This window comes from Neopsephotus bourkii, unplaced genomic scaffold (genome assembly GCF_033783945.1).
Source record: "Neopsephotus bourkii isolate Nb327-2 ecotype Australia unplaced genomic scaffold, CSIRO-AGI_Nbou_v1 NB_923, whole genome shotgun sequence".
Lineage (NCBI taxonomy): Eukaryota > Metazoa > Chordata > Aves > Psittaciformes > Psittacidae > Neopsephotus > Neopsephotus bourkii.
In genome coordinates this window covers 1,114,023-1,186,111 of record NW_026901417.1, presented here as the reverse complement: position 1 = coordinate 1,186,111, position 72,089 = coordinate 1,114,023, and the positions used below count along the sequence as shown (strand labels likewise).

Genomic DNA, 72,089 nt, shown 5'->3' with positions numbered 1-72,089 from the left:
CTGCTCCAGCCAGACCATTTCTGACATCAGGGGAAACTCCTCCTAGAGCAAGTGGTGCCTGTGGAGGGGTCAGGGCCTCAGAGCTGCCACCCCAGGGCTGCCTGCCACCCTGGCTGCAGCATGTCTACTTAGTTCTATCAAGCAGCAGTACGATGCAGCTTTGCATTAGAAATGGGTACCTTCTGCCTGGGCCCTCTGAATTTTGCCCAGGTGATGGCTAAGAATGTTTGCCAAAGGAACCTGCTGTTTAGCAGAGGTTGTTTTTTTTTCTGCAGGGAATTGTACTTCAGCCCTATCTAATATGTATGTGAAACTGCAAGGCTGTTTTCAACGCATCTGAAATGCAGTTATAATTATCTTTAATAGTTATGACTTCTGTGCCAAGACTTGCCTGCAGTGTTGCAATTCCTGCTTCATAAATACCTTTCAGTTCTTTCCATTGCATCCTTTGCTGCTTCTTACCACTTTCCCTGTTATTTCTCATCACCTTCCTGAAACAACACATCCTTAACAATCCACCTCTTCAAAAGGACCCCCAAAACCCAGCTCTTAAACTGACTACTAATAACTTGCAAGTTACCTCAAGTATTTCCTAAGTTGCAAACATGAAGGGAAGATTGAAAACTGGGAACCTACAAAATCCTATCTCCTTACACAGGAATTCAGGTTGTTCTCACCTTAGCACTGCCATCCATTTGTAATCGGGCACTTTCCAGGGAAGAAAAGAAAATGATCTTTCTCTTCCTGCTTCCATACCTGCCTGCCTAATGCTGACAGTAATTACACTGAGTGAGTTGGTAAATTCTTGAGCTTAGTTCTGCTCCCATACTCAGTGAGACTCTAATGGATCTGGTTATACCCACAATAGCTCCGCAATCAAACCACTGTGGTGGACTCCAGTGCAAGATAATTAACCACAAAAGTGACTTATATGTCCCAGGCTGAAAACATAATGAAAACCAAGGTCAGTTGCTCTGCTGTAGGAGACAAGGAGGAGTCTCCCACGTTGGAGTCCATGTTTGCTTCCCACTATCTTTGAGACAGCAGTTAGTTTCTGTCAGAAAAGACTGTGTCAGCCCCTGCTTTTTTAACAAAGAAAAATTCCGAAGCAGAAAGACAGGTAACTTGGAGGACTACAGCAGCACTGATCCTTGAAACATAACCATATGGTGGTGCCATAAAGCAATTCTTTTATCACCCTACTATCAGGATTGATGTTGGCTGAGACCAGTGTTAGCTTTCTGTGAAGCTTATATGGTGCCTTTGTAATGTATGTTTTGTGCTAACTGGGGTGGGAAACTGGCAAAATACACTTTTCTGAGCTACTGGCAATTTTGTCTTATATCATAGCATCATGGAATGGTTTGGGTTGGAAAGGACCTTAAGATCATCCAGTTCCAAACTCCTGCCTTGGGCAGGGACAGCTCACACTAGACCATGTTGCCCAAGGCTCTGTCCAACCTGGCCTTGAACACTGTCAGGGATAGAGCATTTGCCACTTCTCTGGGCACCCTGTGCCAGTGCATCACCACGCTGACAGGGAAGAACTTTCTTACCTCCAACCTGAACTTTCCCTGTTTCAGTTTGAACCCATCACCCCTTGCCCTCTCACTACAGTCCCTGATGAAGAGTCCCTCTCCAGCAACCTTGTAGGCCCCCTTCAGGTACTGGAAGGCTGCTATGATCATGCATGTCTGCACTCTGTCACATGCCTAAGATGCTCCGTCATTATCTTAATAATCTTTCTTTGGTAGATAATTGCATTCAACCAGCATCCTCTTGGATGCTGATAGTGCATCTCAGCTGTTGGACTTCTCACGCATGCATGTGATCATGTATGGCTCTTTGAGTGTTGCCTCTAAACTACATTTTAGTTACAGGTTTTCTTTCTTTTCACAGTCTTTATGCTCTCTCCCTTGTCATAGGCCTTTCTTGTTGAAAATAGAGACTGGCTTGCTTGGGACCAGCCATCAATCCAAGAGGCTTTTTGTCTGAAACACATGATTTAAAGTAGTTATTGCTTGAAGGAGTCGGTAAACCCACACTGTGATAGCCCTGTGTACTAGGAGCGATTGTGTGTTTGTGCTTCTCTGCTGCCCCAGTATACACAACCTGGGCTCTGCCATTCTGGATTGTTCCTGGATTGGTACATGACACTTGGTGGTGAGCTCTGCCACCAGCTCAGCTTGTGCTGCTTCACTGTTCCCATCTGGTGCCCTTCGTACATGTATAAATGGGGACAAAATCTGGATCTCCTATTCAAGCTTGCAGAGCAATCTGGTTGCTAAGTCCAAGCTAGAAATAAAAGCCCAAATCCCCCTGGCTTGCTCAGTTTTACGAGCTGCCTGAAGGGACCTGCAGTGTTTTTCAGTGAAGAGAGATGTAAGTTTTCTGTGCACTGAAATGCATTGCTTTTCAAAATAAACATTAGTCTATAGCATCACTGCATATCTGGGGGTCCAATAAGCTTTTGAAGTTATTGTGGATATAGAGTACATGCAGATGGTGGTAGAACCCCCAAATTAATAGAGAGGATAGTAAGAGGAATGAACATCATCTAGGTCATTAACCCATTGTGTACAAACTCTGTGAGGACTGTACTGAGCCTCACCCTACACTTAAAGAAATATGTACAGTTAAAACCTCTCATGTCATAGATGTTGTATGCTTCTACCAGTGTTTTAAAGATGCTATGAACAACATCAGGCAGCCTGAAAAGAGCTAAGGAATATAACAGAATTGTAAATTAGGACAGCTTTAGAGGGAAAAAGAGCGTTTGGTTTGGATTGCAGAGCTCACTACTTTTCCTGTTAGCGCATTTTCAACTTTCTTTCCTCCCACCAGATGGAGAACTGTTCTTGGCTTGTGCTTACGCTTCTGTTACTGCTATGGAGTTTTATGTCATTGCCTTCGCATCTCTCACAGCCTACCTCACCAACTCTGCTTTATCTCCAGCATCTTCTTCCTTCACTGCTATGCTACCAGAAGGAGTTAAGTTTTGCCAATTGCTTCCTTTGCTCTGTCCAAGGTAGGAAAGTTGTCTTGCTCCTTAAACTTTCCCAGTTGTCTGCCGCGACACTCCCACCCCCAGTCAGCCAGATCCATCCCTCACTCACAGTCCGTGTTTTGGGTCTTGTAAATGTTCCCCCAGCAGGATCCAACATTACAGCCTTACTATGCTGGTATATTTGTTGAGCCCGGGCTTTTTACTGTCTCAACTTCCTTATCTATTTCATGTGCTACATAACTCCACAAGTCTCAGCTGATTCACTCTCTTCCTGCATGCTTTTGTTCATACGTTGTATTTCCCCTGCTCCCTACCTCCTTCTCACAGCAGGGGGATACACTTAAATTTCCTTTTGCTTTGAAATGTTTCCATTATACTGTAGTCTTCTCCAGCACTTCAATTTCAAGTTAGTAATGTAACAACTGAAGTGATCAACCAAACTTATCTTTTTTGACCCAGTATCACTGTTGCTTTCCATCTACAACTTGACTGTTTCTTCAGCAAGCCCCCTTGCAACTTGATTTGGGAACACATTACAAGCACAAGCAGCTCATTCTGTCTTCTTCTAGGACCCTCTTCCCAGCCCCTTCTACACAGAGACTGGTAAGAAAATGCCACTTTGAAAATAGGTGGGAGGTGCATTTACACTAAGAACATTTACACTGTTAATCATAAGTGTGGCATAAACATGCCTCTACGTGTTCAACTCGGTCCTTCCATGTACTTACACCTAACTTAGGATTTTTAAACTGTCCTGAGAAGAATCTGTCACCACGGGTGCTTAGAAAAAATGTGCTATAAATACATAGAAGTCTGTTGACTTATTCTATGGAGTGGTTTTGTATGAAATATTTTACAACATATAAGCAGATGGAAATAGATGGTTTAGTCCACTTTCTCTGTAGCTTAGTTCATTTGTAGCCACTGTGCTCATCAGTCAGGCATAGAATCTCATATTGCATGAAATATTCTTGCACATGCAACAGATTGTCTGGAAAGTAAGGAAATTGGCTCAGTAGCTGTTGGGCTGTAGGATGTTCTTTGCTCATCTCTCATGTAAATCCAAAATTCAAGGCAACAAGGGAGTATTTTGAATAGAAATGAAATGGTGACTCTGCATGTTGCTTTTATTCCGTATTTGACTTTCACAGGTGAAGGTATGAAGCTGTTGTAGTTGGGGTGATCCTGGATATTCTTAGTGACACTGGGAGCAGCCCTGGCAGGGCTGGGTGGTCATCAAGGAGGATTTTGGAAACATCTTTGCAGAAGAATCTGAGGAACTAAACATAAACTCTTACTGAATTGGCCAGTTGATCTTGGGGGAAACTTCCTTTTAATGAACTGTGCTCTGATGCTATTGTATAGCTCTGATGCTGTTAGATACTCACTTCCTTCAATTCTGTATGCTTATGTTGAAAATAAGTAGCATGCTTTCCCAAGTTTGTAAATTTAGTTCCATCTAGGGCACCTTACTCCTGCTTCATTGATTCATGGCCTGGAATCCATGGGTAGAAACTTTTCTATTCAGTAAATGATGTAACTTAGTTGTCACCAATAAAAATGACAGTCACAAAAGCATTGATAGCTAGATGGAAACATTCACACCGTTTCATTTAATTTGATTGATGCTTTTTAGCATGGTTAAGCCATCTTACCATTAGTTGGATATAATTAAACCATAGCTGGAGTGACTATTGTATGGTGTACTGACAGGCTTAGCTTTTGACTGTTTAGTGGTTTAACCAACATTTGAATACATACGGAGGAGTTCGGTCTCAGAAGGTGCTCATCTGTTCTTCAGTTACCTGTTAGGTTTAGTTTTATAGTGCAGTTGTCATACATGTACTTCATTTAAAGTCTAAAAAGAAAGAGTACCATGACTGTGATTTTCTAAAGAAAAATTGTTGGTTTATGGACACCATAAAAATGAATTTGAAATTTCAAATAAATTCACGTGTTTCAATATTTACATCTTTTCATTAAATGATGTTTTCTCCATGTAATAAGAAATTGGAATAAGGCTGTTTTGCTCAAGATATTTTATATTAACAGAATCCAGACTGTAGCTGTCATGCCCATTGCAACATGCCATTTGCTTTACATTTCAAGTGGAAGGTTACTTTAGAGTGATTTTTTTTTATATGAAATACAGAATATAAGTGGAAAATTAGTCTTATGAGGTCTAGTGAATGGGGCATGAAAAACTGGATAATCTTTGTCTCTCTTGTCCTTCTTGGGCTGAATTGCTATACCTCCACTGTCTGTGCCAAGAGGTCAAGTGGAACTTGTTGTATTAACCTGTTCTTACTTTGGTTACCTTGTGCAAGCTCAGAGTAAAGCCGTGTCTGGTCTCCCTGGCAGGTTGTTGGAGGTTTGTCCTCCCGGGGAGCTGTCTGTCTGTGCTTCATACTTGTGTGGTAGCTGCAGAGTGTAACTGGAGAGGAACGCTCTGGAAACCGCAGTTTATGATAGCTGCGATCGCACAAGTATCAGCTGACGATCCTGTGGCACCTTTTATTTCAAAGAAGTAGCGGTAACAATGGCTTATAGTAATAACAGTAATGCTCCTTCCCCCAGGGGAAAGCAGAGAATGCTATCTTGCCACATGATCTCATTTCTTTAAAGCTTTGCACTAACCGCTGACATATCGCATAAATGCCTCCTTTATTACCTGCCAGTGATTGTCTTCTGTGTTGGGAATAGCCTCCGGAACCCACGTCCACATGCCAGCAAAGTGCTTCACTTACTCCATGTGAATTTGTCTCTGTCTGGTGCTCCGTGAGGCCCCTCTATACACCTGAGCATCCTGACTAACTCGGGGAGCCTAAATTACACTGCCTGTGAAAGGCCTTTGTTCAGGTGCCTCAGTGGAGCTGGGTCTGGGAGTTGGCACAAGCCAGGGCTGTGTTTCTGTATTTGCCAAATAAGTAATTTGCTATTTTAGTTAGGGGTTGGGTTTTGCAAGTTCTGTCCAGCTAGTAATGGAGCCTAGCCACACATCTCTGCAAGGATTCTGGTTCTTACCTTTTTGATTGATTTTAAACAAAAACAACATTCAGTCACATCACTTCCCTTATCAGCATGCTAGTAGATAAAATAGTTATTTTTCAAATTGCCTCTCTCTTTCCAGTTTTAATAGATGTATATGGATACTTTCTAGTCATTTCAGTCTGTAGATACCTGTTTCGCATAAACAAGAATACACATTCTATTTTATACACCCATTCAAGTTCCATTTCTATTTGGACAAAGCACATCCTCTGTCTTTCCAGCCCTGCTTAAATTAAATGTGGGGAGAAACCAGTACACAAGTCAGAGTGATCATTTTTGCCCAGTGGTAAATTACAGTCTACTACACACACACTTACTCAGACTAACATGTCACCGATGGAATTGGTAGTGGTACCTTTTACCTTCAGGTTTTTTAGTTTCTTTTTCTGCAATGTACTGTTTTGAAAAGGCTGGTAATTATGAGGTGCTCTGAATACAGCAGAGGGCTAAGCTCTTCAACAGATCTGTATTGGCAGATACATATTTTAATCATCGGCAATACATGTAGCAATGGTAATAGCAATCTGTTTCTGTTAGCTGTTCCTGTTTGCTGTGCCCTGGGCCACACAGCTGTGCAGTTCCCTCCCTGGAACTAGGTCTCCAAAGATCTACAGTTTCTTCTCTCTCTTTGTGCTCTTCCAGCCAAGCCTGGACTCAGATTCCACAGAGCCCTTAGCACAACTTTGCAGGCCCTGGGATATAAGTTGATCTTTCACTAGAGTCCCACCCGCTTTTGATTCCCTTGGGGCTCCTACCAGCTTTGACTCTGACTTGCACACCCCCTGTGTGAGACCATGTTGATCCCTGTGGGTGGCTCCAGGGTCCTGAGTCCCAGAGCTAACCTGAAAGTACATCATTTATGGACAGGTTCTCACGGCTTTTCCAACAGAGGAGTGCAAACCTTTCCAAGCATCACCTTATTCCTTCTTGCCACACGCACATACACGTTGTAACTAACAAACAGGCCCTTTGCAAGCGGATTGCAAAGTATTCTATTGATAGGGTTGAAGCTCCACAGCCTTTTCTTCAGGCTGTAATTCTGCATGAGGTCTTTGGGCTCCAGACGGCAAATCTTGCAACCTAAACAGCGAGGTACCACTGAGAGAATACTCAGTTTTAACTCAGCATTCTGGGGACAAAGATTTCAAGGACTTATTTTTCCGTTGGTATTATATGTGGTTTAACTCTCTCTGTATAATCTCTTCCCGCTGAAATGAGGACCAAAGATGCACTTCTATGCTATAGTTTCAACTGCATAAATATCTACTTCACTTCTGTTGCCACTGCTCAAGCTGTCTAAACAACGGCTGTGAATGATGGTAACAACTAACATGGAATAGCCCTGGGAAAGTACAATAATGCAAACTTCGAATGGGGGCGAGGGAAATTGTCTTATTTTCTTTTCTTCAGTAACATGAACTTACTTCCCACATTTGTTTGCTTTAGTTTGCTGATTTGCCAGGTGCACGGATCCAGTAGGCCAGGGCGCACCCAAGACATTTGCCTGGATGGTTTTCTTTCCTTTTACATTGCTCTTCAGATCCTGTTGCATAAATTAACACGTCATTTTCCCACATTTGGTAATAGAGGGTGAGTGCTTAAACATGGATTCATTCTCCTTTGTGCTTGTGTTGAATCAACAGTGCAGTGTTGGGTAGGAAGCGGATCTCAAGTATGATGACCTTCATCAGAGTCTTCTGTTGTGTGTGAAATGATCTCCTTCTGACTGTTTGCTCACAACTGTGATAGTAGGGAGCAAAGTCTGCCATCTGTACTCCTGTTTGGTAGTTTCATAAGCTTAGAACTAAAATGTTTGTGTGCCCATAGCAAATCTCAGTTTTGCACTGACCAACTTGAAAGCTTTTTATTTGGTCCAAGTCGTGTGAAAATAAATACCACGAATTATCCCCACAACATGGGAATTTTTCTATCCTTCAGTCTGTCCAGAAATAGAGGTAACATAAATCATTAAGAAAAGTATCTCCAAAACTACCATCAGCAGCACCAGCCATAAAAGGGCAGTTTTGGTTCAGTGATTAAAGAGAGGGGCTGAAAGTCAGGACTTGTGACTGGTGCTCTCGGTTAGTTTTTAAAAGAGGCTGAAGCTCTCTTTTGTTTGATTTCTGTTAATTCACACTGAAGTGCATGTGAGGGGTAGCTGGTTTTTATGCAGCTGATTTTTATGCAGCTGACTTTGATTGTTTTAGTCCTTATTGGCACTTTGCATTTATAAATGCTGCTAACTGATATAAGTGCTGTCAGTATGACCATTTACCATGACTGCAGAGCAGTCCTGCCTTAGCTAAGGACTCCTCCCCTGAGCATTGGAGTGCCTCTGCTTGGCTTGCTGTGGAGGATGAAGAGCTGAAAGATTAGAGTGTCTGTCCCTTTTGCTTTCAGAACCAATTTTCATTCAGTAGTGGCTAAAGCTGGTGGACAGATGGCTTCAAAAAGCCCTTCAACTAATAGGTGTTGCCAGCCCTACATCCTCTCTTCTGTTCACCATTTCATTCATTATGCAGTTTGAAGAAACGGGGAGAGCCAACTCTTTCTGCCAGTGTCACCCCTGCACGTAACTCCCCCTTCATTCCAAAGAGCTGTCAAGTGGCATTTTTCTTCGAAAGGGGTGGCAATCTAAGTCTTGCCACAATCAGTTTCTGAAGAGGAAAGGCCTTGCATTCATCCAGAGCACTGGCAGTTGCTGAGATGGAATTAAAAAGGAGAAAAAATAAGAGGAGAGAAAGTCTCAAAGGGTGTCAGGGGGCTATTTACCTCAAACAGCTTCGTTAGATGGAGTATGTTGTACAGACTTTGTTTTACAGATCCAGCTCAGTGTGCACAAAGAGAGTGCCTCAGATGCTGTGTAGGTTACCAGCAAGGGAAAAGAGAAATAAAAATAACACTGCAGCTTTTCCATTCTCCAAGAGCTTCTTAATGGCTTTGAGTAATTAGAGGCTGCAGAGCAAAAGTGGCTATTTCTCATGACAAACCCCATTTTAATTCAGCTCAAAGTGACCTGTTGATAGAATAAAAGAGGAGAAACAACCAACTGTTGGTTCTGCTTCTGTTAAGTGTTGGAACTGCTTCCCTTAAATATGCCAGGAATGAGAGCTCCTTTGGGGACTGAGGTCTTGGCCCAGCAAACAACATGGCTGATGGACTGAAGGCCATGCCTGGGACAGCAGTGTGCTGGAGGCAGTCAGGTGCTCTGCAGAGCTCAGATGTACCTACCTTACATTCCATTGGGTTGTACAGAATTGGGGAAAACTAACATAAACTGAGGTTTTCCAAAAGATTTTTTTGCTTTGTTCAACTCTGAATAACCATGTGGTCGGGACAGCAGAGGGGCTGCGGAAGGACTAGGTTCATGGGAGAGTCACTGTGTTCACCAAGGCTGTGTGCTGTCACACACAGGGAAGGAAACATTCTTGGGTTTACCCCAAGAAGGAATGAAAACCATGTTTCCTCTCATATGTTCCTTCTCCTTTCCCATATGCATACACCTGCAAGATTGGTGTGGTTTGGGCTTTCTTCAGAACATGATGGCCCCAGTTCCTTTCTTTTCACTGGCACAGAAGCAACTGGTGAGGGAAGAAACAAAACACACTCTGAGTTCTGAAATTCTGTGTTTGATCTGTTTGCTGTTAATTTTTCTGTTAAATAGAAACCATTTTTGGAGTAGCGTCATCCATTCAGAGTAATGGAAATTGAGACAGGAAGAGGAAATACATTTCTGATTTCAAAGCACATCTCAAACTCCTTTAAATTGGAGGAATTTAAAGCATCCTGGTTTTCTGGCTCCCAGTGTGAGGAGAAAGGACAGGAATTTTCCCCAATCATAATAAGATTTCCTTAAGTTGCAAGAATCCTTTGAAGTTTTTACAAATGTGAGTCAGTTGAACTGCTCCCGTGAAGGGCTCTGAACAGGTTGGTACCACTGGTGCATGGGTTGTGAATCCATGGCACATTAGCAGCTCAACACATTAACTTTGGTTTCAGTCATGACTTGCAATTAGCTTTGGAGAAATTGCGACACATGGGACTCTGCAGGCAGAGTGAATGTCTTTTCTGTGGGACTTCTTTGTTTTGCCTGGTGTGAGCACTTCCCTTCTTCTAGTCATCAGCTTTCAGTCCCTGAGCACCATATGCATGCTTCTGTAGGTTTCATGAAACACAGAACTTAAATCTAAGGCTTAATACATCACCCATGTTTAGAGAAGATGTGTTATTCTATGCATATATAAGTGCTTATATGTAATAGATATATTCTTTACTGACAACATTTGTTTATCCACTTCCATGGGGGTTTTAATGGAAGTATACAAAATACAACCAATACCTTGCCCAGACAGAATAAACCTTGATTAGTGTTTGTGTGCTCGAGCATACAGTCAAACTGTACAAACAACATCATGGGGAGGTGCAAGCCTGTCCAGAAGTCTTCTGACAAAGCAGACTGTGAACATCACTGACAACAGCAGGTTAGAATACAGCAGCATGATTTGAATACATCAGTCACCAAAGGGTATTCTCTGCCCAGTCCTCTAAGTAGGGAAACAACAGAATTCCTGGGAAGACTCAGGGGTGAGGGGCGCAAAGATGTCAGGAGAGAAAGTTCAGAGGGAAGCCAGAAAAGAGGGAGAACCTGAGATAATCTGAAGGGACCCCAACATCTCACACTGTGATTTGGGGTGATCCAGCACCAAGAGAACAGGGAGAACATGAAGTAACCCTGCACCAGGACTGCTAGTACCTCTACACTGACCTGCCAGACCCTCTTCCTGAACCACATTGCCTCTCCAGGGAAAGAGAAGTAGTATAATTGAGAAAACCATGTATACCTGTGATTAGTGTCTTGATATCCAACCCAATTCAGTCTTCATGCTTTAATTTGGTCTTGAACAGTGACAAGTCGGAAGTGACAAACCAACAGAGTAATTCCATGGAGACTGTAAGTAATATGTTGGGTATACCTCAGATGCTATTGTGATTTGACAGAGTTACTCATTATTGGTTTGAAGACTTCAGCAAAACCAGTCAGGATATGCTGTGGGGAAAATCTGAAGATATTTAAGAAATTTGTAAGGAATTTGAGAAAGGTAACAACCCATACAGCCAATGAAATGCAAGAAACAAAACTGTGTTTTGTCACAAACTCTAATGATATTTTTCTCTCTGCTGGAGCTCCAAATTGTCAGTGTCATCTGTGAAGTCAGAATCCATTCCTCCTGTCCCTAACAATCTTCTTTCTTTACTGCAAACCAGCTTAAGTCTGGGTGTAAGATGCAACAGGGGGAAGAAGCAGAAGGAGGTCCCTGTTATTGAAATGCATGTGGCCAGGGAGATCAAAAGGCGTTTTTAATGGTTTCACAAGTGACAGAGTGAATAGGGAGTGATGTGGCAAAGAAGCCATCAGAAGGGGCAGTTCGAAAGGAGCCAGTCACTCCCTGTTCCTGGATTAAATCACAGCAAATGAAAGACAATGAAATCCAAGAAAAGACTGAAATGTTTAAATGTTGGAAGATAATCTGTTCTGAGTCAAATCCTGCATTTCAAAACACCCTGACAGAATCTGAATTTACTTTAGTTCACAGTAGCATTAGTCAAGGACTTTATCTGTGTTTCAAAGCACAGCCTCAGACTTGGTGCTGAAATGGCTCAGAAGATTCAGTTTCAGGACAGATGATAACTGTAAGATAATGACTGTGCCAACTTGGTCTGCAGAAATCAGGCTGGAAAACTCAGAGAGCTTCTGATATTGTTTGAATATTTTGGCTGCTACAGTTGAACTCACGAGCACAGAAGGAGAGTTATATGAGAGGTTTTTAGGCTTCAGTGTGAGTCTATATCAAATATGTGGGTCTGCATCATTCCAGAGCACTGTCGAGATCACTGTGCATTGGTTAGAAAACAAGACTATGGCACATCTGGGTGACAGGACATACAGAATTAAGTGGGCTACTGCAAGTCTCTTGCCAGCAATTGCTATGCCATGTTTAGGTGAAAACAAGGGTCTTGCAGAATGAAAGCCCAGCACTTGCTCTTGACTGTTCTCCAGTGCTCAGCAGGCGTGACCTTAGTCATCATAGAGAATACTGGTAGTTTTCCCATGCATTCTCACATTAGTGCATTCCACTGAGGAGGAGAGTTTGTTTTCAGGGAGTGTCTTTCTACTAAAGAATTCTATAACCTGAATGAGTAGTCTAATAGCTAGAGTCAGTTGATTGTAGTTGTGCTGTACTTGTTTCCACTCTCCCCATAGGTGTTCAAATCTGCATTTTACTTGCTTTGTAGTGAACTTTCATTTAAAAACTTAAATGACCAGCCTGCAAATGCTATTTGTAATGTTTTATATCTGAGAGAATGAGACAGTGTGCTCTGTACCATGAAATAATAGGCCTTCACAAAATGCAAACCTAAGTAGTACAATTACTATGTAATGGCATTTGACTGCGAATTCATCTGATCTGACTAATACACACCTCAGTGTCTCCCATTGTAATGTTGTTTTTAATGCCATGTGTTTTGCAAGGATCTGGGTTTTTGAGATTGATTTTTCTATTGTTGCATCACTAAATGTAGCAGAGCATCACTTGGTTGTGTTCCTTGTGTTCAAACTTGTGTGTGATTTCAGTCCACTTAGTTAAGTTGAACTACCTGTGCTTTAATCATCAATTGTAAGAATAGAATACAGACTTATGTCAAATAACTCCCAGAAGAAAGGAATAAATGTGTTTTCTTTCCTATCTTGATCTAAATACTACTCTTGAAGGAAGAAAATGATCTCATTACATTAGAATCTAATACAGGGGAAGGTCTCAATGTAATGCATTAATGTACATTATAATAATTACTCTTGAAAGCTGAGGAATAATTTAAAGTACAGTATACTTGTAAATATTCAGTCATTCAGTAAAACTACTGAGCTTTGGGTTTGTTAGTTAATGCTTTTTAATTGTCAAAGCAGTAACTGGAGGAGGGCATCCATCTAATGTAATTACCTCAAAATACTATGCTACTAATATCAACTCAAGAAGGTACCTTTCATACTGAGGCTGCTATGGAAGGTAAATGGAGCTTGTCTAGAAAGAATTCAATGTGTTTCGGCATTCAAGAAGATGGAGAATGTGCACAGGAGAGCAGGTGTTGGGTCTGACAGGAATTATGAATGCCAAGGCAAGAGGCCAGTAGCTCCAGGATTGCTCCAGAAAATCACTTGGCTGTTGCAATATGGCTTGCAGCTGCATAAAATACAAAAGCTATAGACATTACCTACACCTCATAACTGAGTGGGCCGCCATCGGACGAGTCTTGCACTGCATGCTGTTTACAGAAGCCAGCAGATATCTCTCAGTCTCTCCCATTTCCTCGCTCTTTGCTGTGGTGTAGAAATGGAGTGGCACTTGGCACTGCACATTTGGAAAGACCCGCTGATTTTCTATTGTCTAATGGTCAGTTTTGAAGACCTCTCTATCCTACTGGTTTCTGTATCCTGCTTGTCACCTTTAGTGACTGGGAGAAAAGGGAAAGTGGGCTGGACAAGTCATCCACAGTGGATGGTTCCTGCACTCATAAACTGACACAATTCTGCGCTTTCCTGTGTGCTGTAGCATGGGATAGACTTCACCTGACCTGGGTCTTACTGCACCCAAGTGCCCTGTTTACTGGGAGCATGATGTGAACTAGCATGTTTAAAAGCAGAATTATTTCCTGAACTAAATTGAGCTGATGATAAATAGTTTTCCAAGAAGTAAAAAAATAAGAAAAATCTTTTCCAGGAGAATCACTTATTTAAGAGTGCCTGTGCTGCAGTGTATGTGCATTGCTGTGTGTGTTTAAATGTTGTTCTAGATATGTCACGTCCTGACTGAAAGGACTAAAAGATATTTGGATGTTCAGACTTACTATGACATAGTGAAGTTGTAGGACTTCTTTACTTGAGATCTATAGGAACAATTATGCATGTTGTAGAAATTCTCTTAACGAATTGTCTCCTTTAAACAAGCTTACTCCTTTAAGAATAAAGGGAGAGGAACTAGTGCATGATAGACAGAGGTACTGGATGGAGAATAGAAGGGAAGAGATCAGAATCACAGTTGTGCACGAAGTCTGTTTGCATGGACTGGCACCCCTTCATTTTGCCCCCTCCTTTTCAGAGTGAGAAGCTTCCTTCCAATAGATTTTTACTTGTTCAAATCTTCTGTGTCTTTAAACAAAGTGAATTATATAGGACTTGTTTATCTATTATGATATAGATCTATGAAGTAAAATTTAAGAGTTACTGGATATATTGTTCTGGTATTGAATCTTCTGAGAAGCAGAAAAATCTGTGTAAATCTATTTTGACTTTTGCTCTTGGTTGAAACCAACCCTCCTTCAAAGCCATGCGAATATAAAGCTTAGGTTAGAAGTACACTTTATGGACACTACCAGTTTTGTTCTTGAGAGTACCATTTCTGAGCAAATATCCATGCAAAAAGTTGATTGAAATGCCAATGAGAGCAGAACTTCACAAGGATTAACCCCTTCATACAGTTTCACATCTAGGGCTGAAGCAGAAGCTCTATGTACAGCCTACGATGGCTACCTTGCTCCATTACTAAAAGTCAGTGCTCCACTGCTGGGAAGGAGAGGAGATGAAGAAATTCTTCTTTATCATGAAAACAGTATATTGTAGATCTGCTTTGGATAATAGGAAATAAGCTTTTGGGAGTTGTACTGAAGAATGATGTGTTCTAGACTTTTGCAGTGGAAAGTGTTGCAGGGTTTGGTCATCCAAGTGTCCAGTATCCAGAAGAAAGTCTGGTATATTTAGTTCTGTGCCTTATTCATATACACTAAGGGGACAGGGCTTTCTTTCTAATACTGGAACTCTGCAATCCCATTGCTCCCTTATTATTTAATTACATTAATATTAAAAAAAAAGAAAAAAATATACTCTTCAATGGAATGAAGTGTGTTGGCTTTAAGAGTAGAACAGTTCCAAAGCACAAAGAGGCCAGGTCTTTCTAGGAAGGCTGGGAATTCTGTGTTGGCTCTCTTGCAGCTTCTAGAATCTCAGGCAGTTTGGTCTTCAGCATTTCCCAGGAGCAGAAGTGCTGGCATCCATCCCCTGGGACAGGTCTCAGGGAGGCTTGGGGATCACCGGGCATTCACGCTCCCCTCAGAGCAGTACAGAAGGAATGTATATGTAATGTGCTTCCTGACCCGTGGTCACTGGTTACTGCTTCATGATGTGGGTTCCTAGGATGTTATTGCAGTGAGCTCCTACATGCTCCACTAGTGCAGGGAGGAGCAGCCAGCATGTTCATGCTAATGATTGACAGCAATGAGTTTTCAAGGGTTGTGGCAACGGTTTCCTGGTGTCATGTGTACATGTGTGTGAGAAAATGCCACAGAACTCCCCCAAAACACAAGAGCTGGATTTGACAGCTTTTCTTAACAAGGTAGGTGTGTCTCCTGTTCTCGAAGGCTAAAATCATGGCCCAGTCCCGTTAGCTTCTCAGTGCTCCTTATTTATCCAATAGTCCCGCTGGATGTGTTGAGTCTGCCTAGATGGTATGTGGTGATTCTGACCACAAATCTTTTCAGAGGATTTGAAAGTAATAGCAGCAATAATAGTTACTACAGAGTGCACCTAATTCTGAAAGCATTTTGCCAGAATACCTGTCCTAATGTGGTGTTAATGTCTTCATTGCTGCTGGTGTTTCAGAGCATGCACAACCTGGCTAAAACACAAGCTCAGTGCAGAAAACTGTTCACAAGAAAGAGCTTGTTGGCTAGATTTCCCTGTGAGGGATTCCAAGGTGCCTTTGTAACAAAACCCTTTATTAACGATAGAAATTGAGGCAAAGGAAAGTATTGCAAGCCACCGAGGTTAACCAATATGCGACTTAAATCTAACTGTAGTTTGTGTTATCTGTAACTGAAGAAGGTCATGGGATCTATCGCTTTCAGTGGGAGTTTGCAGTGCCAACAAATTAGCATCAGAAGCTCTGGCGCAGCATAAAGAGCAGGGCTACAACCACAGCCTTGGAAACTTCTCAGGAGAGCTGTGAATGGTGAGGAACAAGCTCCCTCAAGCTTGTGATCTTCCTGTCATCTACTACAACAGCCCACTCATCTTGGCAGCCTCTATGTGCTTGAGAAGCTTTCAGCTGAGCCTTGGGAAGCAAATGGAGTGCTGGCAGTGCCGGGGCGGCTGGGTAGCAGAGCCCACATGAAGCCAGCACTGCAGTAGAGCAGCACTACCATGGCCATGGCTCTGGCAGTGAGCAGACAGCATGCCTCGTTTCACTGTAAGGATGAGGAAGGCAACAACAGGGTAAACCCAGAAGAAAAAGGACTTCTGAGAGAGCAGAAAAGCAAAGCAATTTCCTTTGAGAGCAATGAGTTTAAGTGCTTTTGTCCTTTCTTAGCAAGAGTGGCTAAGGAGGAGAGAAAAGGTAGAAAGCAAAGTCTCCTTCCCCTCCCCCTTGCAAAATCCTACATGCCCTCTTGGCAGAGATCCATCATTCACTTAATGTGTCCTGCTGAAATCAATTCATGTGTCAGGTTTTGGAGAGCTAGAACAAAATTTGTTTGCTGATCCCATCCACAGATCACTCAAGAGGATTCATAAAGGTTAGCAAAAAAAAATAAAAATCCCAGCAAACCCATATTCAATTTACTGTGTAATGTAATGCATTAGAAAATGTCAGACTCCAACTCAGAGGAGAAAAAGTCTGATTGTACAAAGCAGTTGGTCAAGGTCCACAAGCACCTTGAAGCACATGAAATTACACAAAAAGGGATTTTCCTCCTTTGGCCATCAGAAACCTGCCCTCTTTAAAGAGAAAATCTTTGCACTACTGAGGAAGAAGGTTGCGGCTTGAGGAGCTCTTCCCTTGGGAGCTCAGTGGGGTTTGGGGGCACAGCTCATGGCTTGGCCTGCAGAGGAGCTGAATGGCACCAGGGACAGCAGACAGTGTGAGGTGGAGCACACACTGGCATGACAGGAGCGAGCGTTCCCCTGGCCATCAGGCAGGGCTGGAGCCAAAGCCAGCTCCTCTCTCTTTTTTCTGCAGAATTTGCAAGTGCTGCTACCTCCAGATTTCGATGGAACTATGCCATTACATACCCCCATTAGGGCAGGTGGGGAATTTCCTCCTCCAGCTGTTTGTGTTCATAGACCTTCGTCAGCCTCTGATGGCTCCTGGGTTAGGTTTCCCTAGTCTCTGTCTGCACTGACATGTTCCACTTAGTTAAACTAAGAACAAAGATTCAGTCCAAGTGTCCGTGACTGCTAACAAGAGCTTCTCAGGACATAGGCTCAAGCTGACCTGGCCACAGCATTCTGTTCTGTCTGCTGATGTGCTCAAGGGATTCACTCCAAGCTGTTGCAACAGATACAAGTAGGATCTTGCTTTATGAAATGATTCTTAATTGAAGTACAAGTAAATGCATTGAACAGAAAGCAGCTTTCTCTAATCTTACATTTGAATGGAAGGGACTGCTGTAGATGTTAGTCAGCAGAGCTCTCAGGAATGTGTAAGCTTGACTAACACAACTCTTCTTTCTTCCCTTGGTTTACTCAGTTGCAGCTTCATACAGACCATTAGACACAGAGAGTGGAATCCTACTTTATTCTAGCTGATGAGCTATTTTACAGCTTCACTGTATGTAGTTCCTCTGGTAAACAGTGCAGGGCATGATGTCACCCTTGCTTAAAGCAATTTGTTGAGTTGTAAATATCAGTAATCAATTCCTGTGACTGAATCCTGTGACCTTGGATGTAATCCATGACAGAGCTGACTTTAATGTATTTTCTAGCCCTAGCACAAGTACTTTTAGCTGCCCTTTCCCATTAACTTCCCATCTCACTCATAAAATACTAAGAGAATTATATTCACCACTTCTGCCAATTTTAACCAGAAACAGTTCTTACTAAGGTATGTTAAATGTTGCACCCTAAGAGCTGTGATCTGCTGCTAGCCCTTGCTAGGAGCAGCAGGTCCTCCTTGGCCTTTGCTAAAACCAGACACACGTTACAGCCTGGGGTCTCTTAACCACAGTTTCAAACTTGGATTTAAGGGGCTGTTTACTTCTGCCCAAAGGAACACAGGACACTTGATCTGTATGTGAGAGATTTCATTGGGTCACTTCTGCCTCCTGCACCCTAAAGGAAAACTTCCGTCTTTGAATCCTGACTCTTCTTCCTGCCTCTCTTTCATCAAACTTGCATGCAGGCACTTTTGAAAATCATTGGTACTTGTTTCCATTTGATCATCTCCTCAAGAAAGAAAAATACTTCACAGTATTTATTTATTTATGTATTAACTTTGTAGGTTTTTGGAGGAGTTTTAGAGAGGATGAGTGGAGACAGACACGACAACTGTCAGACAGGAAGGGTATTTGCACTCATAGGGTCTTCTTCCTACCATCTGAGCTGATTCCAGTGCTACCGGCCCACACCCTATTAACTGAACTCCACACTACAGATCAGGGGCCAGTAATCAGTGCTGACCTGGCCAGGATTCCCCAGCTCAGGGCTGCTGAGCTCTGACACTATTGCAATGCTGTGTATGTGCACGCTGTGTTTGAAGCAAGGGCAAGAGCTCAGGAGCAGAACGTCATCTGCCAGAATCTCTCTTGATGTCTTTCTGGATGACATGAGAAATCTCTGCATATTTGGTTTTTCTTCTAGGCTTGTGCTAGGACTATCAGTGTATTCAGAGGTTGATACAGCCTTGTGGAACTCCCAATCTCTGTGCTCCCTATGATTTTACACATGTAATTCTTGGTTCTGGGCTTTTACTCTCACTGGCTACAGCAAAACTCCTCATTATTTCTCAACACCTTGGTGAGAAATTGATGTTGCTAACTTGCCTTTCACCTTTCCCCATGCTGCTGCACTACCTTCAGCATCTCTGGCCTCCCAGTAATTTCAGTCCAAGGGCCTTGACACTGTTGGTTTCGGCAGATGCATCAGGCCTGTTCTTATGTTGTGAATGTTAAGAGCAAATTGCAGCTCTGTGGCTCGCTGCGCTGAGTGCTGTGGAGTGTAGGTGGCAAGGATCTGCGAGGCTGAGAAAGCTGCTGGAAAGTTTGTTCCCTGGAATCTGAACTTCAGATGAATAGTACATGCTGGCTGTAATTTAAATTCAATCAATATTCAGTTAAAAAATAAATAGAAAGCTTTTTAGATCGGTGATGTAAGGGAATGTTGGTTCAAGGAAGTAATTACATATTATGTAGAAAAAGTCAATTTAAGTTCTCAATAATTTACTTAAGTGATTTACTTGACTGATGTGTTGTCTTGACCCAATAGGGCAGAGTAGCAGACACTAAGTTATGGCAGAGCTCCAGCAAAATCAGCCGTTGTTACTGTCTGACATAAATCATTAGCAAATGTCTTGTTCCAGGTGTACACAGGTGCTATCTTAGAAAAAAACAGTGATAAATTTTATGTTTGTAAACATAACTCTGTCAAAAGCAGTCCTGTTTCTGGCAGATGAAGATGTTATCCATCCCTCTTGGTAGGGCAATATACATCTCCAGGAAATAAGGTTCCTAGTGTATAATTAGCTGAAATTGGCAGTCCATAGGGCCAGGGATGTGTGCTGGTCTTTACTTGGAGAGCTGCAGAGGAAGGTGCCCTCTTTGCCAGTACTGCACATGCACACAGGGACAGCTTCAAGAGTGGCTGTTGCTGTGGGGAAGTGGCCCCCACCAGCACTGCTTCCCCAGCTTTGCCACCACTTCCCACAGCAGGCTCTGGGCTCCAAGCAGGGGTTGGTGTTTTTAAGGATGCTCTTTGGACTTTCCCCACATCACACACGGTATGTGTGGGAGACAGATTTCAGTCTGTAGCCATGACAACAATGCTGGGAATGCTGCTTTTTCCTTTGCTGTACCTGTGAGACACAGACTCCTTTTAAAAATTACCTTCTGTGCTGTGTTCTTTCTTTAAAGTTGAGAGTGAACTTTAGCCTCTGAAAAGATGAAATCTCAAGTGAATTGCTGGTGCCTGGGTAGGTGTGCTGAGCTGCTCAACTCAGTCTTGAACCACAGTAAGTATAGAAGAATAGCAGGGAGTCCCATATGTTCATTCCAGATCTATGGGAATTCTGCATTTAATCTACTGCTCAATTACACTAGAATGCCTGTTGGAATTCCTGGGTAAAGCTGGGGAGGCATAGAACCATAGAGCCATAGAATCATAGAATGAACCAGGTTGGAAAAGACCTTTCAGATCAAGTCCAACCATTCCCCAGTACTGCCGAGGGCACCACTAGCCTATTGCACTGAAGGCCTCGTCTATTGCACAGAAGGTCCCACTTGAAGGGACAGTGACTCCATCCCTGCCCTGGGCAGCCCATTCCAATGCCTGAGCAACCTCTGGGGAAGGAATAGTTCCACAGCTCCATCTAAACCTCCCCTGGCGCAGCTTGAGGCCGTTTCCTCTTGTCCCGTCCCTTGTTCATTTGGAGCAGAGACCAGTCCCCTCCTGGCTTCATTCTCCTGTCAGGTAGTTGCAGAACTAGCCAACATGTTAAAAAGCTTCAAGCAACCCATGAGTCCCCTCTTACAAACCAGTTTCCATGTTTTACTCTCTGGAGTACTTATCACAGCAGTGATGGAGGTGTGTCTCCTCTCATGCTTCAGGAGAGCCTTCCCTGGGGAGTGGGGACAGGCAATGTTCAGAGCAGGCTCAGGGGAGCACATCAGGTGTGGGCTCCTGCAGCCATCAATTTCTGAACAGTTTTCCACTGGCACTTCTGAAGCTCTGATTATTCTGTGAACTCAATCAAAACAAAGCAAAAAGTGCCCCCGCCCCCCCAAACAAACCAAACCAAGCCATTTCCCTGTTGTACTCCCTTGAAAATTAACACTGCACTGGAATATAATTCAACTAGTGCATATTCAGCATTAACACTAGCATTCATGGTCTCCCTTTAATTCCCATGGGCTGAAGGTCAGCAGCTTTAGAAAGGATCCCTGGAAGCAGAAAGTTCAGGACTGAGGAGGAAAACCAGACATGTAGTAGTTGGACAGGGGGTTGGTGAGCAGCAAAATACAGGGATACTCTTCATTAGAAAATATGGGTTTGCAATCATGACATGGAAATCTCCATTAAAAATAGTCAAATTGAGGACTCATACAACCCAGTAAGCCTCTTTGGTGAGGGGACTAGAAGTGTTCAGAATGGAGCAAAAAAGGCTGCCAACCATTTTCCACATGTATTCTCCCAGTAATATGTATCTTAAAATCTCTTCAGCTTGGTGGTGTAACTAGATTAACATTTGGGACCTATTTGCTGTGGCAGACAAACAATGCATCTATGATCGACTGTGGGCTAGGCTTAGATTTCAAATTTCAATGGTAAATGTGGTTGACAAACTTGCAGTTAAATTAACTTGATAGCCCTGAAGGATGAGGAGCAGTTTGTGCTTTACAGATAGGAATAGGTGTTCAAATTAGTTCTCAAAGAATTAACCTGAACTTCAGTCGTTTCAGTTTTTCAGTCTCTTCATAAAGCCTATAAATACCGCAGACAGGGCTTATGTCGTTAGTCTCTTAATGTTATAAACATTATAAACATTTAATGAAGTTAAATTCAAAGTACAACACGTTGTAAAATCGATCTAATCTTGCTGGGGAGACAAAGGGAAGAAAATTGTTTGAGTCATTTGGAAAACAAATTAAGAATTATATTCACTTAACTTTAAGGTGGGTGAAAAAATGTGACCAAGACAGATAGACCCATTGTATTTCAAAGGACAGCAGGGGCTGGGAGCAGCAGAAACCTCTCGCTATGCTAGAGGCTGTCCAACATACATTAACACCACTGTCGGTGGCAGGCAGCCCGACAGGAGTCACTTAGGAGATGACAAGCAGCACTTTCCTAGAAATTGGAGGAATTTCACTCTAAAGATTGCTGCTTGGTTGCCTCTTTCCCAAAGCAGATCCTGCAGCAGCTGAAAAATTCAGTGCTTTTGACCACGTCTTTGCTGTGCCATCCACAATAAACTTGTCAAGGGGACATTCACCTGCCCCCAGCGTTGCTCCTGTTCCCTCAGGCATGGTCTGCCCTCTTTGGCTCTCCAATGCTGCCTTTCTTGGCTGCAAGACAAAGCTATTCCTGCTATAAATGCCTGCAAATGCTTTCTTATAATTGGCTTTCTAAGGAATATGCTGGAGTGTGAGGTTCTTTCCCCTCCTAGTGAAGTGGGAGCAAAGGGCTTTACGGGCAGCCAAATCAGTTTCCTCACATGGTTTAGCAGCACCCAATGTCCCCTCAAAGTGCTAAGTGGAAGTAAAGAAATAAATAAAAATAAATAAATAAAACCCTATTAGCAAAGGATTACTGTGTAAAAATCTAAGACAAAGAACAGGAAAAGTGAAGGGGCAACGGACGTGTTAAAATGCTGCAGACAACAAGCTGCTCACAGGAAAGTGTATTTGTCCTTTCTTTTTCAAACTCATTATTTATTTTCTCTATTCTTCAGGCCTAATGTCTCACTAATGAATTCCAGGGGGATTTTTGAATCATGGTGATATCATGGGTTAAACCCCTTCTCTACTTTTTGAATGTAAATTCTTTTTGACATTCTTACTTATTGGGGAGCATTGACTTCTTTCCTACAACAAAACCAAAGGCTACTCGCTTTTGCATAGTTAACATTTTGCTAATGGGTAGCCAAGATTCTCTCAGCAGCTCAACAACATTTTCTAAAGCTCAGTGGCGTTGTTGTAGCAACTGGTGGCTGATCTGTGAATAAAGCAGATGTCATTGTGGCAGGAGAAAGGGAGAATAATCTATCACCCGGCCACTACCTCTCCTGCCCGAACAAGTCATCAAAATGACACCTTTGGCATGTAGTCACTAATGAAGGGCTGTGTACCACCTTATCTCATCTTGTTATTATAGAAACCAACATTATATGTGCTAGAAACACTAAGAGTTTCTCAGCCCAGCTGTCCTCGTGGAGGATGCACAGCTAGGATGTGCTGAGGCACTGACAGTTTGCCAGCTTCCTTTTAGACTTTGATTGATTTTGCACTTTCGTCCAAGCTGGTCTGACCTAAATAAACACAATATATATTCTGGGAACTGTTTTTTTCTTTACTGTTTAATCTGAATTCAGCTCATGCGGCTTGCAACTAGACATGGCCAGACATCAGCGTATTCTGACAGGTACCCGAGCTGAGCAGGAAAGGAGGGGCAGAAGCAGATAAATCCCCTTCTCAGAAAGGGTTTAATCCTTTTTGGGGGGATTGGGTTTTTTTTAAGCTTCCATTCTAACTCTCACATTTTGTACTTAGTTGGTACAACTCATTGATTTGAGGGAGTCACCTCACACCCCCCTCCGTTGGTGGCAGAAGATACAATGTGGTTTAGCACTGTCCTGTGAAATGCTTTCCATTAGAGTATTTGTTAACTCCCGTACATGCTTTCAGTGATGCAGCATCACAGCAACTGGCCCCTGCTTCATGGAGACCCTCAGGCTTTGCACTGAGCTTCAGCTTGTCAGAGGCTGTTCCCTCTGCAGAACTGCTGTCCACATCTGACTTAGAAAGACTCTCTGCTACCTCCTTTGCCTCAAATCATTGTTAATCATTTGACTTCAGGAGACAAAACACAAAACCAGGTTTCTACAGTCTCCCCAGTGCATGACTCATACTTAATGTGGAGGTTACATTAATTACTGTGTGCTTAGCATTTAATGAGGCTGAGAGGGAGTCTCCTCACTTCAGCTCCACGGAACATGCAGTGAACCTATTACACGCAATGAATATATTTCCCAATCACTCAAATCTGAGTACGAATTTTAGAAAAGGAGGCAGCTCAGTCATTGCTCGAGCTCCTTAAAACAGGATGGCAAAAGCTGAGAAATCTGGGTCGAAGTCTGAATTCTTTCACAGACTTCTTTGTGCCCACTGGCCAACCTTCTTGTGCTTTGTCTCCTGATTTCCTGTCTGTTTATGGGCATAACAGTGGCTGACTGAGGCTGGCTCAGTGTAGAGCACTTGTACAACTTGACACTTCAGCATCATAGAAGGCCAAAAGGAATTATCCTGATTTTTTGGTGTTAAATTATGTACCTTCCAATGCTGTGTGATGGCATTATGGTCTAACACTATCTGTACTCTACCATCTCTGTCAGTAACTTTTACCTCAAGGTACCAGGTATTTAATACCTTGAGTATTTTAAAACAGTTCAGATCAAATTTAAGTCGTTTCAACAATAAGCTCCATGTGGACAAACAGTGCATATTTTCATGGGCCCACGTGCAAAAGAAAAGTTGCTAGGAAAGAAATTAAGTGTGAGAAACAACTCACAAAACAGGTTTCTTGCTGATTCAATGAAATAGATGTTTGGATTTGGCCTGAGCCAAATGAAATTGTGCTGTGAGGTGTGTAACAGCTAGGCAGGCTTAGCTTTGGCTAAAGTCTTTAACTTTGTTTTAAAAAGCCATCAGGGCAGCTTTCTCAATTGTATTGAAAATGTGAGTAAGGAGCACATGGCATGTTAGATGGCTGGAGTGATGCCATATTTCTTGCATTGGTCTGAAAACTTAAAGGTACATTGTGAGAGATAGAATGTTTCCACACATTGAGTGTCCTCCTCTATAATTGTAACCCCACATACAGGTTAAAAACCAGGACACACAAGCCATCGGTGACTGGGAATGGACTGAACAGCTTATGAACACTCTAAAGAGAGCTAAAACTGCAACTGCTTGGAGAGAATAAGACAACAAGTGTATACACGCTGCAGGCATGAGAATGGTAAGTGAAGCACTACAGTAACAGCAAGTTGTGCATAATGTGCTGTTCCCAAGAGAAACTTCTGTGCATTCTTATGCATTAGAGGTGCACAGGTTTTCTATGCTGGTCCTATTGGGTTTGTGAGGTACCACTGATGAATTGTTTATATTGGCAACCACAAAATCAGCTGTGAATCTGGTATGATATATACTACTTGTATTTTGAGTGTATAGGGAGAGGAAAGCTAGCATAGGAAACGCAAACTGGGGCTAAGTTTTCTGAACTAAGTTTGACTATGTGTTACTAAGCATAAGTAAATGATTCAATGCTGATACCATCCTCTTTACCTCATTTTGGGTTTTTTTTATGTGCGCATAATCCTGGGAACATTTCTCTAATGTAAATATGATCTCATCTCACAGGGATATCAAACCTCTTTACAAAGAAAGGCATCTTTCCTAAAAAAAGTGGGATGCAGAGACTTTGCTAACAAAATTACAAGATCAAGGTAAGGAATTACATAAACCTGAGAGCACCAGTAGTAAATATATTGTGCTACACTTAGAAGCGAGTTTTCTCTGGGACTTGTTTCTGACCTCCAATTGCAAACTACATGATACATGCTATAGATGAACCTGTGAATATGTAAAAACAAAATGTAAAAATCAGTTATGTCACAGAGCTCCAAAGTATCAAAAGAAGCCTTTTGGTTTTTACAACATTACCTCTGGACAAGAGGATCACAAAGTTTTGGTATCCTTCTTCAGACACCTGGAGTCCTTTAGATCCAAGCGCATCTCTTCATCATTCTGACTTATTAATCCAGAGGTAGGGTTCCCTCAATTTTTGTTCGAGATTAAACTGCTCACATTTTGAGAAATTACTGGTACAATTTTGACCAGAAGAATGTTAATTGGGTTAGCAAATCGGGTCACTTGCCATGGTGACAATTACCCAAAATAAGCATCAATTAAGGGAGAATGTTTTGGAATCTAGATGAGCTTCATCATCTGAAGTTTTGCTGTGATACAATTCCTGCACTTGGTTCAATTTTGAACAGTTTTAGAACATTCAAGCCTGACTCAGACTGTACCTCTGTTGGCTGACAGCAACAGCATCTGCCAGATTCGGCCAACTTTGTCTAGGCACGTCAATCACTGAGGCTGCAGGATAGTCTTACCAAGAGCAGAGGTGGAGAGCTTCTTGTTCAATTGACTTCTTGGGGTTATGAGTTGGGTGCAGAGGGCTCTATTAGTTAATACACTCATTTTGGACATTCACAGTGCATATTTCTGATACCTGCTATAATGATAAATGTAAAAATGTTGTCAGAAATTAATCTGAATATATGCACCTCACCTGTACTCTGTGATGTTTGTATTCACCACACTGATTTTCAAGTGTGGTGAGTTAAAAACAGTTCTATAATCCACAGATAAGTAATTAAGAGCCTTGTGTAATATGGTTCATCTCCATTATTTTCCTTTTCTAAGTAACTGTGCACCCTTACAGTAACTTTACCAAATGAGTCACTTGAGAGCATGTTTTAAGGATGTTTTCAGTTTAATTATCACTGTTGAAAGACATATCTCCATTAGGTTTGTGCATACATGGCAAAGAAAACTTAATCATTGACTGATTCATGTTTTATGTAGGTACTTCTAGTATTCAAGCTAACTGTATTCAGGTTAGTTGTCCTTTTAAAAAGGCTGAGAGGTAAAATCCTTACAGTGTGCTTCGGAATCCCAAGGCAGAACTGCTTTATTTCCATGAATCCAGGTTCTGTTATTAAGTGAGAAAGTGAGATCGCATGAATAACAGCTTCCCAACTTGCAGTTACGCTTGTTCTCTTACACTTCCTACTCTTCTCACTCCTCTTGCATGTATGTTTTCTTTAAAAGCCTCAGCTGGGTTATGAATGTGAGCAGCAATCCAGCACTTCCTTTGGTTAGTGGAGATGAAAAGATGTGTTTTCTTTTGAGAGCTATATTGTTCTGCAGTTGTGTGCATTTCATTCCCATTGTGTGGTTCTTCACCAGGCAGAAATAGAGCTCTTCTATCCCTGAGGACAAAGAACAAACTGTTGTCGGGGGGGGGGGGGGAATATCTACCAAATTGTAAATCTTTCTCCTTCTCCTGTTTATTCTTCGTGCCATTAAAAACCGTTTAGCCAATGAACAGTTAATTCCAGACTCATGGCAGATTCTGATGGGCCAAGTTTCTCCTGTCTAAGATGATACAGCCAAATTTCCAGGTACTTTCTAGTTGAATGCAGCATTTTCCTTGCTCTTTAATTCATAGTTCCCAAACTGTTCTTGCAGTTATCAAATTGATATTTTCACTAATTAATACACTGATCATACACAATGCTGTAAAATACAGGGGAAATGTAGATCAAATTCATTTTATCATCATCCAGTTCTTTATTATTGTGAGCAAAACTGTTTAAAGTTATTTGACCTTCAGTTACTAATCTGCTTGCTGTACATTGCACGTCGCTGCTTACTGAAACAGAGAGGCAGCAGGACTTCCACAAATTCTTCTTCCTGCTGCAAAAGTAGTAAGTTATAGAATAACTCTAACCAGTAAAGAAAACACATTTTTGACTGTGATATGGTATTCACTAAGTAAAAAGCCAATACAAACTGGGGGAGGAAGGGAGATTCCAATATTAAATGTTAGGTCTGTAACATGTTGTTGTAATTAACATCCATACTGTATATACTTCCATTTTATGTCTTATCAATTGTTGATGCATGGAATTTAGAATTAAAAGCAGTGACTCAATCATACCCCGAATTGCTTTTACATTGCTTTATACTGACAAGTCGTAAGTTTGAAAGTAAATTATGTTCATAATTTTATTTTGATATCCCGTGCGGGTGTTTGAATTGCATAAAAATTCTATTTTAAGTGGGAGTTCTGCAAAGAAACTCTCTATGTAATCTTAATTATACACTGCAGGCTCAGGTGCTGCATGGGCTTGTGTTCTTACACAAATGATGTATGCAAGAAGTAAGTTAAAACAAGGAAACATCATGTCACATTCAGAAAAGTTCTAAAAGGTTAGATACTTACAGTGGAACTTTAAAACATCTTTTGTGATACTTTTATTTACTAAGAAAACTTCCTCTGGTTTTGCAGTCTTAGGTGGGAGTTTTGCCTCAGAAAGATCAGTGGACACAAGATAAATCTGTACCACATCCTCCTTGCAAGGCTCACTGCTCTCACGAGGAGTCAGGGAACTGTACTGCATGCTAGATGAAGGTTTGTCTCCTTACTGATGCCCCTCTTAGCCTCATTAAAAGTGTGAGATCCTGTAGTCTGGAAGTAGAGAAGAATCTGGTCTGTCCCAGACAGAACACGCAATATCATCGGTTTCTTACCCAATGAAAAATAACATTAAAATTAGATTAGTTTTTTACCAGTCACTAATGTGTCAAGCAGGAGAAACAGAATGATATTCACCACTCAAATAGCTGGAGAAATTACAGTGATAAAAAGGAAATACCATAAAGGGAACACAAAATAGCTTAGCTGGACTCTGACAAACAAGTGAGTAGTCTCTAAATTTGCGTAGATGTTTTCCTGAATTCCTGAGCACTGGCCTTCGGGGGGGGGGGCTTGAATAATGTAAATGCCAAAAAGAGCTGGACAAAAAGTAAGCTTTGTATCCTATCTATGAGAATCAGACGATGTGTGTCATGCTAGTTTTTACAGTCATAGTCTACAGTCTTCCACTGATTAAAATCAAATTTGACAGTAACACAATATAGAGGTTTAACTGACAGCACACACAGCACTTTTGCTAGTCATAACACCACAGTTTAATGACTGACGCATGTGGGAAGCTAATTCGGATTTTGCTTTACTTGAATGGGATAAATGAGCATCCAGTTCATACCAATGAGGAATTCAAGCCATGTGACAGAATTGATGCTACAGACCCTGTTCTTGTTTTGCATATTCTGCAAATGGAGCTGCAGGAAAAGAGCCGGTTTGTACACACATCCAGAGAAAGGTCATTCTGCTTCCTGACACATCCACCGACTGCAGCTGAATGATCCAGCTTGCTGCTGCTGTGTCCACAAACTAATGACCCTTCCTCTGTTAAATATCCTAAGAATTACAAATTGTATGCCTGTTTTGAGAAAAAGTACAGGTTGAACAAGCAGACATAGTATAAATAAAATATTTATATAAAAATAGTCTCTTACAAAATATACTCTCTTATCCTATGGTTGATTTTTCCAAAAGATGGAAGTTTGTCTGGATTTTCTTTTTTTCTTTTTTTTTCGACATATTTCAAACAGGATTTTAGTAACGTTTCTTTCTTTAATGGCAGGAAAACCACCCCCAAACTGATAAAGATTTGTAACCCCTACCACTTGACTTTTGTTCCAGACAACTAGCAGCAAACAGGAGAAAACAAACAAACAGACAAACACAAAAACCCAAAACAATAGTGTGTGTTTGTGTATGTACATATATATAAAGATGCCAGCTTTTGTACTTAAACATCTAGTACTGTAGAACACATCCTGCAAGTCCAACTAATAGAAATATCCTAGTGAAGAATAATATATACAGCCCCCGTTTTTCCTTGCCGTTTCTACAAAATTATTCCACAAAGCCAGCTATCTACTTTAATTGTAGAATAGATCCAAAAATGTTGGTAGAGTTCTTTTTAATTAAATAAATTAATATTAGTTTTATCTGAATAAATTGTTAAATATTGCTATTATTATGCCAAAGTGTCCCAACTCCCTGTGCTAAAATCTGCAGCACACGCACACACAAGAAAGGCAGATAAAGCAGTGTCTACAGAAACTTTCAAAAGTTCTACTCGCTGTAGCAAAAGGTATGAAGTGGAAAGATGGGCAAGAGCAGCAGAAGCTTTTCACGAGTGTAGAAGCCTAAATCTGTGTCATCCACACACTCACATGGGCAGTTCACGACAAGGCACTGTCCATCCCATCCTGTGCAAAGCCCTTTTTGAGGATTTCTCCTCTGCCCCTCCCTGCTCCTTGTTACACTGAAGTTTTTCCCCATTGTTTTTCCAAACCAAGAGTTAGTTGCCATGCTCAGAGCTTTTCCTCTGAGTGGTGTCTCTTCACAAGGCAGTCAATACTTCTTGCTTTAGAGGCGCACATTAACTGAGATGATCTTTTTTCTCTCTGTTTTGTGTGTCAGGTGGCTCAGGGTGGGGGTTCTTTGTTTTTGTTTCCTGGCTGACTTTTATAAGAGTCTGAAATGTGTATTCACAGAAGCAATGAAACATGAGAAGAAAAGAGAGGGCTCCATTCATCAGCATTTCTTCTGGGAGAGCAGGTCTTTCCTACAGTCTTGCGTAGGTACTTTGAGTGCATGTGCAAATGTATTCATGGCCAGGGACATGCCAGCCTGCCCAGCCACATGCTCACTTACAGGTATATACTTCTGTCCTCTCACTGCAAGTGTTGCATTTAACATAGCAGCACCAATGAAATTTGCAGTTGCACTGCCACACTCTTGAGTACTGGTGTGTATTGTAACCTCGACCACAGCACATGAGATCACAGCCATTGGACTGCTGGGCTGTCTTGTTGCACATCCTGCCCTGTGTTCCCACACTGCCAGTGACAGGGTCTTCTTCACAATAATTGGGAGATTTTTCTATGTACACTAAATCTGTATCCATGGGTTTACGATAGGAAAGTGGCTTCTTTATTTTCAGGAAGGTGGGACGCTTGTTACGACTTGCCCTCACTGGTTCGACTTGAACAGCTTCGTTGTATTTGTCCTTAAGGATGTAGCCCAGCTCCCGGAACTTAGGCAGAGTTGTCCAGCATGTTTTAGTGGTACAAGATCCTGAGACCCCATGGCACTTGCATTCTAACTTCATATTTTCTTCCAGAATCTGTATTTGGAAGAACAAAGAATGATGCATTAATAGAAGCAAGAGTCTCTTCAACAGGGTTATTTGATACATATTGAATGACAGTCACAGATGAGTTTGCTCTCCAGCATGAATTGTCACCTCACAGGCCACATTCCCACCAAAGCTGGGGCTTTTGCTTGCCCAGTGACACTGTTGTCCCAGGTAGGAAATGCTCATCAGCGTCAGCTGAGCATTGCTGCAAAGCTTATTCCCAAATTGCTCTTCGAGTTAAGCATGGAGGAAAACTTTTCCTAATTTCACAGCCCACAGAGCAAGGGTAAAATGAGACTCTCCTTAACCACATTTTTTCATCACTTTCATTTCCAATAGGAATGCACAGTCCTTCAGATTCATCTGGTGTTACAGCTCTTGACACATGGCAGTGAAATTAGGAACTGGCAGAGAATCACACTATTCCCTGAAATGCCACATGCAGAATGCTTTTAAAGTTCAACAATAGGTATTAGAACTTGATTCTTGTAAACACAGGCTAAAACATAAACTGCATTTCAGTTCTTGCACCTGGACATGACATCAGCTGGTGCAAGATAGGAACAAGCAGCTAAACTCTATCAAGGCTTATTCTTCAGTTGGTCTCACATCAATCAGCAGTGTAGAGCAGATGATCATTTATTCATGTAGGCATCATCTGTTCTAAATGTTGCAAGCTAATGCTCCGATTTGGAAATCTAAGTATTATTTTAGTATACCATAGTCATGTTATTTGCACTTTCTGGAGGGTTTGAAGTATTTTGTGTCCTCTCACAGGGATCACGGATAATACAAAATGCCCCAGCTACTTTTAAGAAAACTAAGTCTGTCTTAGCGAGTAAAGATGAGTAACAGTTTTCATGCTTCGTCATCAATTCTTGTGAAAAAAATCTACCTCATTCATACTGTAAAAGCTTCTCAAACACCTCAACCCCGTGGCTTGCTCCACCCTGTCACATGTTCTCTTCTTTGTAGGGGTATCTCATGCTTACACCTGAGTTGTCACTACATTCCTTTTGAAGATAACAAGCTTCATCTTTCCTTCCACCTTCCCATCCTTGACGCTTTATCCTTGTGCCTTCTCCCTCCTGCTGCTTGTTCATCAACCCACTCTGCCAAATGAAACTGGAAACCAGCTCAGTCCCTGCTGTCCATCCTGAGCCTTATAACTGACCTTACTGAGCAGCTACATTCGGTCAATGCTAGAAAACACCTAATTCCAGCAGTTAATTTCCCACCGGTCTTTGCCTGAAAGAGGCCATAATGATTTTGATAATTAAATTCTGCCTAAACCAGCAAATCCCAGCAGTGGAAGCGCAGCCAGAGGGATTATCTGGGTTCAGGGAGTGGCCACACAAGTTTTCCCCTGAGAAAGCCCATCTGATCCACACAACTGACCTGGGCAGCCTACAAGGGTTGGTTGTACCCTTGTACAGTGATACAACAAATTGAATTAAACCTTTTTTATAACCCCTCTTCAGTTTTGGACATTTGTGAAACTCAGACACTGGCACTGGCTGCTGCTCCAGCCTGCACTGAAGGAGCCAAGTCCAGCTCGAAGGCTGGACATGTGTCCTGGGACTCAAAAGACTAAAATCTCAGCATTAAACCAGGGATGGCAAGGAGAAGGAGCACAACTGCAGATCCTAAGTGGAGCACTAACCCTGGTGAACATAACTCCATCCTGCTCTTGGCAGCCTTAGAATGAGTAATTTAGAGACTGCATGTAGTAGCTTATTCTCATACCTTTTGGTCTTCAGGCTGTTCTCATGTCATCTAGGCACAGTAATTGCTGTTGCCTAACCTTAGGAGAGTTTGTAGCTGATTCTTTACTTATTGTTCTTCACCTGCCCCTCTTTAATGAAGACAGGGATTTCAAAGGCATTAAAATAGCTTTATTTTTAGTCTGCGAGTGAAGTGTCAGCACATGTGGTCTGAAAGCAGGATTAAAAACCATAGAAAGCATAGGTCCAAGAGTTTGACAGATGTGAACTTAGTACATACTGGGTCATATTTCATGCTACTGTTTTTAGGTTAGTTTTCCATGCAAACTATCTGTGACTGCCCTAAAACTCAGATGTGAGAAACTTTTATACTCAGATCTACATCTTAACTTGCAGTTCTGCTCAAGCTTTGGCTTACATTTACGTTATCCTGTTATCTTGAGTTTCTCAGCCACTGCATGCTTCTTTTATTGCTCACTCATTTATGAGGTAGTACACTAAGAAGATAGATGAGGAGAGGGAAAAGGAGTTATAGCACAGAAACCGGAAAAATCACATAAATTCTTTTACCCTCATTTGTACCTTTTTAAAATCTCTCTTTTTTTAATTTGAAACTAGCCAGGGATGCATTTCTCAGCCCTAATTCAATCCCTGTTCATGTTCAGGGGCTGGACTTACATCCTGGTACGATGTTCAAACTTGCAACAAAATATTTCTCCCTTGCCTGCCATCAGGATCCTCCAAATTGACTTGAAACATTAATACAAAATACATCATGTGTCATCTACCCAGGTAGAGCTTTTTTCCTGCAGTATACTTAAATAGCCTAAATTGCCTTTTGGTCTGTTTCATTAGCAGCCCATTACAGCCAGCAACCTCTGAGAGAATTAGTAGTGCCACTAAAAGAGCTGAGCAAGCGGCTGGAGCAGTTAAGCAACTGGGCAGCTTCGTGTCACATGTTGGGATCCTTCTTGGGGTGACATGATGCCAGCCAGGATAGGCTTCTGCTTTCCTGGGCACACAGGCAGTTAGGATAAAAAGGAGTGGGTTTATGTGGAAATATGAAGTTTGAGCAATACTGGTTGAACCAAAGTGCCAGGGGTCCTTCTGAGATGAGAAAAAAAAAATTCTTGGAGAGGGCAGAAGGATGAGGAAGAATGCTGTCCTTTAACACTGTGCCACATTTATTGGTTTGGTTTGTAGGTGGCACTTTCTAAGGTTTACTGGCCAAGCTACACACTGTTGGGGCTGCATCTCCAGTATACTGTGCTAAAATCTGCCTAATTTGGGTCAACTGTACTCTGCAACTGAACTTTCCCGTTTAGTTCTGCCTTTTCTAACCCAACCTCTCTACCTTTGCCTCACAAACCCTTTGGTAGGTTCTGTCCTTGTCTATATGAAGTCCTCTTTCAATGTGCTGTTTTTCAGTGTGGGGTTTTCCAAATTCAGCCAGAGATAACTGACCCTACAGCCCTTAGGAAATAGGCTATGTGTAACTTTAACTGTCTGTCTTCAGCAAAAGCCTGCAGTGCTGATCAGATAATTTTGTTGGACTGTGACATCAGGTGCTTGGACTATTTGTTTTGCATCAAAATATGTGCACAGTGGTATTTTAGTACCATTCTAGGAGCCTCTGATAAATCAGTGCCTTTATAAATTGTAGATGAGAGTTGAGAAGGAAGAGAATAAACAAGGGGATTCCTTGCGTAGGGACAAGAGGCCTCAGTCTTTCCCTTGATTTCCATGAACCAAAAGAAATGCTCTACTCCTTAAAAACTTAGTCTGGTTAAAGCCAGAAAGCATTCTTCACCTGTCAAGACCAGGATGTGTGTCTTTGAAGGTATTAACCAGCAGCTCTCACTTTTTACATTAGACTTTATAAACTTTATATATCTTGAGACTGACTTTTCCTAAAATGTAAGAGCCTGAATGGCACAAGATTTAAATCCTAGATCCTCTGTTTCTTACCAGATGACCATATCCAGCTCTGTCAGCCATGGAAAGTAAATCTGTATGCACCAGTGAATGCTCTGAACTGGATTAAATGTGAACAAAGAGCCAGAGTTCTTTTAGCTTTGTCCACTTTTTCTTTGAGCTCCTACAGTAAACTGTCAGTACATGTTTTTCTCTCCCTCTCTCCCCTTGCCATTAGCCTCTGGGAAATAGTTTGCATGAAGAGAACTTGCACTGGCTCTCTCTATTGATGTTATCTTCAGATATAGTACCTTTGGGCACTGCCATTAGCAACTTAACATGTTTTTTCTTCACCTTTGGTTTTGCAGAGAATGTGAAGGGTGTATCGTGTGAGGGTGGCAAGCGCAGATCTGGAGAACCCTGCAGCCCAGGAGCTGAATGGGCTGGCACCAGCACTGCGGTCCTGCAGCAGTGGCCAGGGCACCTTGTAGCTGGGCCAATGGGCCTGGTTTCCAGTGAGACCAGCAGAACGTGGTGGCTGGTATGACTTGGCACTGGAGTGGTATTTGCTCACAAGTGCTTCTCTGCAGCCATATCAGAAGTGTGTCCTCTGGGTGGTCGGATGGGTGCTGTGGGTGTTCGGGTCAGGGCAAATGGAGCTGTTACGTGGCTGGTGTGCTCTGAAAACAGGTCACCCTCATGCAGTGGATGTTCTGAGCTCAGTGTCTCTATCACTCAGTCAGTCAGTGGTGTGTACCACCTTAGTTTTCAAATGCATCTGCCTGGGCAGTCTGAGACCCCACATGCCCACTCACATGGTACCGGGGACAGCCCTGGGTTTGGTCATGAGAACTCTAAAACACTTGGTGCCAAAACTATCCCAAAGGACTTACATCCTAAATACAGTTACCATTGTACCTCCAGCACGTTCTCCTTCACCAACAGGATTCCCAAGGAAACTAAATCCTGCCTCGCAGTCAGTACACTGTCCATAGTGCCTGGGGCCAGGGACCCTTTACTGCTACATCAGAAATAACTCAGACTCTAGTCTACAGGTGAAGCAGATGTAATGAGTGAGACAACAGACAATTCCTATCCCACCAAGGCCATAATCTTTCCTAATTTTGTGTGACATCAGATCATCTGGATCAGGAAATACCTGTCCCCTCTGAGTGCCTGAACAATTACCTTTACTGTAAGTGAAAGAACCCACCACTACTGGCAAAACAAGAGTGGTTTTTCACTCTGGAGAAGAGCATGCCAGGGGCTGGGGAGCAGTCACACCACTTCTGTGGGGTGGGGAGGGCAACGGACAGGTGCAAATCTGCCCCTTGCAGCTTGTGGCATATGAGGACTCATGATTTATATTACTTTCAGAGGCAATTGTAGCTGTAAGACAAAGCTACTCAAAATTCAGGAATTATATTAGAGATGTGGGTTTCTGCTTTTGAAGGATTCATTGAGGAAAAATATTGTTTAAAGCTAATATAGTAAAAATACATAGAGTAAAGCCATGTCATAGTGTTTGAACAAATTAACTTACTTGAGAACCAAAAGGATGCTGCTGTTTCAGTAACTTGCAGGACTGTCTTAACACCAGAGCTCTAAAAACTCAAGGAAATAATACTTGGTGCTTTTTGCAAAACAAAATGATTGCAAAACAAAAATGAACATAAGAGAGGATAAAACAAGAAACACTACTGCTGAAGAGAAACCCCTGAAAGCTTTGAATGTCAGAAACAGCATAATAAAAAAGTACTCTATTTCAAGTCTAAAATTAGCAAAGGCATATTTAAATGGAAAAGATTGATTCCCATCAGTGGATATCTATTCACTAGCTATATTAATAGAGCTTTTGTAACATGTGTTCTGTAGAAACACAACATATTTGCATTGCTATCCTATGGTAAACTAACGGGGGATGAGTTTGGAACCAATTGTGTCCCATATTAAGAGTGACTTATTGCAGTCTTTCATATTTCGTTCGAGCATATTATGAAGACCTTATTAAGCACAGTCAAAATATCTTTTTTTTCCTTTTTCTCATGTTTTTGATTAATAAATCTGTGCAAAATAACAATACCTGAAGTAAGTATCAAACAAATGTGATAGGCTGAGCTGTGACTATTCCAGAAACACAACTGCCCTGGCAGGTTGAACTATTTTTTCATTACAAGAGACTTTTGGTTTCAAATACAAAATGACTGGGAAATCACCACAGCATGTGACCTATATTCATCACATCACCACTGCACTTCCCTCAGACTAGGGCTCTAAAGAAAATCAGGCAACATGCTGCTCTAAGGACGAATAATGAAGACTGCCAAGAGAATGCTGCTAAATGACAGAATTCTGGAAGCCTCACAGGTGGGTGGTATTTCCCAATACCACTATCTACCCTCAGGAATGGAAATCCTGCTTTAAAGAGCAGAAACGCTTTTTCCAAATGCTAAATCGTGAGATCCTTAATAATTAAGACTTCAGAAATTTTGTGCTCTCATAAGTTTGACCTTTTTTTTGTAATACTGCTGCCTTTCCTCTGTGCCACCACAAAGCAATAGGCTCCTTAAATTTCTTATATGCATTTCATAGAGTTTCATGATTATTTTTATACTTTCTGTGCTGGAATATTGGTTGCCCTTTACTTCAGCTTTATAAAGCAGTTGACCATATGCAGCAATGATTTTGTAAATGTAGCTTCTATTTCCACAATACATTAAATAAGTAAAGTAAAAAATACACATTAGTCTTTCTGCATGGTCACAGCACTTGTGTACTGTTGTCAGCACATGCAAACTGAGTGAGATGTGCTTCTCTTTGTATTGTTTGAATTAGAGGACAGGAGACCTGGTACCCTTTGTTCAATGACTAGCACTGTGCAGAATAGCAAATGAGCACTGACAGCAAGGCCAGTAAAAGCTGAGAGGAATGCAGTAAAAAATGTTTTCTGGTGCATATTTTTCTTATACTTCTGATAACCTTCATGGCTTACAATGCACTTAATCAATTTATCACCATTTCTGGGACCAAAAGCACCAAAAGAGAAGTAGAAAGTAAATGTCACAGGATACTTTCATTGTTGTAATTTTTGAAGTATAGTTACATTTAGCATGAAAAGGACATAGGTGTTTGTAAAAAAGACATTTAATAAGGCAGATTCTCAGACAACCTAACAATACTCTTCTCAAATTAAACCATAAGGCATGGCATTTGCTTTTTTTTTCAAGCTGTAGGAAGTGCTATGTGAAACAAAAAAAAAGAGGTGTCTTAATATTAAGCTTTCTGTTGCTTCCAGGGGTCCTCCTAGGAGAACACCTTGTATCCCACCATAGCTGCTCCTAGGATGAACCTCTGCCAAAACCCTCACAGCTTTGCAAAAGTAGCTATGAGAGTGGATTCCATGTGTGTGGCTCAGAGTCTGTATCTAGCTTGCTCATTCCTCAGTATTTTTCTCTGACAGCTCTGCAAATCTAATCATGGCCCGTGAAAGTCAAATAAGGCTCTTAAGTTTTTATTTATCTTCATCAAGATAGTGCTTGCAGAGATAGTGGGCATGATGTGGCAACACCTGATGCTGATAGCTCAGCAAAATCTGATCTGGATTCATGAGAAATGATACATGCAGAAATCCACATGGGATTGCCACGTCAGGAGATCCCTCCTTGGAGCAGGTCTCATGCCAGGTATTCTCTTCTCCCTCTCCCTTTTCCATTGTGTCTGATAAGAGCTGCAAGCTAGCCTGTGGGATTCCTTGCCTTTTTATGTCCTTCATTAACACATTCCAGGTTTCTTTCCCCAGAGAGAAAATACCTGAACCCTTGTCTCTCTGTCTCTGGTCAACAAAATATGAATTGAAACCATGAATTCAGGAGCTGGAATTGTAAGCTTCAGGTTGAGTTTTTCAGACTCTTCAGGGACGTGCTGGGTGACAAAGTTCTCTGTGTAATATCAGATACAAAACCTTCTTCCCACCCTTCCTCCTGTTGGCAGGAAGTCCAGTTATAAAAACTCTTTTCAACTACAGATTACCAAAGTAATGCTTAGGTAAGTTTTCTATCAGGAAATAGGCTCCAAGTAGCAAGTTCCTACTGTCTTTTGGCAAATAGGCTGTGAGATGGAGGGTTCCTGGGATGGGACTTTGCGCTATCTGAGTTGCTAATGACAAAAGCTCGGTAGTTGACAGTTGGCTTGACAGCTTATTGAGGGGTTACTGCTGTGGTGGCTTTTTGGTACCTCTGTCTGCAGGACTGGGCTGACCCACACTTTGGTTTTGTGGATTTTTCTATTTCAAAGTAAGGCAAATATTTTAACAGAAAAAAATTGAAATAATTTAAGAAACCATGTGTTAATGTGTGTGATGAAGTACTTGTTTTTAAAAAATAACTCTTGGGAGACGCATTATCACCTAGATTAGACTGGATAAGTGCAATGCCAAGGAAGTGTCATCATGGAGGAAATTTAAAGATCAATCATAAAAAGGAACTTGGAAAAAATAGCGCAAAAAAAAAATCTGGTTTCTTTTAATGTAGTTTCACTATTACTGGAATGTAGCTGAATTGTCAGCGTATTATTTTCTATTCTCTATTTGTTTAAGTGAAGCCCCTCACTGAAATGGGATTGTGAGATTAAGGGAAAATTTATCTGGAATTGTTATTTGCTGCTGTCCAAGCAAGACTGACACTGTAGATATGATGGATTTTAGCTTTTGAAATAGGGAATAGTCCTGTTGTCTGGCCTAAGTGGGTACTTTATACAACGAAGCTAAAATAGACTGGAAAGGGGGATGGTGTTACACAATTACACGTAGAGTCAGTGGTTATTTTATCTAATTTACCTTCCTATCATTACAAAAGTTTTCTACAGTACCTATTTTCCTCTCCAGAAAGATACTGGATAGCATGTTCATGGAAGAAGTGAATAAAATATGATCAAGCAGTTTTGAAAATCAAGAAACAATACGGTGTTCACTGCTGCTAGGCCAGTTTACCAAGCAAATGAGACAGCAATTTTTCTGGATTTGGACATGCTGTCAACATAACATTTCTTCTTTGATCATATCTACCTTCCTATATTCAGGTCACTATTACTCCAAAATACTAATACTTCTAAAACAGGCCTCTCTAACATAGTGATCTGAGCAGTATTTTGCCATATATTAAAAAGATGACAAATGGCCATTGTTAAAGATGCCATTTTCCCTAATCCCTACTTTAGTCTAGGAGCTCAGTCCTGCAGTCAATGTATGGATCAGAGTAATGAAGTCAATGACATCTTAACTGAGTGATGTCTGCCAACCCTGACCTCTTTGAAGTCAATATAATTCTTCTAGCATCCTGTGTCCAGTGTGTCTAGTTTTAGTTTTGATCTTGGGACGGTGATCTTCATCCATACTCTGGGCTTCTAAATATGAATGCATCAAGCTGTCATTAAAATGTAGGATGGAGTGTTCAGTATTTTTAAAAGAAAGAAAGTAATGGTGCCTATAGTTCATATTTTAGCATGCTGTTTCTGAAGAAATTGGAAGTACTCCCAGATAGGATGAACTAAACTTATTTACACTCCTTATTTTGGCATCACAATGAATTAAAGTCTTGGGGATTATTCAGGCAGGGATGACACTGCTGCCCCTCACTTTGGGATATGCCATGGAGCCTGAGTCATTCTTCACATAGAAAAAAAAACGTAGGGAAAACAGGAAATGACACAACTGGAATTCATCCTCATCACAGCTAATGTATACAGAGAGAGGAATGGCACATTCTGACTCATTCCCACTAAACTTCATCTTCCGTGTAACTCTCCCCACCGGTAGTGAAGCACTCAAATGAAGTGGTGCTGGCACTGTACAGTAAAGAATTGGGAGCAACCAGGTAGAGCGTTTGGACAGTTGTTTAAGTTGTCAAGAGTAAAGTTTCCAAAGAGTGATAGAAATGAAAAGAACAGTCTTACTTGTTCCAGACAACTAATCAGCAAACACCTCTTGTGCTAAACTAATAAAGCCAGGTACTGGCAGGAGTAGTAGCTGCAAAATAATATCGCTTCATATTGCTTCCAAACAGTTTTAACCAATAGCCATACACAGTTAATTATAGGTTCGTTTAGTTGCATACCAGACAATGAGAGTTAACTCTTAGATACTCAGCACATAATACTATGCAAGGCATATTTCTCGTACTGAAAAATTTATAGACATTTCAGTTCTCCAAGCCAGCAATTTTAATAATCAAAGGATGTTTTCCCTTTCTATCAAGATCTTCAGGTAGTTTCAAAGTATTTCTACATTAATTTTTCAGTGTTGCCATTATAAAAACTCAGTATTTCTTAACTTCTTCACTAACTCCTTTGGTCTAGAAAGACACACAGGGTATCTGTATGTTTGATTCACAGAGAAACATTTTAAAGATTCAATCCTAACACCTAACATGCTGTTCACAGTTTGTAAGTGACACTGGAGGCGTACTCATTGCGCACTCTGCTACCATCCTCAGCAGGGAAGAGCACCTGAGCGACATCAAACTCACTCCCCTTCCCTTCAGCCACACTATTTTGCAGAGATAACATGACCTAGACTGTGGCAGAGGCTTCAGACCCATTGCCAAGGATGGTTGTTCCCTGGGTGGGATATCACCATGCTGGCACATCAAGCATCAGCTGCTCAGGACAGTGATAGCTATTCTTGTAATTTTAAGAGAAACTTCCCATTACTCCTGCAGCTAATCAGCATGCAATTATTTTAGTTATCATAAGGCAGCAACTCAATCACAATAATACATTGTTTTTTGTAAACACATTTCCACATACTTGGTATTTAAAATTCAAAATACTCACAGTATCATAAAGTAACATGATTTTGGTGTTAATTGTAACATTTGTGTGAGAATAATTATTCCACAGAGATGACTCTCAAATTAAGTTTTATACATAGGAGTTTTCCCCCTCCAGCTGCAGTTTGGACAATAGATCCACTCTTCCACGTTTTCAAATAGCTTCCACTTATCAGAGATAAGATCCTACCAGAAAAGCCTATCTCTGTAGCCTAGCAGCTGCCAAGATCAGCATGCCCGTATCCAGGCCAAGAATTTTAACAAGGATCTTTGGCCTGTTGTCAATGAAAATTTCCTCCTATACAGAAGAAAGTGGAATTTCCTAAATTTACACTTAATGCCTAGTGCAGTCTAAGTAAAACTCTTTTGCTTTTTGTCTTGCTTTTACCTGGCTTATTAGATTTTCTTCTTTTCATTCTAACAGGCATTGTAAGCAATAGTAGAAGCCTTTGTCTTACAGATGAGTAAACACCTATTAACAGATACTCCCTTTTAAGGTTTACTGCATTAATGCATGTAACTTCCCTCAGCCAGCTCACCTTCCAGACCAGACACAGCTGCTGATTTTTTTGTTAACAGATCTAACTTTTTATTACTTAGAGATGAGTTGAATAGCCACATCAAATAATACCATTAATAGTTCCTCTTTATAAGCCATAGCAGTGTTCAAGGCCAGGTTGGACAGGGATCGGAGCAACCTGGTCTAGTGGAAGGTGCCACTGCCCGTGGCAGGGGGTTGGAACTGGATGAGCTTTAAGGACCCTTCCAACATAAACCAGTCTGGGATTCTATGATTCTACAAGTGAGTTTTGATATCAAGATAGATGTTTTTAACAAAGGGTTAACCAATTGCTGTTGCTGTAGGTCTTTAGTTCACAAGGTCATAGGATGCCTGTGACAACAGCATCTAAGCACCAGTTTCACCAGTACATAAATCCATCAATAAAAGAAACTATGTGTGCCTGTAGCACACATTTAATGTATTAATCAGATAGTAATTTTATAAATATCTCTTTAAGGTGAACATTAATATAAACTATAATCCTGTGAAATATAATTGCAAAATTTCTTAAGGTATTCCTTAGCATGGTTATTTAAAGCTCTAATTTTCTGGAAAATATTGTAAGACTTGATTACACCTTTTAGTTAAAATTTGCTCCAAGTATAGCAAGACAGACTTGTCAGGTGGATTTTCTTAGAAAACAAAGCCTAAGTACTCACTTGGTGTCTGACTCTCTTCTGCCTTCCTATCTTCTCATATCCCATTGGTAATGGCTGCACCTTTTTAGTCATTTCAACCAAATATGACAACGGGTAGATATTTTAAAGAAAATTCTATGAAATAAAAGACCACAGGGAGCACACAAATCCTATAAATGCTCCTGGTTGCAATGTGAATGCTGGTGGTGTTACATTCACAAAGGCAATTCACAGAGCTTGCCCTCACCTGTAAGGCATGATTTTGCAGGAAAGCATCTCCACTGTTTCATTGGTTACATTTCCTGGACCTTTTCTGTTTTAACCAGGGTCTTAATTCAAGCTTTTGGGCACATATTCTTGACTCCCTATTGAACTTCTTCATCTACACGCTATTGTGCCATCTCAATAGTAAATTGTTTTATGACTTCAGGATTTATATACCCAAAGATAACAGTTTGCTGTGTCTCAATTAAAATCTCATGTGGGAATAGCCCTGCAAGAGAATACATGGTTATACTCATAATTGTGTGTGGTCTTATATTTAGTATAAGATGTAGCATGCTTAAGGCAAGGCTATTTTCCTTAGGGTAGGCCACCAGCTGATTGCTACCAAGAAAACCTATTTGGTAGATCACTAGCAATAGTGTTAGCTTAGATCTGATTTAGAGTTTGTGAATACTGACTCTTCTGTTTCTTCAGAGACCATATGAAGCCCATTAGGTGCAGTTCATATTTAAGTACCAGAAGGCTCAGGGTCATTTCCATAACCAGTTCTAATGCAGATTAATACTAGTGCCTTTTGGCACTGACTGGGCATGCAGAGCCAAGCATCCTCTCTGCAATTACCTGAAATCCTTATCCTTTAATAGATCTATTCTACATTCTTCCAGTACCAAAGCAAGCCTTGTTTGTGTCCTTGGACTAAAAGGTTGTTCTTCATCTAATTGATTTTTTAATTGTTTACTGCAAAATACCTGGAAATTCTTTCCATTAAAGCAAAAGTCTGTTCCATTTGTACAGCAAATGCCAGCAATTATTGCTTTTAGTGAGGGTTCAGGGTTTCATGGCTTCAGAGTTTTCTGCCACCAAATGTCTAGTAAAGCATTTGAACCAAACCTTGGTTTAACTTTCACCTTTACTGAAGCTTCTATTATGGATTGCTCCAAATGCCTCTACACAGCAAGGTAACTGAGTTCATGTTACTGACTCATCATTGCAAGGCTCTTGGAAATGCTCCTGGAGATACTTCCAGCTCAGACTGTAGGGGTTTGGGCTGTAACTGGAGAAGATTTTAGTTTCTATCCCCATTGACACAGCATGGTAGCAGAGATTCAAGCAGTCAAACCTAGAGTTATGTGATGAATGGGTACACTTGATCAGAGGTGGAATGAATGAGACTGCATTGTGCAGTATCTCCAGCATAATTCGGTGTAAACTTTATGTGCAGTATAAACACTGCCTGTTTGTCTATTAAAAATGTTCTCAGTGAGTAGCCTGGCCATTAGTTTCCTGCTAATTTGGCCAATGCCTGTCTTCTGTTGGGTTTTACTAAAATTGCTAAAATACAGAGATGGAAGTATCTAGACTAATGCAAGGAAATCAGTCTTAGGTTTAGAACCCTAAATGTGAAGTGTAACAAATGTCATCTCGGGAATACAGGAGAAGCAGAACTGTGCTCATTGGCTAGTTCTGAAAGTTTTGCAAGAACTTAGGCCTAGATTTAGGTATGAAACTCAAAAATCTTGTATTCTGATTTAATTTCTCAATAAAACATAAAAAATCACAGGTTAATATAAACAGTACAGGGCAAAACTATGCCCAAAATCTATGCTCATGGGTCAGAGTTAGGGCTAATAAACGCTACATTTTCTCTTTCTTAAAACTTGTATTACATGTTCAGCATAACTTTTACAATACCCATACATAGCACGTATTTGCTTTGAAGTGATTATGCTCTGTGATAGCTATATTTCTGCAAAATCAAACTCTACAAAAAGGTCACATCCAACAGTGCTGAAACCACTGATAGAACTGAATAATCTATACAGCAACTGCTTTCACCTAGACGATATTCCCCTCTGAGCGCTGGATGGCAAGTGCATGCTTTGTCAGAAGGAAATGCTGCTAAGTGTCCAAAGCAAAAGAATTAAATTAGACATTAGAAAATGTCCAAAATGGTGTGACCCAGCAAGTGGCTTTGTGGAGCAAATCCATCATTGGAGCAAGATCTGATCATTTCAGTTATAAAAGGTGCATATATTAAATTTGGAATCTGAGATCTTTGTTATTTATTAAGAGGCCCTGGCCCTCAGCCTCATGACAGATTGTCAGATCTGGTACTCACATACACGAAATGTGTGTTTTGCTCATAATGCCAGAATCCTCTAAAATTGCAATTGCAGGTAAGTGATAGCATTTATCATTCCCTAATCTTCAGCGTAAATCAGGAATTCAGTTTTCAACCACATAAGATATAGGAGGGAGCTGAAAGCCAAAATACAAGTGGGACCATGTATCACAATTTCTGATTAGCTGAAAGTGGAGGACAAGTGGAATGAAAATCCATTCGTGTGGATTACTGTTCTTGTGCAGTCCAATTCCCTCTCATCATTAGACTAACATTAATATTCCCTTTATCTTTACTCTGAGCTGTTGAGAAGATGCAGAGCTTGGCTGTCAAGTTGGGAGTTGTTTTAAGACCTATGTAAAAAAAGTAGGAAAGCCATAAAATGGCACTTTGATGCTTTCAAATACAAACACAATACTGTAAGAGTGCACAGGATGTACATATTTTTCACACCTAGGAAACTGCCCAGGAAAGTCTTGCTGTGCACTGCAAACACTCTGTAGGGATGGGATTTTTGGAAGCACTCAGCTGTGTCCTGTGGTGCCACCAACCTCAACGGGAGTTTTCCCATTCAGCTAATTGGACTTCCTCCAAATTCAGTGCTTGGCCTTTCTGGGAATCCTGCTGCCCCTCAGCAAGCATGTGGTGGTGAGGTTGCCAGGAAATACTTTGTTACATCTAATGCTCCTTTTCTAAATGCATTTCTAAATGTAGTTCACTACAGCCATGGTGCCAGGCCTTGAGGCTGCAGGCTTGGGGAGAAGGCAAGTACTCTGGACAGAAGGGCCATGAAGCACAGGAACTGTAAGGTGCGACAGGACTTGGTTTCCCTCAGGTAGCATGCTATAAGTGGACCCAATTCTATGGGTGAACGCTCCTTCTCTTTGCCTGTACCTTACAACCATGTCAGTGAGAGTTGTCAGAAGCATTTTTCACATGTTCCATTATGCCACCTGGTCACAGACAGGCACAAGCCATGTGTCTAAACCTTCTTATAAACCTTCTCCTTCTGCCCAGTTTAATCTACTCAAAATACCGTACACTTGAATTAAGCAAGCCAGCTACCAGGACATTCTACATAGGCATATATAGGCACAGGACAATGGGGAATGGCTTTAGCCTCCAGAGGGGAGATTGAAATGAGCTCTTAAGCAGAAGCTCTTCCCTGTGAGGGTGCTGAGGCGCTGGCACAGGGTGCCCAGAGAAGCTGTGGCTGCCCCATCCCTGGCAGTGTTCAAGGCCAGGTTGGACACAGGGGCTTGGAGCAAGCTGCTCCAGTGGAAGGTGTCCCTGCTCGTGGCAGAGGGTTGGAACTGGATGAACTCTAAGGGCCCTTCAACCCAAACCAGGCTGGGATTCTATAATTCTGTGATTCTATGCCTACCAACCCCATCTGTCAGGGGCCTGAACAGCTACCATTGAAGTCTGTCAGAATTGCTGCCACTATCAGCAAGGGGCACCTACCTGCCAACAAACCAAGCTCCCCATCTTCCTACAGCCTACAGGAGTGGAAGCATAGGAGCACTTTTCCCGGTCCCTTATCAGCCAGGCAAGAAGTCTAAGCAAGAGCTTGGTCATTCTGTGTGGAGGGGCAGCACATATGCTTGTCACTCTTACACGCTCAACACATCTGTTGACAATGGAGGTCCAAATGAGGGAGTAGTGAGGGGACCTGTATGTAAATGAACAAGCTCTTGATCAAGCAGGCAGCACTAGTCCTAGGTATGCTTCTCTCTCCATGATCCCTCACAGGAATTGTGACTACAAGTGGAAAGTTACTTCTCAAAAATCCTTCCCAACTTCAAACCACTCTCAATCGTTTCACAAGTAGTTAGAATCTACCAGTAAAGAGGAAAATAATTCATCAGCTTTGTGTTTAAGAAGCATCTCTAACACTAAGGACTAGAAGCTTCCGAACACAAAAATCGGGAACATTTCTGTGTCCACGCCAACAACAAAAATCAAAAAGGAGAAGAAAAATCTGTTGGGAAATGTGAAGTGCAATTGCAAGGGCACTGTTGAGTTCTGAACTCCAAGAAACATGTGGTTCTGCTGCTGATACTCTAATACCAGTTGATGGCTGGTGCCAGGAGTATGAGTGCAGCCTCACCCAACGCTCTGCTCGGAGCTGGTCTCTAGACTCCCTGGAGTCAATGGTAATTTTCAGCAGCTCCACACAGGTGAGCTTTATCCTGGTGTGCGTGTGCTATTAGAGACATTCTGTCTGATGGAGATGAGAGACAGATGAATACAGAAGTACGTGGGTTTGGTCACTATCAGTCAGTTGTGCTGTTTGCAGACATTGCTTAGCACCAATTACAGCTGGTACAGACATGTGGGAAGGTATCTTTTGGTTCCACCATGGGCCCCGTGTCCTCCAGCACACTGACTGTACCCTGCTAGCCAGGCAGTGTGCATCCTTGGTCAACTTCTGGAAACAGAACTCCTTTCAGGAGCCCCTGGGCTGATGGGGTCCCCCGGAAGGCTGCAGTCTTCCTCAGGCAGGACCACCTCAGCAGGGCTTCAATCCCCCTCTCCACTGTGAGCAGCTGAACTGAGCCATGGGTGCAAGCAGGAATAGTGCCTTGTTTTCACGTGCTTTCAGACCTAGTTCAGGCAGACATATTAAACATCCAGAATGACAGACCTATATTCAGAAAAGTGACAGGTGTTCAAACTGCCTCTTTTATCAGTCTTGTCTCTTTTCTAACAATGTGCTAGATGCTCACAAGTTTTCAAGTGGTTCGTCTGTAAGAGCTTGTGCTCTGTGCGGCTTCTTGTCTTCATGCTAATAGGCCAGTTAAAGTAAAAGGTATTCTGAATGAAGTAGGAATAGCTATCTCCTCTAGGGAACAGTTGCATTCTTGCAGTTGTGTGATGATTTCATGCTATGCAAGAACTGGAAGAAGTTCAGGAAAGTTACATGGCAGCAATCTCCTTCTGAGGTCAGAAGTGCTAGGAGGTGAGGGGGAGAGTGTCATATAAGCGGAGGCTTCAAAGAATGGGTTGGGAGAACTCCTGAACACCATGCTTTCCAAATGCAGGCGATTAATTGAAGGATACAATACTGAGCACTTCAGTCTATTATGTTCATTGCATGATCCACTTCAGAAACACCTTTTGTTTTCTCATAGTTTGCTTGATATTTGAAGCAACTCTTGTTAGGCACGTACTGCACTTCCCCTGCAAGCCTGAGAGCTGAAAGGGAAAACTGAAATGCTCCTGATTCAGAAGATGAAGGTACATTGCGAAGTTAGTGCACCTGTGTATGCTCCAAAGAGAAGCACTGAATAAGAATCCACCTTGATGTGCTCTTGAATTGCAAAAGCTTTCTAATGCAGCCTGTGCCCATGATTTATAACAATGACTCATAATATTGCATTATACTTAATATGATGTAACGCTGATGCAAGATGCCATTCGTGGAATTTCAATGTCACAGGGAAAAGAGAGGAGAGAGCAATCTGGTCATGTACCTTGCCGTGCTGTCAAAATGGAACGTTTACAGCCAAAATGTGTAGAACCTTTCAGTAGCTACTTTGCTGTTTTTTAGTAGCATAACTTGGAGAATAATATTTTTATTTTCTGGAGCACAAATATCTCTCAGAAGTGCATTATTGTGTTACTTGCATTAATCTAATTAACTTTGTACTTGAGAAGACAAATTTGCTAACAGATGATTCAGCCTTGCAATTATAACCCCTCACATGGAAGTTTTCAGGGCAAATCAGGATTATGCCTCTAAAATAATTTAAGCTTTATCTGTCTTTTCTGACCCAGCTGTTACGAATTCTCCTCCTGTTCTCCCTATGCTGCTTGCTTCTTACTACAGTGAATCAGCATTTCAGGAAATACTAATTCAAAGAGGAAAGACACCCTAAACTCTGCTTCTGGACGTCAGAAATAGCTGCTCTCCAGTAGGTTTGACAAATTATGTGAGGCTTCTTGGGCTACTTGGGGCAGTTGTGCAGGGTGTATGTGACCCCTGTTCTGAACTCTGCCCCTTCCAAGCAGCCTGGGAACTTTGAAGTTGTGCCTGTGTGCTACAGAACTGAGTCCTGGAAGTTTGTCACTGAGACAGGGAGAGGAACAGAATGAGAGCACTGCTGGCTCCACCCCAGAAGTGGAGGTATCATCCTGCAGGAACCATTGGCATCACTGGCATTGGTTTGCAGTGTGGGAGCAGCTGGAAGTGGAGACATTTTGCACCCACTGATTGCAGGTACAAGTGCTTCTCACTGTGCCCTGGGCATGCACACAAGTGTTTTCCAAGCATTGCACTACCAAGGCTGTTTGAGATAAAAACACATGGATATTCTCCACTTGTCACCTCTAAAATCCTCCACACATGGCACAGTCAGTTTTCATTCACCTCTAGAAAGAGCTGACAAACAACTGTGAGATTGCTCTGACAGAGTCACGTTGGCAGCCCTGGGGTAACAGCTGGACTGGGTGATCTTAAAGGTCTTTTCCAACCTGGTTGATTCTATGATTCTATGAGACTGTTCTTGGCACCACAGCAGATAGAGAGACATCTGCCTAAGTAAAACAAGACTATGAGAAGGTGGAAAGTCTTGAATTAAGACCTCCAAAATGTCTGGATCAGACTTTTCCTGATTCTCTGTAGGTTTATACCATGCAGTCCAACTCACACCCAGTGGGCCTGCCCACTGCAGTGCAAAGTCTGTCATCTCTTGCTCATCAAGATGTGACAGATGAATTTGCCAGCTATTACTAGGAAGTCAACTAGATAATAACACATGTATGATTTACTAGAGTGCATCCTGAATCCTCTGCAGCTGGTGTAATCCTAAAGAAGAACCGTTCCACAGGTCATTCGTGAGTGCCTAGGGCAGTGGGCACAGCACACAGTACAGTTTCACAGTGCAAGACCAAAGTAGAGGGGACTATCTTGTGAACAGCATAGCAGTGCCTACAGGTGAAGATAACAAATCAATAATTGAACATCTGGTTTATTTCTGGAAGGCCAGTAGGTGCCAGTCTGTCTCCTACATGCATGAATATCATCAAAAACCTAGCCATGGGCGAGTAAAACTAGACAAGAATTTGTAGCCCAGAGGAAAGCCACCAAGAATAGATTGTGTGGAGACTGATAAGATCCATATTGCTCCAAAAGGGAGAGTACCACCTCAAAACAAGACAGTCTTTGTTGTGAAAGGGTTAGGTTGTGAGAGACCTAGCTTGCCAAATACCCATAATGGCTTCCCTCTGCCAATTGTCTTTAAGTACTGTGATCTTTCACATAAGAGCAAAGCCTGAAAGGAATCTTGCTAGCAAAAACATCATTTATTCATTCTCTCCAGGATGGTGGAGGAACGTGCCTCTTCCCAGTCATGTTACTCCTTCTTTCCCCTGAAGATTTCAAACAGAGATTTGTTCGAACAAAGATCAGTAATTTTGCTCTGTAAAGGATGCAGGAAGAAGAGTAGAAATATCTCTAGATCAGAACAGTTCCTGAGCCTGCTGGAGAAATGGCAGATGGCCAGAGATAGCTCACACCACTGCTCTCCCAGGTAACAATGCGCAGAGCTCAGAATTCCAGGCACAATCCTTTAGGACAGCAAATTGTGCACATATAGGTGAGAAACACAAGGAGCTCTTGTCCTCAAGGCTTCTGAACACAGGCCAGCTCTAGGACCAGCTGCCCTCCTTCTCTGCCTTGGGTCCATACCTGGGCAATAGTGGAGACAAAAAAAAATGCAACTCCTTTTCTCTGTATCTCTGAGCTTTGCATTGGAAAGAAAAGAATTCTAGGCAGTAGCCAGTTCCATCTCTGTATGCAGTCGACTGCAGGCTGCTCTGTCATTTCTTGGGGATCTTTTAACTGCCAGCACCTACCAAACACAAGCAGACCTTTCAAGGAAGTACCTTTCCCACAGAGGTGAAACTCCTCTGCAGTTTTCTGTTTCAGTGGATTTGTGCTTGTATAACAGAGCAGAATGTGGATCTCGGTGCTTTACCAGGCTTCTCAGTAAGTAAGAAAGATCTCAGACCATTTGTTCAGCAAATATTAGTGGGTAGCCCTTGATCTATTCTCAGAACTCAGTGTTAATCTTGCTAGTGGTTTGACATACTGTGTTTGCACTAGAGAGCCAGACACAAGCAGGCACTGGGGATACTAGGCAGAGTAAAAACCATAATCTCATCTATAAAACTACTACAGTAGCATTAAATAAAAGAAGGGTTAGGCTTTTGTTTGGGGTGGAAATGGCTCTTTTTTCTTTTTTCAATCTACTTGGCTCCAGCATAAGTGGAGTTGTCTCAGAGCCCACAGGTAATTACTACAACAAAAATAGTATCCACAAATTTACTGCTGTTCCTAACTTCCTTCTCCCATTTGCTTCTAAGTCACACTACCATAATGCTCAAATCAGTGCTAATGCTCAGTGGAGGAGGTAAAGCAGAGAGCTCAGAAAGCAAGAGGATCGACATTCATTCTGCAAGATGCAATTAGCAAAAGAGCACCTTCCGTACAGAGAGCAGCGCTGGACTACCTGCACATGGGGAGCACGAGGCAGCCCCTGGCCACTCCTCGCTGGTGTAAATCAGAGCCCCTGCACCACCGAGACTGTTCAGGGTACGCTGGAGAAGGCCTGACCAGCAGGGATCTGAGGAGCGCAGATCAGGTCAGGTCTTGCTTCTGCAACAGCTGCTGTTGATAATCAGAAAACTGGCCGAGTGGAGCAAACAGTAAAGGCAGCAAACCCGGGCACTCAGTGCCCAGGATCCACAGGAAATGTGTTGGAAGCTGCTGAGCTCCTGTCTTCCTGAGCACTGGTTCTGGAGCAGCTGCTTTCAGATACCCAGCCCAAAAGAATGGGGAGGGGGCAGGCATCTTGCAAATCCATATAATGTTGTAACAGTGAGTCAGCCTGTGGCCTTTTTGCTAAAGTATTTTAATACTTCTAGAGGTAGTCCTCACACAAAGAGCAAGGTTTAAAGAGTTGGTTTGAAAATGATCCCTTTTCAAATGAGGAATTCATGTCTAAACCTGACGAAAATCCCATTCACCCACACAGTAGCAGCAAGCTTTCTACCATAAAGTATCATTTGTCTTTACAGTTAAAATGTTTGTTTGCTTTTTTCTTTTTCCAGCTGTAGAGGGTAACATTTAGACAAATATGTGATAGACAGATGGTCCAACCAGCTCGTATAACTCACCAAGGTGCCTACTTGTCTACTGTAAAATGAGGTCAGCATTAAAGCACACTGTAGTTGCTAGGCACTGTCCATGACCTAACCCATCTCCAGTCCCAGGCTGGAGATGGCCTGGGAGGAGAGCAGAGGGACTTACCTTCCGCCCAGCCTCATTGTTGTGCAGATTCATGAGTGTCCTTGCATTTTGCTTAATCTCCCGGGCATCCACAAACACTTTGGCGAATCCTATTCCGTATCTGATATCTGCAGAGCAGCCTCCCCATTTCCATCCTTCCTCCTTATGGTACTGTCCTTGTTTTTCTTTGTCACAGCCACAGTCACTCAGGTTGCCCTGTGTACAGGCAGCTGTGATTGCATGTGCTACTCCAGCAGCAATGATGGCGTATGTGAATGCTGCTTCTCTGCTACCTGAAATGAAAACAGTGCTGTAAATACATGATACAACATGGTGACATGAGTTAGAAAAACACAGGCAAGGTCCTGCCGCACAAACATCAGGAGGCTATTCTTAGGAGTGCTGTAAATCTGCAGGCATAAGCAGGTCTCTGCTCTTCTAAGTATTGATTTTTGTGGACGTTCACTTTCTGAAATGATAGCTCTCTATGATATAGTAAGATATAAAGTATTGTTTAGGCAACTTCATATATATATTTCCAGATGGTATTAGAAGCAGTCAAAACTTTTTATAGTAACAAGGTGGGGTGGCAAATGCCCTAGCTCAAAAAGAAAGAAAGAAAAGGAAAATAGGTGGAATTGGGAGTGAAATTGCTAAAACAACCATATTAAACTTCTTAAAAAAACAGAAATGGGATTTTATTTAGAAATTGAATTTTGCACTAAAAGGTATTTGTACAGGAAACCAGCCTCTGTTTACAGGAAGAAAACCTCTGTTAGAAATCTTGTTCTGAAAATACCTTTACTGATCTGGAACACAGGATTTTTACATTGTAGGTATCACAAAGTTTTCAGCAGTGATATTTGTGCAGACTCAATGAAATCAGTTTGGGGTTTAATTTCAAAATGTCTCAAATTTTAAATTTCAAAATTTAATTTTTCAAAATTAGGATGGAAAAAAAACCCTACCCTGTTGCAGGTACATGACAAAAGCAAGGCAAAGTAAAAGCCTCCCCAGAGGGCTGTGAGGAAGAGGTTAAGCCAATATTGATTTGTGAAACACAGAATCATAGGATACTTAGGGCTGGAAAAGGCCAGCAACATGGCTATAGTAACAACACACTTCTGTTTGGTTCTCACTTTAGATCTATGATTTAATTTATCTTCTTGAAGCTTTTTTGCATGCTGCTCTGTGTGTTTCCCACATGTGGATCCTACAAGATCTGAGAGACTTCCAGAACCAGTTCTGATGAACGAGGGCCCCTTCAAAACCTAAGGAGATTTGCAGAGGTCACCTATGTCTGTCAAACAGCCCTTGGAAAAAATCTTGGATCTCCCAAACTAAGCAATTACCCTTACTCTTATTTCTCCAAGGTCAGAATCTATCATTGCATCAGTAGGATCAGAATCAGGCTCTTAATTAGGAGAGGTGCAGATGAGAAGATCAGCTTCCCTTCTCCAAACACCCAGCCATGGAGTTCTGGCAGAGCTCAGCTACTGCCAATAGTTTCTTATACATGAAACAAGCACATTTCTGTTGTTTATTGGATTTCACAAAAAAATCCTTACTTGGGAAAGAAATCTTACAAGCACTTCATTCTCAGCTACATCCCCTTCACATCCATGGTCTGGATTTCTCTTACTTGCCACTAAATGGTTCTTCTAATGCAAAATGTTTGCTTCCTTAAGGCAAGGAAGTACAGTGGAAAACAAGACAACATAAAATCTGTTAATAGGCAACTTCATGCCCTTTTATCACATAGGCAATATTCCCACTAATACTGCCATGCACTGTATTTAAGAAACTTGTAGTAAAGTATCATTATTCCTCAAAGGATTTCTTGTTTTCCTATATTTAAAAAAAAGTCGCAAAGTGTTGAGTTGTTGGGACTGTGGGCTTTGCAGATGAGGCTTTCCAGAACATATGGCTTTTTATGAAAATCTGAATGTGGGATAGAAATCACAGGATTTAGATGGATTTGGAGTTGCGCTCTCAGTGCCTCTGTGTAGGTGGAGGAGGCAGGTGGAAATTGGGTCCCACTCCAGAATGAATCCACCAGGACCAGCCAGGGTACCCTGTAGTTGTTCCTCCAGTTTATCCTCAACAATATCCTCACCATTTTAAATACAACAGTATGAAAAATGCACTGACAAACAGGGCAAGGTACAATAAGAAGTCCCAGTTTCTCTGCTCAGAGGGGAGCAATGCATTACACTGGGTTTCTGGTGAAATTTGCATGTGGTTCTGGTTTTCCTTTGGTTGGATGATTTCTGCTCTATCACAAGTTGTTTTCACGATCTAGAATAAAAAACACTGGGAGATCACTTTAACCTGACATACTCAACATATTAAAGACTAAGCAGCTCTTTTGCTTCTTAGAAGGGAGCAAAATGCAAAGCAGGGAGTATAAAACTGGCACAAGCAGAATCAGACCCCAGTGTCAATCTTGACCATAAAATATATTACATAAATTAAGTTATTTTATAAGTGGGTCTTGTTTGGGGGAAAAGTTGAGCAGCTTTTTAAAACTAAAGTTAGAGAATTACAAGGTAAACTCAGTGTCTGGAGGAATTGATCCAGGCAGGAAGCACCTTGGCATTTATGCAGTATTGATAAAGTGGAACAGGCTTGTCCCATCTGCATCAAACTATCCCTGTTTTTCCACAAATTAATCACTTTTTGAAGCTTCATTACCCTTGTCTGGCCCATAGGAATGCCAGCATACAGGCTAAGGGGAGGCTTAATTCATTTTGAGCCTCCTCTGTGACAATGCCTTAGAGACCAAAGAAGCATAACAGGGCTTTGGGCAGCAGATGGGATAACATGAGAATATGTGCTTTCCTACCACTTTTAAACAGCAAATGCTACTCCTCTGCTTCTGGTTTCAGCAGACAGTTGAGGTGCCTGGAGGATCTCAGAAGGAAACGCTGCTATAACAAAGTAGGCTCGGGCTGCAGCTTGCAGTCAGTGTGTGGTTTCCTCCGAGACTCTGCTGATGCTCCAAAACAACTGACCTGCTCCGTATTCAGTCTAATCTCAAAACATGGGTAGGTTGAAAGGTGCAACATCATCACTGCTGGATGCTGGATTCTAGATTCTGAATTTGGGAACTGAGCTGATATCATCCTCTTTTATCTTCTTTCTTGTTTAGTTTTCAGCTGAGACCTATGCTTTACTTTCCCTCTGGAAATTTAGTAGTAAAAACCTCGGGATCCTAGTGCTAGAAAAAGGTCAGGCTTTGATATCAACACTGAACTGAGCCTCTCATATCCAAGCTGAAGGTGATGGTAACTGTAGCATCACGAAATATTTCACAGGTGGGAGCAGCACCTCTGGTGCAGGAAGATAAAGAAATTCAGCAAAGCAGGAGGTATGGTACAAAACATAGGGCAAAGAAAGGGCAGAACTAGCAGCAATACATCACACCATGTGAGACACAGAGCCTGCTTTGGCCAGTGACCAGATTAAGCAAAACACTTCTTTCCTAGCAAAAATAGACAGATAGTCAGCAGGTTGATGGTAAAATCAAGGGGTTTGCTCTTCTGTATGACTGATAGAGTGTGGAAAACTCTAATCTGCAGTAATTACCTTCTCTAGATGGCTCAGAAGATCAGGCAGTAGCTGGGAGAGTAAATTGGTATGTTTTCAGCAGTGAGATCAGAAAAGACCTTTTGGAGAGAGCTTAAATAAAATGTACTCATTGGCGTGAGCTGTTCAAACTGTCTCTTGAGCAATTTTATGACCCATTCACTAGACACCTTGTGTGGAGACCCAGGAATTAAACCTTCTTGCAGTCAGTTCTCACTGAACCCATCCTTAAACTGCAACTGGACTTAAATCTATGGTTTTTAAAAAAAAAAAAAAAGTATTTTTTTAAAAGTAAGTTTAATTTAGAAATGCATATAAAAAACAAACCCAGTGATCTTTGTGGAAGGATTTGTGGAAATCATGATCCCAGATGTTAGGTCAACTTAAGAGGTTTTGTTGAGGCTTCTCCTGCCCATGGCTTGCAAGGGTGCATGTAAAACCACTTGTGATGAGTAAACTAGTAGAAGAAAGAACGAATGAGAGCTGCCTGAGCCCTACAAGAGTTGTGGAGAGAGGTGGAGAGTTGGCTGTGTGTGTACAGGAATTGCAAGCCACCCTTTCAGCTCCCATATTGCATGTTCTTCTCATTGTCTGGAATAAGCAAAGGCTAAACACACACCAGAGATCAACTCCAAGCTCTAGAAGCTGCAGGAAAGGATGCAGGAGTCTGTCAGAGGTTGCTTTGGTCATTAATAAAGCTGGTGATGTGACAGGTTTCTAACCACAGCAGTGTTGCCGGGTGTAACTGCTGTAACACCGTAAGTGATATTCAAGCACAGTGGCTGGCAGGGAGTGGGGGGAGCACCTTGTGCTTGACCGCAGCAGTGTCACCCACCAGCACTCAGCCTGGCCATGAGATATGGGCACTGACACCAGCCTGACTCCACTTCCCCATCCACACAGGGGCTGTCCTCAGCCTAAGCAAGTGCTTCAGTGCTGTGGGAACACAGAGGCTTTTCTTCATGAATCGGACACAAAGATCTTCCCGCTCTCTCTGGGCTTCCATAAGGTATTCAGCGTGTTGCAGCTCCAATTGCTTTGATGGCAGAGAGTTTGGCATCCATGGCCTCCAATATTCCTGCAGCTCCACTCTGATGATGCACATCATGCTCCGAAGCACTGGAGTCCTGCTTTAGACCCTTCACTGGGCAGCATGTGACAATCCCAGGTGGCTTTGTCTCTGAGCTCTGCACAGTCAACCACCACCACATTGTGTCAAATGTCACAAAGGGAAGCACTAAGATTACCACAGATAAGTGCAAATGTAAGTGGCTCTCCTAGCACTGAGCATACTTCCATACCTGGGAGCATTAATCCTGCAAATACTCACATGTGTGTCTTTGCTTTTGGGTATAAATGTTTGTGTGACTGGGCTTTGGCTGATCAGCAAGAGGATCAGCTGCAAAGAGTAGTCTGCATTCTGATTTTAATTTAGCTTTCAATTTAGTTTCATCTAAAAATTTGAACAGTTTGTAAAAAGCTTCATTCACACTGATTAGAAATAAGAACTTAGTTTTAAAAAGCTGCATAATCCCTTGATGTTGCATGGGAAACAGGACCTAAGCTTGCAAGATAGAGTGGGTTTACTTGCAGGAAGTCAGCAGGTGCTCAGCAGTTCAGTACCTCTCAGGATCTAAGTATGCTTCTAAATAACTTGGCCCATCCCATCAGTCCCCCCCCATGAACTGACTAAGCTGTGAAATAAAAAAGACAAATTTCTGTTTATCTCCCTGGAAAACATGGGCTGTATTTTTTGCTATTTAATGCCAAAAGGTCAGAGAGGGAGTTACCTGCAGTGACACGAGCTGAAATATGATTGTGAAAATAGAAAGATGGAAACACAATGTGCATTGCCAATTATGTGCCATAGCTAACATTACTTCACATCTCTCTATAGAGATCATAACTCATAACTAGGAAAAACGAAGAACAGATTCATCCTCTGTCTTTCGGGTGTGCCTCCTCCTTCCTTGGTAGGCTATGTAGGGTCTTGCTTTCTATTTCCTTAACCTAGCATGTGTGATTAATAAAAATGGTAGCTTAAAATAATCACTGAAGTACCCTTCCCCTATTTGACTTCCCCCTTCTGTAATGGGTCAAAGTTTTGAGAGGTTTGGTGCCTGAAAATACTGTACTGACTTGAAATGAAAATGGCAGTTCTCTATAATATCAGCAGCATGCTCTCTGCAAAGATTAGTACCAGGAAATAAAACGAGTTGCTCTAAGAGACATTCAGGAGTTTGGGGGATTTAGTCACTGCCCACATTCACAAACTGAAGTTTAGTTTTGTCAACACATGACATTCTTGGAGAGGAAAGACTGAAAATACCCTCTTTAAACTTAAAAAGTTGCTACTGAAGGCACATGCATTTCAAACATCACAGCCAGTATTTCAGAGTTGAGACAATGTTTTCCCCTTTTGTGATGGTTCTGATCCCTCCAGAAACCATGTTTCAGGAAGAGCCACGTGTTGACCCTGCAATAGGAGAGACTCTTCCACCTTTCCAGTGAAATGTAATCTTTCTGTTTCTCTGAAACATGCACTCACAAGACACATTTGAAGGCAGGTATGAAAACCTTCTGATGGGAATTCCAACTGCAGTGACCTTGGGGCAATGTTTTATCTTACTGTGACAGTCCCTGCTGAGATAGATTGACTTTCTGGCTTACAACAGCATGCTGGGTTTGGGATGTTCAGGCCATATTTCAGCCTGGCCTCTGTTTTGCCTGCAAGTAACTGTTCTCATGCAAGAATCTGACATTAAGAACTGTCTGTTAGGGCTGGAAACTGTGCAGAAATACCAGTTCAGACTTCGCCTGAGTAGATAGCAAGAGGCTCGTGAATGTCAATATTTCTTTTCTATGTATCACATGGGTTTTCCAACACCACTGGGTCAGAAAACTGAACACTGAATAGTGCAGGAGCACTTAGAGCCTGGTTTCCCATAGACTTGTGAAGGTAGTCTTACGTGCAATTTGAGAACTGCAAGATTTTCAGGATGAGCTACCAGTGGTTGTTTAGTTGGTCTCTTATTTTGTAATTCGAAGAATCAGACAATAAAACCTAACACAAGCAATTACATCAATATTTCAAAGCAAAAAGCTCTGGAAAATGGTTGAAGACTAAATCCTCTCTTGAACGCACCTGTACCAAATACTTGCAAAACTGTGTCCTTAACACAGTGACAAAACAAAGCTTTACGCTATTTTCTTTTAACCCTACCAGACCAGATAGAAGAATGAGCTAGATCTTGTTCTCTTTTTCATACTAGCAAAAGAGATAGTTCCTGATAGCTCCCAAACAAGCTACTTAAGGGTTTGGCTTATAGGGTAGTTGTTACTTATTGCAATAGACAAGAATATCCCCTCTTCATTTATGCTGTTGAAGCCATAGAAGAAAAGTGTATTTTAATATATGGGAAACAAAACACTGCTAAATTCAGTCCAGTGGACAGTGTAGAGCTAATATAGTGTATAAAGGACAGCTAACAGCCTCTCCTGTTTTAATGTGTACATCTGAGTATATCTGTAGTGATCCCTCAAAGGCACTAGGCACAATGTACACTGGTGCTGTGCGCAGAAGTTTGGTCCATATGGATTCTTGTTCTGATTTCAGTTTTCCTTATTCACATGACTAATATCAGATGGATGAAGGTATCAATGTGATTATACTGAAACATTTTTTAGTGTGAAAGAAACCAAAGAACTGACAAGTTTCGGTAAGACCAGGATGAAAATTTGGTTGAAACCTGTTTTGCTGTAATGCTCGTTGAAGACCAGCACGTCTTCACAGCCCTCAGCTGATTCTCTCCATCCTCTCCCATGCAGGGTCCATGACAGATTCTGCATGGTCATAGTGGCTTTCTTTTCACAGACCTGTACTGAGATGAGTTTCCTTTGTGTGTCACTTTGCTGAGATTAAGTCAAACAGTTTGCATTAGTTTCACTTGGGAGGTTTCATTTAATAGTGGCAGTGCTACTCAGGACATAGTTTTTCTGGTTTTCCCTATGACACCAACATGGTGCTGCCCTCTAGACGCCATGAAATGTTTACAAATCCTAAGGGAACTTTTTGAGTTAGTTATTCCTTGTCCTGTGATTATCACAAACAGCAAAGTTACTGTTGACTACCTGTTGACAAGGTTGCACACCAGAACGGGTTAGTAAGGCATCTGATGAAGAGCCTTCCCTATAGCACTTACTCTTTCTGCAGTCTGTCAGAGCCCAGCTCTGATTTTCACATTCTATCAAAGGCAACCCTGGTTGCTCAGATGTTGAGGCTTGAACAACATTTCACCTGAAGAGAGGTGGGCAAGAATTTTTTGGCCAGTCCTGCTTTAAACCCTTGGTTTAATTGTGGCTGTCTTCAGGAACAGAACTGCTGAGCACTGTAACAAATAGGTTTGGTTTTAAAAGTGTCCAGAACTGCAGCATTGCATCATCTCCATGGTTATTTTAAAATTTCTCTTTGTGACTTTACATTATTAATAAGGTGTCTACAGAATTGTCTAGAACAAAAATCCTTGTGGTGATCTTGATGGTGACTTTATCACTCCCGTAACTGGACTGAGTCCTCTGCTGGAGTAAACTGATGTCACTTTTACTCTGTTGTTTCTCTTCATGTTATTGGCACTTTAGTCGCCTGCTGTCACGATAAGATATCCGCAGTATGTCAGTAGGGAAGAATCTCTTATTTGAAGGACAAACTAGACAAAATGACACAAGAAATGGAGAGTATATGCTGTGCACTGGTTTGAAGTATGCTACACGAGGTGGTAACTCCAGTCTGTGGTCACAAATAGGCCATATGAAGCATGAATGAGTTTAAATAGTCGTTAAGTGTAACTCTACAACTAAATTATCCCTTGAAGATGCATTAGATGTGAATTTGTTAAAATACAGATACACACAAGCTGCAGATTAGAGCAGGAAAATTGTATTTGATGCTTTCCTCTTACTGACTTCAGTGTTTGACCAGGGATGCCTGTTGGCATTTTTAAGGTAGGAAAAAAGGAGCACAGGGCAGGGTCTCTGTCCCTCAGCCACACAATGGCAGAGCCACAGGGAGAACTGAGGCCTCCTGAATCACCCCGTAGTGACAAGAAGAGGATTTCAATAATTTGGGCACATTTGCATAACATTCCTAAAGCGGATCACCCTCTAAAGGTAAAAGTAAAGAAACCAGGTTCTGAAGAGGTTTAGCTTGGTATGCCATCAAAATCAGAGCTTGGGAAACAGTTCCCAAGAATCTGTGGTATCCAAGGGAACTTATTTGTATGGACAAACACATACAAATCCTATTAGCATAAGAGTTATTTAAGCACATCCTCCCAGATTGATATTAGACTGCTCACTGCACACATTCAGCAGTGCAGTGGCCAGCCAGCCACATCACTGTCATTCTGAAGTCATACCCTAATCATAGAGCCAGTACACCAGTGCCACTCCAGAGGCAGAGCATAGCCTCTGAGAGAGAAAGCTCAATGAGATCATGTGTGGCTTTGGACTTCACTGCAGGTGTCAAGACAAAGCTGCCCCATGTACTTCCTAGATAATAACTTTAAGGATGCAATTGGCCAAGAAATAGAATCAGTCTTTGAATGCTATAAAAGGTGATAATGTGTTAGTTGCTGTTTTAATAGTATTTCGTAATACACACAATGACAAGGAACTGAGGATCTAGAGCTGTCACTGCTAATTAAAAAAGCAACAAGGATACAGTAACTAATGTTAACCTGGATTGTTCTTGTGCACTGTAACCTTAAAATACACCCTCTAGGGTATACGGTCCTTCATGTCCCACATACCTCCTCCTGCTTAGATTGAGTCACAGAGGGCTGATCTCCTCTATTTTGTGGGCACCTAATTTGACTTACGGCTGTATAGCACATAGGCTTTACCCTTTTTTTCATGAGGGCAATATTGACCTTTATCTCTCTGACTGGTAACCTAGAGCACACCCCGACACAGAGATCTTACGAAAAGAGGGAGAAAACTGGGAAACAGATTATTTTTCTTATAGCTGTAGAAAAATGATTTGTGTCAGATACTGTAGGTCTCTGTACATGCTAATAGGGAAGAAGCAGAAGAACAACAAGACAACCTGAGCAAGAGTTAAAACACTTCCCAGTGTTTGAAGGCCTGAGTATCTCTATCCTCGAGACATCATGCACGTCTTGGGTGCAAGTAAAATTCACCACTGCAGATTTCAAACCTGTGTGATTTTTATCGAAGTTTGTTTTCAAATTTAAGTGTATAACCTGTTTAAATCTGAAGGGGTTTGTTATTCTTCAAATGAGTTTTATCATTTGGATGCCATTCAACACTTGACTGTGTTCCAAAGCCAGCGATGAATTTGCCCTATCCATCTTAGCCTCATAATGGATAGATAGAACATATTAAGAGTTATCACCTCAAAGACAGATCAAAGTCTACTTCCTTTAATATTGACTTTCTTTAAAAGGACCTAAATATAACCTGCTAGCTAAATAATTCAATTTTGGGCAGGGGGGGAACTGAGTGCATGTTTGTACAAGAGACCACAGCAACTCTGCAGTTCTAAGATTCGTTGAAGAATTAAAAATCCTTCTCACATTTTCTGTTTAAGGAAATGTTACTCTTGGAGCAAATGAGCCCAAACCTGTCAGCCATCCAAATGGTCTCTTCACTGACATAAGTGGCAAACACTTGCATGCATCACTGACAGTAACAGCTCAGCTCAAGGAATAGAAACAATGAGCTAATCTGAATAAATGGTCCATTTTCAGATGTTTCAGTGTCGTGCAGGGTCGCTTTTACATCCCCTCACCCTGTTTGATTATCAAAGGTGTTGAAATATCAGTAACTCACACTGGGATTTCAAATTTAGTCATCTTGTTCTTTCTGATCTTCTCTTAAATGTCACTGGGTTTGGAAAATGCACGTATCAGCATGCACACATGTGATAAAACATATGTTCACTTCCTGCCAGGAGTTCTCAGGAGTTCCAGAGCAGAACAGCAAGGATGTATTCCTGCATTTCACAGGAATGCAGGAATGAGGAACTGGGGACATACCCTGCCATTTGTCCATAGATGACTAAACAGTGCCTGGAGCAAGTCCAGTCCAGAGGGTTGCCCAGCAAGCTAGAAGCCAGGGCACAGCTGCTGTGGGACTGCTCAGGGCCTTTCTACCTTCTGTCCTCAATCACTTATTCCATTTGAATGAAAGATCCGTGTTTTCTATCATGCTGAGCATTGTTTGATGGGGTTTCTGCATTTGGCATCTACATTTTACATGGGGAGGAGGCAGAAAGACCTTAAGGCTGAAAACCGCAGATCCCAGCTTCAACTTCTGGGTGCAGAATGCTGTCCTGTAAGTGATTAGCTTTCAATGATGGCTTTAAAAATGGCTATACCTGTATTTGGAAAACACCTTTCCTGAGTCTTGGTATCTTAAGTTCTGTGGAATCAATAATTAATGAGTAAGCTCCGCTACTATATGATTTCAGTACAGGGGTATGAGAGCTCTCTTTCTTCAGGTATTTGTGTTTGTCACTATTAATGCTGATTCAGTTAAGAATTTAGATGTATTTTGTATTGTTGCAATAACTGGGTGCCGGGGGGGGGCCAAGGAAAGAAATTGGAAATGGGATCTTCTGCCTGTTGCTTGGAACAGTTTTTATAAATGTCCTGACATCTCAAAGCAGAACCCACCCCTTCTTTGTAGTGGGAGGGGGGACACTACATATAATTGCTATAGAATAACTACCGTGTCCAGTGGAAGTCTCTTAGAACAAGACTGATTCCTGGACTGAGTCTCAACAGGTACAAATATCAGGCCAGTGTCACTGCTGAGCTGCTCCCTGCTCTGCATTCCGTCTGTGACCACTACGTTTAACCAGAACCAAACACCTCCTTCACATCCTTAAGTACATGAACAAGGCTGCTGTCCTGTCCTGCGCACACAGATGGGGAACCTTTCATAAAGGATTTGCAAGACCAGGACAGTGCAATGCCGTGGTGGAAGCTAACACATGTGGAAGGGCTTTCCTTAACCAGAGCAGGTGCCCTGCCAGGAGGAAGCACAGATGTCAGTCACGCTGGTAGCAACAGCCATAGCATCGAGGTGAAGATGCCCAAGGTCACAGTCCTGCCCTGGCTGGCACAAGCTGTATGAGCCAGCTGGTCCTTCCTAATGCCATAGGTGTGCCCGTGATGCTCCCTGTGTGCCCCCCTTTGGGTGTCATGCAGGTGGGAGCCGGCCAGCAGCAAGCAGAGAGGCAACATACCCACTTTGAGCTCCTTCCCGAAGACAGTCCTCTCTCCCAGGGCAGAGCAGTTCCAGCGCCCGTTGCGGAACTGGAACTGGCACTCGTTGATGCCCATCTGGGACCCTTCCCCGATGACGATAATAGCGTCGGGCCTGCTCTGGCAGATCGCCCGCTGCCGGGGAGCCAGACCCGGGATCTTGTTACAGATGATGCTGGCTCCCAGGGCCACCACAGAGGAAAAACCCCTGCAACGACAACACACCAGGGGCTGAGGGGCGGCTGGTGCCCGAGGCACCCGCAGCACCCGCTGAGCCCAACTTTGGCAGGTGCCCCCGGAAAACTGCCGCCTCTTCCCGCTGAGCTTCCCTCTCCCTCTCTCCACAGCCGGAGTGGAGATAAGGCGCACGCGGGCTCCTGCCAAAACGGGACCCAACTTCCTCATTCGTGAAATTAAAACGCATGCATCGGCGTTGCGTGCTCGGGCCACGCACAGGCAACGGGCAGGGAGGGTTTTCCCTCTCCTGTGGGATAGCGGGAGGGCAGAGGGAGGGCGGAGGGTGATCCGCGCCCGCCGCCGCATCCCCCCGCAGCCGGGCGCACCAGGGCCAGCAGCTCCGAGCGACCCGGCCGGGGGATGCTGCTGCGGGACGGGTCGTGGGAGCTGCCACCGGCCCGTTACCCGCTGGGTGCGGGGGTTCAGTGGGCGGCAGCGGAGCCGCGGCCGGCGGCAGGTGGCTGGGGGGGTTGGGCGGGGGCACCCAGCGGCCGGGACCCCAGGCTGGGGCGGAGAAGGGCCCGGCTGCTCCGTGGGGTTCCCCAGTTCCCCCATCGGCAGGGACCTCCCGGTCCCAGCGGCTCCGCTCCCCGAGGGTCGCTAAGAGCGCGGGGGGGGAGGGAGGGGGGCTTTACCTGTCCTTTACGAAATAACTGTGATCACTACCATCATCTTTTTCTTTTTGAGACTTTCCGAGTTAAATAGTAACAGGTCTGGGCAGGTTCGGCTGGGAGCGCGAGAGCGCGATTGTTATAAAAGAAAGAAGGGAGGAAAAAAAAAGTTACTTACCCAATCTTGATATACACAATCCCCAGGCTCAGGAAGATGTGGAAGATCCAGCGCCTTGTTTTCCTGTTCATATTCCTTGCTTGCCGTGTCTCAGCCCAACGTGCGAAACGGTGCGTGCCGCGCAGCCGGCCCGGGGCCGGTCCCGGTCCCGGCGGTGCGGTGGGGTCAGGGCCGCCCGGCCGAGCGGGGCCCCCCGCGCCGCCGCGCCCTGCCGCTGCGCCCCGGCGAGCCCCCGCAGACTCTCAGCATGGCCCGCCGGGCCCCGCCGCTCCCGCGCTCCCGGATTTGTATGCCTGTCACACGTAGCGCTTTATTGCCGGGAGGGCACGGGCTGCGGGATCCTCCCGAGCGCCGGCGGCTCCCCCCGGTCCAGCGGTAACTGTCTCCCTGCTCCCCCCCACCCCCCTTTTTTCTTTTCTCCTCGCTTTCTCTCTTTTTCAGCTACTTGGGCGTGTTCTCCAGGGAGGGAGTTGTCCAGCCGGGGGGGAAGTAAGGCGGGAGGTGGGAAGAAGTGTAACCAGGACTGGCAGGCAGATCACCTGCCTGCCCGCAGGCTCACAGCGATCCTCCCGGGGCGCAGAGCGCGACTCCTCCTGCGGGCACGGCCCGGGGAAAAGCGGCGGGAGCTGCGCGGGGTGTCACCGGGGGGTGCCCCCGGGGCTGGCCCCGGCCCGCCGGACGGCATGGGGCCGCTCCCCGCGCTGCTCCGCGCCGGCCGGCACCGGGGACGGGGGCAAGTTTTTACTCCGCGGTAGCTGCCGCTCGCCGGGGCTGCCGAGCACCTGGGGCTGGTTTTATGCGTTTGCCCCTGCGCGGACGCTCCTCCCCTCGCTCTGCCTCCCCGCTACCGTGTAACGTGCTGCTGCTTTCCCTCCCGGTTTCCGAGTCCAACCGGCGCGGCGGGGCGAGCCCCCGGCAGCGTTCCCCAGCAGCGCCGCCGGTACCACAGCGCGCCGGGGCCGGGGAAAGCCCCGCCCGTGTGTACCTGCGGTGCCTTCTCCGCTTAGTTTGCGATGACAGAGGCGGGGACGCCTTGTCCCGCCGGGCCCTGCGCGGCCGTGGGCTCGCACAAGGTGTTCGTGGGACGGGGCAGCGCCGGGTCGGACCCCGCAGCCGGGACGTTCCGGGAGCCGCCGTCCTGCCTCGGGGGGCACGGGGGGGGGAGTCTCCTGGCTCTTCCTTGCGGGAATTTACACAGATAGGGTGACTATTTTATTATCCATTTAAAATATTTCAAGCAGGGAGGTTACCTACGCGATAACAGGGGTGTGGTGCGGGAATTGTTCTGCTGATAGGGGTTTTCTGAAAACAAAAAATAAACCAACAGTGAAAGGCGGTCGGGATCCCTCCGAGAACGCGGGACCAAACCCCTCTCCCGGGGCAGCGAGCGGAGCAGCGGCATAACGCGCCGGTGCCCCGCGTGGACCCGCCGCTCCCCGAACCGCACCGGCGGGGCTATGAATGGGCTGGGACAGCAGTCCGGCCAGCGCTGTCCCTGCGGAGTGCCCGGGCAGGGATGCGGCTCCCTCCCGTCTCCAGCGCCCTTTGTGTCCCGCTGCTGCGGGCGCTCTCACATCACCCTCTCTCCCGGGCGAACCGGGCCGGGCCGTCCCACCACGGGCAGCCGGAACCGGTGAGCGGCCCCAGGCCCTGTGCGGGGAATGAAACGGAATTTGGGGTGTCAGTGGTGGGAGCAGCCCCGGACCCCGCAAACAACCCCCCACACCTCCGCACCCCCGCGCCGCCACCGCAAGCTCTTGGTCAGAGCGCCACCTGGCGGGCAGTGCGGGCTCTGCGGGCAGAGTGATCAGAGAGGGATGCGCTTGGCAGCGAGGGCAGCACGGGCAGGGCCGGCAGCCCCCAGAACCTCCAAGACTTTTTGGGGCAGAGGGGGAGCAGCGGCCCCACGGCTTTACCAGCCTCAAGTGAAATAAAGCGGCAACGAGTGTCCCAGCAGCAGATACAAGGTGGTCTGGAGCGCATCGCATATGAGTGTGTAAGGCAGCACATAGTGAGAAGTGAAGGCCTATGCAAGAGAGGATATGCTTATGCATGGCTTAGGGCATGTCCTCTTTCGGGGGGGAATCCCCCAGAAAAGGCAAGTGCCGCTCAGAGAGACGCAGAAGGGCACGATTCCAATTTGCATTTGTCTCTCATCTCCTGAGATGAGCAGGGAACACGCTGTGCTGCTGTAGGAGGGAGCCCAGCCCCAGCAGCGTGCTGAGACAAGCACCCCGCGCTGTGGCCGTGCGCTGCCGGCTGCCCCAGTGGGGAAGCGCTGGGAACGGGTGTGTGACAAGCAGGGGATCGGGAGAACCCTGTGCACAGCTCACACAGAGATGCTCACTCAGCTCATTGAGGTACACAGACCAACAGCTTAAGCAATGTGGGATGGACCTGCATGAGGAAGTAGGATTACACAAGCTTTATCAGTTCTGTAAGTGGATGTGCTCAGTGCACTGTCCTCTGCATGTCAAGCAGTTTTCTGAGTGTCAGAACATGCCCTGCCATTTCAGTCACCAAAGCATGTTTTGCCTGTGCAGATTTGTGAATTAAGGTTTTATTTTTTGCCCCAGAGCAAGTCCAGAGGAGGCCACAAGGATGATCAGGAATTGGAGCACCTCCCATATGAAGATCGGCTGAGAAAGTTGGGGCTCTTCAGCCTGGAGAAGAGAAGGCTGCGTGGAGACCTCATAGCAGCCTTCCAGTATCTGAAGGGGGCATATAGGGATGCTGGGGATGGACTCTTCATCAAGAACTGTAGTAATGACTGTAGGACAAGGGATGATGGGTTTAAATAGGGGAAGTTCAGGTTGGATATAAGGAAGAAGCTCTTCCCTGTGAGGGTGCTGAGGCCCTGGCACAGGGTGCCCAGAGAAGCTGTGGCTGCCCCATCCCTGGCAGTGTTCAAGGCCAGGTGGACACAGGGGCTTGGGGTAACCTGCTTTAGTGGAAGGTGTCCCTGCCCGTGGTAGGGGTTTGAAACTGGATGAACTTTAAGGTCCCTTCCAACCCAAACACTCTGTGATTCTATAATTCTATGTATAACTTGGTACAATAACGTCCTGCTCCACACTTGGCTCCTGAGGGCTGGCAAAACCCAAACCAACCAACCAAACACTGCTGCTGCTGAGGATCTAGGGATGCATGGTGGAGGTGGGGGTTTGTAGCTTCTTTTGTTGCTTTTAGTACAATTGGTCGCATTGGTTCAATAACTCTTGAGCACAAATGGGCACAAAAGATCTCAGAAGCCTCAGCCTGAAACTAAACCTGCTTTCCAAAGTGGACCTCTGAACATTAAAACAACCAGGAGGTCATTTTAAATCTGCTTCACAGTTTCAGTCCATATTCTCTGCTGTGGTGACCTGGAACATAAGACATGGTCCAGGACCCTTTAGCCTTCATTTTGGGTTGTGGTTTTTTTTTCTATTCCTGGTGCTGAAGCTAGAGATGCTTTGTCCAACCCAACCTCAGCAAGTTGGCTGTTTAACACAGCACAGGGATATGGGATAGGTCAAGGCTGAGCAAACTGTCATCTAAGGGCTCTGTAAGAACAGAAAATGGCAAAGCCTCCTCAGAAAATGAAGATAAATCATTTACTGGGCTAATCCATTACTTTCTCTTACTCTGTTCCTAAAAAAATAGTGACCTAAATATATGTGTGTGCATGGGTGCGTGCTCATGTGAAGCATACATAAAGTAGCATTCCTGTGCAGATTATGGAGGGTAGTTTGTCTTGTTTGGCAAAGTGTCTCAAGCATTTTAATCACCGTTTAAAGTGCTGTAGACCTTAAATGGTCCTTTCAACCATGTGTCTTTCCAGTGGTCTATAGTAACTAATCTTTACCTACCATATACAGTGCATATATATCCAGTTTTCTTTTTTACACTATGTTCTTAAATTTGTTACTTGCTTATCTCTGCATAGTAAAATCCATATGAGGCATTATGATAAATTACCCAGTTTCCCTTAACAGAGTACAGCAGGAAGTTATAGGCAAATCAGTAAATTAGCACAAAACTTGGAACAACGATTAGAAATAAATGACAGAAAAGTAGGAATCAGGAGGCAATAGAAACAAACTTGAAACTGTTCTTACAAAGGTTAAAAGAAATCCCAGATCTTGGCCTTGAGTAACCTGCTCTAGTGGAAGGTGTCCCTGTGCATCGCAGGGGTTGGAACTGGATGAGCTTTAAGGTCCCTTCCAGCCCAAACCAGTCTGGGATTCTGTGATTCTATGGTAAGATGTATGCAGATAAACTCCAGTTCTGGATTCCTCCCTTGAAAGAACTCTGGTGTCTCTACAGGAAAGTCTGAGGCAGCTTTTGCTGCTCCATGAAGTGCTGTTGTCTGCAGGCCTGTCCCAGCACATGGCTCTGACTCTAAGAGAGTCCAAGGCAGTGTGAGAGCCTCTCACTCTGCTCCCAGGGAACACACTGGGTGTGCAGTCATCAGGCAGGGGCTCTCCTGCCTCCTGAGATGCTCATTGCCCTGAGAAACATATGCTGAAGCAGAGCAAATAGTTTTATTGCAGATATGATCTCTTTGCTCTCACCTTTTACTACCCTGTTCTTTATTTAGCAGCAGCCACTTTCTTCTGAACAAAGACTAGGCCCAAGCTACACCCTGGAGCCATCCATCACTTGTTGCTACAATGGTATTTCTATTGTTAATTGTTTGTCAAGGTTGCTTTTTGGGGTTAGGCAGTGCAATGATTTAGTATGCTGGCTAATCAGCTCTCAAAATGTATTCTCAAAATAAATTAGATCATAAAAAAGAAGCTTGAAGAGTCTGTTGGTCTTGATACAGTCCTTTGGACTCCCTCACAGAACCACAGCTGGATTCGATACTTACCTCTGGTTAGAGGTTCGCTGCTGCTGCTGGTCTCTGCACTGGCATGGACTAAGTAAGGAAGTTCACACAGCACCCGTCTGCTCAGTGTGTGGTTCTGGTCAAGGTTATTAATGTCTCATTTTTCATAAGCATAAAGAGATACAAGAAACATACCCAGAGAAATGAAAAAGAGAGATTGTCTGTCTTTTTTTGTTGTTTTTAAGATGGCCTCTGATAACACGAATTCACAAGGGAGAATGTGGTTAAAAGCCCATTTTGTAACTAGATCCTAGATGCACATACCATCAATACTCCAACTCTGGCTCCCTTTTATCAGGCTAATCATAGCTGCACTGTTTTGTTGTCAAAACATAGAAGTCAGACTAGAGAGTCCTTTCAGTAGCAAAAATGTGAGGTTAATATACCAGTGCTCCCTGTACTGAGAATCTCCTACCTCCTAAAAGGGTGTTTTAAAAAAATACAATAATAAATAAATAATACTCTCAAAGCCAGTTAATTTCCTGGGCTCTTCTTGGCCCATTCCTGTGATAGATCATATCCTCAGCAACCACAGCCCCTTCTCAGTTTACAGATGTATTCGTGGGGCTGCAAAATGAGCAGTAAATAGCCTGCTGCAGAGTTTCTCTGAACAAGGAGTACACGACGTGAGGAGCTGCAGCAGGTCAGAGCTCAGGAAGGGTGCGAGCCACCTGCCCTGCCCTGGCCACCCCTCCTAACCATGACTTAGCACCCGGGGGGGTGTGCTTCCAGAGAAAGCCTTGTCCAGTTTTGAACATTTGTGGCAATAAAAAGGTAACACGTGCCCGGTTGTGATCAACTGCCTTGTGGGGATGGACTTGGTGACACAGACAGGCAACTGGCAAGCTCAGGACAAGGGGTCTGAGAAATGTGGTACAGGTTTGCACCCTTTGAGAGGGACACCTCAGACCCCAGATCCCACTGGGGTGTGCTCCAGGTGGGGCTCATCCAAGCCAAGCAGTCAATGCAAGCCAGCAAAAGTACCTGGGAGCTGATTACCTGCAGCTTCAGTTAGTGACTGATGGGCTCAGAGTGTCACGGGCTGGATGAGGAGAGAGGTGGGTGACTAGAAGCCAGAAGAAGATTTGGGGAAAGGAAAGGGTGGCTCTGTTTCGGTGATTTAGGTGTCTACTTCAGTGACTTGGAAGATGCAGCCATTTGATGCTCATCTGGCATACAGCTGTGTTTGTGTGTGAGCATCACACACAGGAAGCACTCCCCTGCTGTCACCTCTGACATGTCTGCTGGCTTCTGGAGGTGGACACAGCCTGAGGACCTCCTGAAAACAAAGTCTGTGAGTCCTGGGTTTCTCTGGGGTTGCTCAGGCTTTTTAATCTAGGTACAGGTGAAGGAATACTTCACATTAAGGCCAAAGCAATGGGTGACCCATGTTTCTACAGGCACCAGGCCGGGCGCTGGGGCTATATCCTAAAATGGGATTGGGCTTCACCCTGCCTACAGCTGCAGACTGTGCCATGGGTACTTCACCTGCTTGAAGTTTGGACCCTGCCCTGCTGCACATACCTGAGAAGGAGATAATAATTAATACATATGAAGTAGAGTTACTCTCAAACAGTAATTCTTAACATCGATAGAAGTGGAGTGATAGATCCCTTCTTGTTAGTGGTTTTGAGCAAAGTACCTGAATCCCAGTGGTCTGCATCTTCTGCTCTCTCAACCAATGTGCAGATGTCATCAGGTGCCTATTGCACATCACACAGAGACCTCCGGTTCTACAGTGGTTCATTTTTGTTCCCTGACAGGTACAAACACATCTCTTTGTTCACTGGTTGCTGCTTATCCAGGCTTCTTTCTTCTGTTTTTCCCTGCACAGCTTCTCTGGGAGTCCTTTCAGATTCCATCCCCTCACAGGTTGGCCTTTACAGACACACTGGGGAATATCAGTTATCACAACTGCACTCGGGCAAATACCTTTTTGTTGTAGGGGTTTTTTAACAATAAAAAAGAAGGGCCTGACATTTCCTTTACATGTTTATTAATGGGCACAGAGGTGAAAAGATGAGCTGTTAAAGCAGATTATTTGTTGCCAAGGAAAGGTCTTAAAACACCATGGATCTGATCCAGCAAATATGACACAGTCTTCCAGGCAGTGTAAGAACCAAAGAGCTACAGATGCTGCTAAAAGAAGGTATTCCCAAAGCTATTGGGTTCTCCCCAGGTCTGCAGAGAGAGGGAGTAGCATGGGGAGAAGAGAGCTGGGGTACAAAACTGAAGGTAAGTCGTGCACCTTTGCCAGTTGTGGCCAGCTGGGGTTGAATCTCAAGTCC

At 43.2% G+C, this 72,089-nt stretch overlaps 1 protein-coding gene across 1 annotated transcript; it reads right to left on the bottom strand.

Moving 5' to 3' along the window:
- Positions 1 to 29,086: 29,086 nt before the first annotated feature.
- On the bottom strand, positions 29,087 to 65,674 carry WNT7A (Wnt family member 7A). The gene is made up of 4 exons (XM_061357767.1): positions 64,929 to 65,674; positions 63,884 to 64,110; positions 52,048 to 52,319; positions 29,087 to 30,711 (listed from the first exon to the last, which is right to left on the bottom strand). The coding sequence occupies exons 1-4, from the start codon at positions 64,997 to 64,999 to the stop codon at positions 30,232 to 30,234; spliced, it is 1,050 nt and encodes a 349-aa protein (XP_061213751.1). The 5' UTR covers positions 65,000 to 65,674; the 3' UTR covers positions 29,087 to 30,231.
- Between the last annotated feature and the right edge of the window lie 6,415 nt (positions 65,675 to 72,089).

Bases quoted from the DNA above. Each gene is read 5' to 3' on its own strand.
- WNT7A (XM_061357767.1), bottom strand. From the start codon at position 64,999: ATGAACAGGAAAACAAGGCGCTGGATCTTCCACATCTTCCTGAGCCTG. The intron at 52,320-63,883 runs GTATGTTGCCTC...TTTTCATTTCAG, and splicing joins CGGGAAGGAGCTCAAAGTGG to GTAGCAGAGAAGCAGCATTC. The intron at 30,712-52,047 runs GTAAGTCCCTCT...TTCCAAATACAG, and splicing joins ACAATGAGGCTGGGCGGAAG to ATTCTGGAAGAAAATATGAA.